Below are 72,089 nucleotides of genomic sequence, written 5' to 3'. Positions count from 1 at the left end.
GCGATCACTGCACGCTGCAGTCCAGAACCCCCCAGCTCAAGCCACCCTCTCACTTCAGCCTCCCAAGTAACTGGGACAACAGGCGCTTGCCACTATGCCTGGCCAATTTTTTCTTTTTATTTTTGTGTAGATGGAATCTCACCATGTTGCCCAGACTGGTCCCAAACTTCTAGCCTCAAGTAATCCTCTCACACTGGCCTCCCAAAGTGCTGGAATTATAGGTGTGAGCCACTGCACCCAGCGGGTTACTTATTTTTTAAAAAGATTATATCTTGTGCCTGACAGGGAGAAAGAAGCCAGATAGGACCAGGGTCAAAGTCCTTGATCTTAAAAGCACCACAAGCTCCTAAAATAACTCCAGTCACAGCAGGAAGAATGCTAAGAACCATTTATGTACACCCACGTTGATCATAATTTGCTGAGGGATTGCGGAAGACTTAAGCCAGTGAACAGGGATGTAAGCCATGATGCTTTGAGGATGTGGGGAGAAGAACATTAAGAACAGCAGAGGAAGAATATCAGAGGCTACTGGCCACTGTGATTACAGCTCCTTCAGAGTCAGACCCTGCAGCAGACAACTTCAGAGATGTGAATCAGTAGCATGAGTTTTGGGCCCTTACCTATTGTGTTCCCTATTTCATCCCATAAAACTTGGCAGCAAATAGAGACTTAATGTATGTGTTCAATGAATAACAGGCTGCTGCTTTCCAGTAAGAAATGTGTATCTTGAAAAACCAGGCATTTAATTCCTACAGGATTTTCGACAGTGGCCATAGTGGCAAGTTAGTTAAAATCTATAGCAGCCAGGCCGGGCGCAGTGGCTCATGTCTGTAATCCCAGCACTTTGGGAGGCCGAGGCGGGAGGATCACGAGGTCAGGAGATTGAGACCATCCTGGCTAACACGGTGAAACCCCGTCTCTACTAAAAATACAAAAAATTAGCCAGGCGTGGTGGCGGGCGCCTGTGGTCCCAGCTACTCGGGAGGCTGAGGCAGGAGAATGGCGTGAACCCGGGAGGCGGAGCTTGCAGTGCGTGGAGATCGCGCCACTGCACTCTGCCCTGGGCGACAGAGCAAGACTCCGTCTCAAAAAAAAAAAAAAAAAATTTATAGCAGCCAATATCTGCTGTTCAGGAATCATTGGAAGTGTGGCTCTTCATAGTCAAACCAATGCTGGCAAAAATCGGGTACTTTAAATAAGATTTTATTCTTCCTGAAGATTTTATTCTTTATTCAGGAAGATTTTTCTTTATTATAAATAAAGCATAAAGAATAATTCTTCATTCAGGAAGATTTTATTCTTTGTGAATAAAATCTGGTTGAATTTTTGCTGCTTTCTTTTGAAAAGATTAAGGAGTTCGAGATATTGTTCAAACAATCTGTAATTTTTGATTGAGGTGAAGAAGGAAAACTTAGTTTGGACCTTACGTGTTGAACTTCTCTGGTTATTTCTTTGCATAGCCCAGATACTGGTAAGCACACACTTGTGATTTTGTCATCCCTTTGTATAAAAATGCACACGCAGTGTCAAAAGTGATTAGTCCATTTAGAGACCACACTTTATGTTTATCCATCTTATTCCTGGCCTCCTGGGGACATAGATGTCTAAGGTGGACGCACAGCCTTCCCAGAGAATCTCACCCCCAGTCTCAGGGCTCTGAAGTGTGTGGGATGGTTTGGTGCTTGCTTGTTGACTGCTGATTTTAACAGCCCGGTGGGTTTTTCAAGTGTAGTGGAATGGAAAACTCAGTTGCTCTTGACGCAAACTAAATAGTTATCTTTCAAACTGTGAGTCCCTCTCTTCTCTGTGGGCGTATTTAAAATTAGGAAGAACACAGCAGCCACTTGCCTTAGTGAACACAGTGACTTGCCTTAGGCCACACAAGAGCAGCCAGGCACATTGCCAGCTCCGACAGCGATGGGGGGTTCTGGGGTATAGACTCAGGGAGCCTCATTTTGAGTGTTAGATGGATCTTTGAGCAGGGCACGTTGGCATAAACTGTAAAAAGATCCCCACAACACCCACAACAGTATTAACCCCACAGCTAAGATTAGCTGAGAATGTTTTCGATCTTCACAGTCATAATCTGCTCCTCAGGTGAACAGTAAGCACCAAATGCCAGGACACTGTGAGAACAGGTGTACTAACCTCTGCCTGGGACTTGGGGAGGGGAAGTAATGAGCTAAGAATGGCCAAATCACAAGTTCCTAGGTAAGAAAGCTCTTAAACAAGTGTGCCTGGACTTATGAAGCTTGAAAATGCCCTCTTTGGCATGCTGCCTACAATATAGTGTCACATAAAGGGGCACTTCATAAAGTGTGTTTCACAGAACATGGTCCCCCAAGATGCTCCATGCTAAAGTCATGTGCCATACCCTACGCCAGCACAGGAATATGTGAAAGACTCAGAAACATCCTTTAGTAAAACACTCTTCTGAGCACACAGCTTCTGTATCTGGACAAAAAGCTATTTTCATGCAATTACCTTTTCACGTCTTTCAAAGTTGTTTCAGTTGTACACACTTTAGGAAACACTGATCTAAACAACAATTCAAATGTAGCTAACATCTTACAGAAACCAAACTACAGTGTTTCTGAGACTACAAATGGTATATTTAAATCAAGGTTCTGGCCTCTTCTGGGGCAGTAGAATTTAATATCCCCCCTTCCTATTCCACTATTCTTCAAATCTGAGGCATTGTTGTTACTGATACTAGTTTGGATCTAATTCTTTCATAAATCTGTTGGGTTTCTTCTTAGCTATTTCACTTAGATACCATTGCAGTAAAATACTTTCACCGAAGCACTTGAATTTTTGTTCCCTGACCTTAAGGTAAAGTGGAGATCCACCCAGCAAAGTGAGGTAGTCTACTTGTATAAGAACTGAGAGTAAGACATTAAAGATCCTTCCTGCCTGAGAAAGTATAACTTGACCTAACTTATTAGTACTGCTAGAGCCTCGGTAAGCACAAGAAGCTACAGAGGTAAATGTGCTGATCCTAGTAGGAGATCTTTTCTACCAGCATCTCTTTTATTGCTATTCTGCAAGCCAGATGCTAGGCTTCATGTGACCCACCTGTAGGGCCGGCTTCATGGGCGGCCACCTTAGCAGTCCCCCAGGGCCCCACACTTAGAAGCCTCCAGATTTAGTTTAAGGCTCTACTGTTGCCCTATTGACATTTTTAATGATTTTTAAACAATGGCCCTACATTTTTATTTTGTACAGGGCCCGGCAAATTATATCACTGATTCTGACCACCTGGGGGAAGGTGAGCCTCTCTTCTGGTATCATTTTTCAGAAGGGTTACTTTCTTGACTGGCATAGCATATCACCTGCAGTTGTCACTTGCATTTATCAGTTTGAATACCTTTTGGTAGTAAAATCTGAAGCTACTTGAAGATGTCACTGTGTGCTCATGAAAGTATGGAATTTAAAGTCAGAGATAAATGGACTCAAGCTACAACATACACATTTACTGAGGGTTGGATCTGAGCACTGTTACCTAGCTTCTCTGGGCTTCAGCTGTGCATCTCCTGCTCTGCACAGGAGTTTGTAGACACAGCCAGGGGACCAAGTGGAGCTGAACTAAACCCCTTGCTGCTCTTGCTAAGCCATCTGTCCTGGCACATGCATTTGTAATTTACACAAAGGTGCTTCATAAGCCATTGATGGTCCTTCCAGGCTTTCTCATTTTTGAAAATGGGAAGCATGCTTGCTGTCTCCCAAAGACTGAGATAATGTATGAAGTATTTCGTATAGGAATCACCTAATACCTGTTACATTTCCTAAAGGTAAGTGTTTATATTCAGAACTTTGAAAAGACAATGAACATGTTAGCTGATAACCTAAACTCATAGTATAATATTAATTAAATAGTTAAGCACATGTGTTTCTGATTATACTAATTCACTCATGAACAACACACATGCATCACAAGTAATAATGTCACTGAAGTGTTTTCTGATGCTAAATTCCAGTTTCTCTTGACTAACAAACTCGTGGAAAACCCTTGGTCATTATTTTGTGTATTGTTCTTTTTGTATTGTATTTTTTGTTCTTGTTCTGCACTAAAGGTTTTTTCATACTTCTTGCTGGGATTAGCTTGCATCCAAATGGTTGTTTCTGTCATAAAGCTTCTATGATAATTTCAGTGACTACTCAATTCTCTCATTGTCTCTCTCTATATATATCTCTATAGTCATCCAAAGTCTAGTTTTAAAGTAGTTTTTAATTCAATGCAGTATTCTGATAACAGCATAAACTCCTAAGAGTCCGGCAGTCCTAGGTTTTAATTTCAATTTTTATTAGTTTCCAGGGATGCTGTAACAAATTGCCACAAACTGGGTGACTTAAAACGACAGAAATATGTTCTTTCACAGTTCTGGAGGTCAGAAATCCAAAATCAAGGTACCAACAGTTTGGTTCCTTCTGGAGAGTTTGAGGGGGAAGCTGGCCCAAACCTCTCTTCCCAGCTTCTGATGGCTGCCAGCTATCCTTGGGATTCCCTGGCTTATAGATGCATCCCTCCAACCTCTGCCTCTATCTTCACATCACCTCTCTGTAACTGTGTCTAAATTCTTCTGCCTTTCACTTGTAAACATACCTGTCATTAGATTTAGGTGTTACCCTAAATTCACGATAATCTCATTTTGAGATGCTTAACTTAATTACATCTGCAAAAAGAACTTTTTTTCAAACAAAGTCATGTTCACAGGTTTTATGGGTCAGACTCTGACATACTTTTGCAGGGCCAGCATTCAACCTGTTACATGGTCCCTGTGGCTTTGAATTGTGACTGAAATTGAAAACTGAATTCATATCAGCCTAAACAATGAAAGGCATTTATTTCCTATTGTAACTGGAAGGTAGGGTGAACATCAGCACTGAATGATTCAACAACTCAAAAATATTGTAAACGATTTGGATACTTTATTTCTAGAGGCTTTTAGGTTCAGGGGGTGCATGTGCAGGTATGTTACATGCGTAAATTGCATGTTGCTGAGGTTTGGTGTATGAATTGATTCCATCACCAAGATAGTGAGCATACTACCTGATAGGGTTTTTAACACACACCTCCTTCCTAACCTGCCACAAACAGTCCCCAGTGTCTATGGTGAACATCTCTGTGCCCATGTGTATTCAATATTTAGCTCCCACTTATAGGTGGCAACATGCAGGATTGTGTTTTCTGTTCCTGTGTTAGTTTGCTAAGGATAATGGCCTCCAACTGCATTCATGCTGCTGCAAAGGACATAATTTTATTCCTTTTTATGTCTGTGTACTATTTCATGATATATATGTACCACATTTTCTTTATCTACTCCACTCTTGATGGGCATCTAGGTTGATTCCATGTCTTTGCTATTGTGAACATACAAGTAGATGTGTCTTTTTTGTAGAATGATTTCTTTTCCTTTGGAGATATATATATATATCCAGTAGTGGGATTGCTGGGTTAAACGGTAGTTTTGTTTTACGTTCTTTGAGGAATCCCTGCACTGCTTTCTACAGAGCCTGAACTATTTTATGCTTCCACCAGCAGGGTGTATAAGTGATCCCTTTGCTCTACAACCTTGCCAACATCTGTTGTTTTTTGACTTTTTAAGAGTAGTCATTGGCCAGGAGCAGTGGCTCATGCCTGTAATCCCAGCACTTTGGGAGGCTGAGGTGGGTGGATCACGAGGTCAGGAGATCAAGAACATCCTGGCTAACATGGTGAAACCCCGTCTCTACTGAAAAAAAAAAAAAATATATATATATATAAAATTAGCCGGGCGTGGTGGCGGGTACCTGTAGTCCCAGCTACTCAGGAGGCTGAGGCAGGAGAATGGCGTGAACACAGGAGGCAGAGGTTGCAGTGAGCTGAGATTGCGCCACTGCACTCCAGCCTGGGCGACAGAGCAAGACTCTGTCTCAGAAAAAAATAAATAAATAAATAAAAGGGTAGTCATTTTGACTGGTGTGAGATGGTATCTTATTATGGTTTTGATTTGCATTTCTTTAATGATTAGTAATGATGTATATTTTTTTCATATATTCATTGGCCTCATGTATGTCTTCTTTTGAGAAATGTCTATTCATATCCTTTGCCAAGTTTTTAAATGGGGTTATTTGTTTTTGGTTTGTTATTTAAGTTCTTTATAGACTTTATATTATACTTTTGTCGAAGGTATAGTTTGTGAATATCTTCTCTAATCTGTAAATTGTCTGTTTCCTGTTTATAGTTTCTTTTGCTGTGTAGAAGCTCTTTAGTTTAATTAAGTCCCTCTTGTCTATTTTGGTTTTTGTTGCAATAGTTTCTGGGGAGTTGGTCGTAAACTATTTTCCAAGGTTGATGTTCAGAATGATTTTTCCTAAGTTTTCTTCCAGAGTTTTTATAATGTAGGTCTTACTCTTAAGTGTTTAATTCATCTTGAGTTAATTTTTGTATATGGTGAAAGGAAGGGGTCCAGTTTCAGGCTTCTGTATATGGCTAGCCAGTTATCCCAGAGCCATTTATTAAACAGGGAGTCCTTTCCCAATTGCTCGCTATTGTTAACTCTGTCAAAGACCAATGCATTGTAGGTGCGCAACTTTATTTCTGGGTTCTCTATCCTGTACCATTTGTCTATATATCTGCTTTTGTACCAATACCATGATTTTTTGGTTACTATAGCCTTGTGGTATAGTTTGAAGTCAGGCAGTATAATGCCTCTGGCTTTGTTATTTTTGTTTAGGATTGCTTTGGCCATTCAGGCTCTTTTTTGGGTTCCATATGAATTTGTTGAGGCTTGTTTTATGGCCAAGCATGTGGTTGATCTTAGAGTATGTGCCATGTGCAGATGAGAAGACTATATTCTGCCGTTGTTGGGTGGAGTGTTCTGCAGATGTCTGCTATGTCTAGTTGGTCAATTGTCTAGTTTAAGTCAGTAAGAACAAAGATGTTCTTATCTTTGTTAGATTTCTATCTTGATGACCTGTATAACACTGAAATATCTGACTTTTAAAAAATTGCATCTGCTGTATCTTCATTAGAGTTAGCATCATGCACAAGTGACCTTGCTGTCTTGATGGCAAGAAAATGGCTGGAGGAGTTCTAGGCTTTATTTGTAATATGCATCACATGCCAGTGAATTTCTAGTTGCTCTCTGAAATGAATAAGAAACCACAGGCAATCTTCCCTTATATCTAAACCACTATAATTGAATTTTGTGCCCATTTCTGAACCAGTCTCATTAGACCATTCCACATGCAGTCTGTCTTTGGCCTGAGTTACCAAAACTGGCCCATTGTAAGAAGGAAAGGATGGTAGCTTTGCAACTGATGATGTGAATCATCATTGCTGAATACTAATTCAATATTTTTGTTTCTGAAGTTAAAGTCAGTATAGTGGTATGTTAATCTCCACTATTGTTCAGCAACTCTGCTAGGTACTTGGGTTTCACCAAAGTTGAAATTTGGCCCAATAGAAAAGGGAGAGAGAGTCAAGGGAGTTAACAGTGTTTTAATGGAGATGATTGTGTGATAGACCATGGCCTCTCATCTGAGTAAGGAGGAAAGTGATAATATGATAGACTGAGGACTCTGAATAAATAGTAGTTTTTTATTAATTGAAAGTCTCAGTGGGGTCAAAGGACTATTTGAGAGTGAGTGGACTTAAAGGTGGGTGCAAACAGTAGGATGCTGGCCCATTGAGAGTTCAGTAGTGGTGTAGTTACTGTGATGACCACGTCAAATGGCTATGGTGGGGTGCAGAAAAAGACCCTTGGATGTGAGCAGGTCATGAAGTGGTGGGTCATCCAGATGCTGGCTGCTCATTCCACTGGGGCTCCCTCTAGCACAGTACAGGGAGGGGGTGACCTGGTGGAGGGGCAGCCTAGCCTGAAGCACTAGAATTTAGATGGCTTCTTCTCTCCCTCTCCTCCCAATGGTGAAGTGCACAGAAGCAGAAAAGTCCAGTTCACCAGGGGTGTGGCCAAAAAGAGCAGGTGCCTTTCCCCGTGTCCATTCCAAATATATTCAGTTGGACCATAGCACAATATCTTAGATAATTAGATCCTGCTGTTGTAAGCACTCCAGAGTATGATTTCTCCCCCCTGGATACTGATGGTTGATGGATGACTGATTAGAGAGTTAAAAATAAGAGATAATATGATTGACAACTCGTAAATACCAGGGATTGTTGGAAGCACTGAAATCTCCTTGGTGAATCTTGCATATTTTATTTCTGGTGGAGAAGGGAGTCGGGAGAGAGGAGGAGATGAGAAAGATGGAGACAGAGCGGGAGGGAGACACCCAGAGAAAATGAAGACAACATTTCCATCTGGGGTTTGTGCTTTTCTGAGTGCCGACTCATTTTGATAGATTATTAGAAAACTCATATTTGCTCATAAATGTGAAAAAATAGCAAATGTAAAATTTGCAAATTTATTCCTAAATGTAGCTAAATTCATAAATATTTAGACATTTTCTGTAAAGCTTCTAATTTATAACCTTTACATGAATCTATAATTTGGTATAAAAGCTTCTAAATGCAGTAGTAATGTCACAAATGTCTATAAATATTCACATCTCATTTGCAAATATTCTACAAACCATGGAATGAAGAAATTGTGAATGCAAACCATTTTTCAGGTGGATTTCTGTATAGGTAAATTAGTACAATGCACAAAAAAAATCTAGAAATGATTTTGCGACCAAGATTTTAGTTTATTTCTGTATAATCTTAAAAAAATATTAAGAATATCTAGAATGAGTTATAGTTGTATAGGAATGAATAAACAGATTCAAATATAAAAACTAAAAATTAAGATCTATGAAAAATTTGCATAAGGTTTTCAAAGAAACTAGGCAGTACTAAGTAGAATGTTGAGTTTTTGAATGAATACTTATCAGGCTCAGTGTTCTCCTCTGTAAAATGGTAATAATACATTCTTCATAAAGTTTTTTTTAATAACCAGGACTATGCAAGTAACAAACAACAAACAGTCGTCTCAAAAGTGCTTAAAGAAACAGAAACAAAAATTCAGTGGCTGACATCAAAATGTCAGTGGCTGACAAACTTCAAGTCTGTCTTGATGCATGGGCTGAAATTGGGACTCAACTTCACACAGACACGCGCACACACACACACACACACACACAGAGTCTCACTTTTGCTTACCTTCTCACAGTCAAGCTTTCCCTCCTCATCTCCTGACTCTGCTTTTCTTATTATTGGCTTCTTTTCTGGTGGTCTCTCGTGGCTCCTGAACTTTCCAGGGTCATGTCACCCCTATACATAGTGACCCTAGAAAAAAGAGAGTGTCTCTTCCCCAATTATTCCACCAAAGCTCTCCTGATGAATTATTACAAAATTGGCTTCGATCATTTGCTTGTTCTTCAACTAATCACCTTGCCCAGAAGAACGGAACGGAGAGCATTGGGTCTGATATGGATGCTGTCACCAGGAAAAGAGGAGGACGGATGCTAAACAGGCAGAAGTCAAAGCTGTTCTTTACATGTGCTCAATGGATAAAATGAATCAGTGTAAGGCCATAAAAAGCCCACGGTTATTTTCATCATTCCATCTACCACTTACTATTGTTATGGCCTTCTCCACTTACTATTGTTACTGCATTTTCCACTGTTGAGAAAAGTAAGGAAAGGAATTAAAATAGGAACTAGAGAAGTCTAGAATAGGTGTTCCTGCTCAAAACTGTGTTTGGAGAGTCTCAGAAACAAGGTTCTCCCTTTGATTCTGCTAATGGCAACCACCCTGGCCATGCATAACCTTCCCTATCAACACAAATCCATGGGCCCCTACCGAGTCCCTGATGCCATGAAGCCAAGGAGAAATCCTCATCCATTTGTTGGAAATGATCTATGCAGAATCATAGAGCAAAGACTCTGTCTCTGGTAGTTTTTCTTTGTCTATTTTAAATCCTCCTTTATGGAGTCAACTTTCCTATTTCTTGGGTTTGGTGAATGTTGTCACTACTATGTGTCAGGGAAGTTTGATGCTTCATGTTACTAACTGCAGAAAATTGAGGAAATATTTCTATATCCTGTTCAAAATGTGTTCAGCTGCATACTTAAACCATGTAGCCCAATCTTTTCAGACTTCCATGCTTTTCCTTTGATGCTCTCTAATAATATATACCGTACATTTATTTATTGGATAAACTAATACTGTAATTGATTCTAGTTTTTTTCTAAACATAATTTTAGAACTTTTTCCAAACTTTAAGGAAGTTCTTCTACTGCTAATACTCCAGGTAATGAATGCTTTGTCCACCAAATCCACATTTGCCATTTTATTGCCTGTTAAATATCCCTACTTCATCTTTAGCTTTCCACAATGAAAGACTATAATTTTACAGTCTATCCTCATAAGAATGCCTCTATTCCCTTTAATCATTTTAGTTGTGCTTCCCTGAATTGTCTCTGCTGCGGGTCCATTTTTATTAAAATGTGACAAGAAGAGTGAATGCTGTAATGCAGTTTTGTAAAAATAGATGCGTTTGACTTTGTACAAAGTATAGATAAAATTTGATTTGTGTTTGGATTCTCTTTAATAAACATACACAAGTGTGTGTGTGTGTGTGTGATATGCCTTTCTTGTTGATTAAGATTGCTTTTGTTACTGGAGTTATTTGCCCAAAGTCATATCATAGGTTTAACTGTTGACCCCCAAACCCAAATAATCTTCAGTCTCCTAAACTCAACTGCTATTTCTATTGTATCTTCTTGCTTTCTCTTTATGAAGATAAATTAATCTCTTTCCTAGTGTTCCGACTATTTTTTCTGAAAATAGGTTTGCACCTACCTCATAGAGTTATGTGAAAAAATCTTGTACAGCATACAAAGAACATTGACCACTTCACTGGCTCATGGACAGCTCTCAGTAGACATCTACTAACATTATATTTTGTGATCATTATTACCATCATTGAGTTGGAGGTTAAGAACCCTCTAATGAAATCAATATCTGACTGGGACATTTACTGTTTGCTTGAGTGATTCATCCTTAGATTATGGCCATAGAAATTGGAAGATTTCAAAGGGTGAAGTGTCTGCATATAAAAATAATAAAGAATTTTTTGTAGACATTGATTTGGCTGAAAAAGTGGCACATAATGAAAATGAAGAGTTGAACTTTACTGATCTCAGAAGAGTAGGTAATTCAAAGAACAGAAATATGAAAGCAAGCAGTTGAGATCAGTTGAAAAGTTGGCAAAGACTACAAATCTTGGTCCAGCCTTCAGGTTTTCAGTTTCCTCCATAATATAAAGATTGTCCTTTAGTCATGGTGTAGTCTTTCTTGGAATCCTTATTTTAATTCTGTAACATTTATATTCCAGGAGTAACAGCAAATCTGCTGATTACTTATGAAAGCAAGGGAAAAAACATTTGCAATTACAGTTAAAATTAAAGTTATTTTCTAATCTTCTCGTCTTTTTTAAGGAATGAGAAACTTTAAATATGGTCAACGTAGCACATTTTAAGTGTCAAACTTACTGAATTTTTCTATGCCGATTGAATAATAATCTTCTATAAAACAGTAAGCATTCTAAAGATTTTTTAAAATCATTTGACCTGTTTAATATGAGTTGAAAAATTCCTCTTGTGTAAGTACCATTGCATAATGCTGTATACTGAGCTATTAAGATATATTTAGTAATTCCATTAGAACTGCACCATCGAGCAGGGCAGAGCATATGGAAAGAAGTTGGTGAAAAACTGATTAAACATTTATATCAAGTACATTTTGATTTAACTCACATAAATAATTCATTTTTATGTTTTCTTTCTTTCAAAATAAACCTTTTTGACACCTGCTGTGCTAAAAATAATGCTAGCATGGCTGTAATAAAGAAAGTCTTAAAGTGCACAGCAATGACATCATCTGGTACCCATGCAGATACTAAATTATCAGCACATAAGTGTAGAAAAGTAAGACTTGGCATTATTTTTTATTTATTTAGTGCCTCAAAAATATGCCATTCTTGGTGAAAAGAAAAGCACCTAGGTGAGTTTGAATATAGAGTTTGTCTCAAGAAAGGCTAAAAATTAAAGGGCTCACAAAGACACACAGGAAAATGTATGAGAGAGCCATAACCATACCTGACACCATTCTTTCCCTTGAGCAGGTGATCTAAGCTAAGAGATAAGAGTTACTGAGCTAAAGCAAAGACCCTGAGAGATGTTAGAGGTCCTTTACAGTGCAAAGAAGGAGATGCAGGCAACTACATAGGGTCACAGCATCATTCTAGGGCAGTAATTTCCAAAGTAGGAGATAAACACTGCTGGAAGTATAAGGGATGGTTAGGTAATCCAGAAGCATGATGTTGAATAGCATTGGATCACATCATCAAATAATTATTTTCCTTAATCTTAAAAAAATTTTTTTGAGTAAGTCTAGGAGAAAGTCTCAAAGTAGAGCTGCTCTGACCCTAACACCCTTCGAGCTCCCTCTTTTTTCTTGTTTTTAAACAGAAACAAGGTCTAATGCCCAGAGGTTTTTTGGTTTTTGTTTTGTTTTGTTTTGTTTTTGGCAGTGGCATAGTGGCTAATATCACCTAACTAAAATTTGTTAACATTTCTTTGTTCTAATTGTATCTACTCAAGGTAAATGTTAGTTTTCTACATGCAGCATGATATGAAAACTCCTTTAAAAACATTTTGGCAAAAACATGAATCTATTTAATGAAAATTGTTATGTAAACAAAAGTTGACCACAGAGACAGCCTGAAAAGGGGCTATGTTTAGGCAAAATTAACAATATTTGAAAATCCAGCTCCCAACAGCTGGCTGGTACTGGCTGGTTTTATCAAAGGGAAAACTTGAGGGTGAGTGTGAGAGGCATTCCTGTGTTTTTGGACTATGAAATACACAGTGGATGGCAATGGATAACCCAGCAGATTCCCTTTAAGCCAATCCTTCCCACACAAGCCAAAAAGGTGTAACTGATTGTACAATTGCTTATTGGTGAGATTCCATTAAAGAAAGCTTATTTATTTTACAGGAAAATACATAAAAGCACCACAATGGATACTAAGAAAGAATACCACCTATGTGGCACTTGCAAACTTAGATAGCATCTGCTTGACCAAATATTTGTATGAGCTAATTTTGTTGTAAGAGATTCACTTAAGAGAATGATATTATTTCATAATGCACTCTTTCAAATTTTCAAAAATAAAATTATGTATAGTCATGATCATGTCCATTAGAATGCACTATTGGCACACATTCTCTTGACTACATTAGTTCAACTTGAAAGGGGAATGCCAGGATCGGGCTTACGAAAGCATTTCAGATATTTCCCTCTCTGCTGCTGGATGCAAATTTAACAAGAATGGTTATCAGAGAAAATATATGAAAGTGTTAGGTTTTGAGCAGTACTAGACTGAAAAAATAAAATCAGGCTACATTTTTAAATTTAAAATAACCTTTCTCTATGATTAAAAAGCTAATGCTTTTCATTTATAAAACTTTTTAACTGTAAAAGAGTTGAAGAAAAAAATAATCAAACCCTCAAACAACAACAACAAACTATAATAACATTACTCAGTGACAAACACTGTTAATATTCTTCTGTGCATTTAAAGACGGACCTGACTTCCCATCTTCCCTGTAGGACTTTTAACTGTCTGTTTAAAAAGTTCCCGCTTCAGTTAATATTCTTCTTCAGCAGTAGCTTGTGAATTGTGAGCTGTGATTAGACTGCCGGTATAGGAAACATTGAGTCATCTGGACCATTAATGGCAGTTTAACTTCCATATTATTTCCATATTAGGATTTCACATAAGATATCAACAGTATAGAAACTGAGAAAACATTTTCCTCATTTATGGTTTTCATGGTCTCATAATTCCTGTAATTCAACCAATTCTCTATTTTTAAAATTGCAATTGTTTTCATTTTTTACTATTACAGATAAAAACTTCAACAAACATCTCGTCTACAAATATTTAGAAAAATAAATACTACAGTGAAATATAAATTCTTGAGCAAAGAATATGAACACATTAAAGTTAATTTGCTCAGAAATGAAATATCAATTTTCTCTCCCGTCAGTAGTCTATGAGAGTGTGCGTTTATTGCAACTTTGTCTTTAGTGAGCATTATTTTGCTGTCAAGTCTTTCAGTTAAATTAGAAATGTTCTATTTATTTAAAATGTTAAAATGTGAATAAGAACATTCAGCAAATAAAGAGCTTAATAATATTCATTAATTAATGCTCATACTTGAATGGGATATGGAGAGCAAAATTACAATGATGTAGAAGTCATGCTTTTCTAATTAGTACTCCTATTCCATTATGTATGGTTGTTTATATAATGCCCTTTTCTTCTAGAATATAAAGTAAAAGCTCAGGGTGGCATTCCATTCTCTGAGAGAGATATATATAGTAAAAAGTAAAAACAAAACAAAAAACAGGTATTCTGCATCAGTCATCAATACATCGTCTGCAAATCTTTACTCAAGTTAATGGGTGTTTATATAACGGAATCATTCTGTCTTCATTAGTGGCCGGAATTAATCACCCCTCCACAAATAATACTTCTTTAGTACTTGTATCTCCATGGTAATATTGATGACATTCTGGTCTGCAGTATAGCTTTTTGTGTATCTGTCTTTTCTCTCTTTGTAAATCCTAATTTATCTGTTAATCCTCCACAGTGGTTGATAAAAAAAAAATACTTGACTTAGGTTTCAATGAACTCATTTATTTAATAAATATTTACTGATCACCTACTATGTGCCAGAATGATAGTCACATTATAGTCACTGCAACAAGTAAGAGGAATGCAATTCCTGTCACTGTTGTTTTTCAGTACTGTGGAGTAGCCAAATATTAATTAACTACATAAATATATATAGAATCCCAATTGACTTACATGCTATACAGGTACTGAAAGCAATGAGAAGGTATAAGAGGGCAGGCATGGTGGTGGCAGTGGCAACTGTGGTTGTGAAAAGCCAGAGGGAGGGGTGAATATATGGAGACTGTTGTGGAATTAAGAAGAATGCAGTGATATTGAAACAAAGAAAAGTAATCAATTTTGCTACTGTGACTCTAATATGACCAGCCAAATAAATATGTACACTGAAACAAAATTATTCATGAGGTAGGGTCATCTGATTTGCTTTTTATTAATAGCATTCAACCAACATGTAGATTTTAGCTGTAAAATATTTTTTATGTACCAAGTACTTTTCTGCACCCACATGCATGTGTGTGCACACACACACACAGACACAGACATGCACACACATAAATTAGTTACTCTTCAAAGTGCTACTGAACTAGCATGAGTCTGTTGTTACAAGAATAGGAATTTCATTCCCAGTTTTCTCTGGATTCTCAGATCTTACCGGATTCTCATCTGCATTCTCCTGATGAGGATATGAGATTGGTGGCTAATCAAATGTCCCATTTTCTTGGGATTCCACAATACCATTCTCAAGCGGATTTGACTCTTTGAGTAGGGAACTGTAAGTCATCGACCCTTCCACTGAATTTCTTTTAGGCTTTATTGTCACTCCTTGGTAGCTTCAGAACAAAATGAAATTCTAAACTATGCTAGAATGGACTGGTATCTTCCTAGCTCCTTCTCTAGTCATTGATGCAATGACTAGCATGGACTAGAAAGAAACAAAAATTGCATTGAACAAATTTCACCATACTGTTTTGATTCCAAACAACTTCTCCTTCAATGCTCTAATATTGCCTTTTGAACATCTTGACATCATCCTGAGGTATGTGCTCCGTCTTTGTTTTAGGCAAAAACTCTGTCTTAAATTTAACTGATGGAGTGAGATGGTGGTGATTTGAGACAGCATCATAATTCTAACATTTGAATGGGATGATCTTCATATTTTTCTGTTATATTTTTAGGCTGTCACTAGGTGTTTTTTTTCTTCACAAAGCAAAACATGTTTTTATTAAAATCATATACAGAATATACTTTTGCCCTGATTCCTTCTGCATGTTTATTTTATTATAAGAACTGTTTTCTTAGTGAAACACAAGGGAGTGAACCGCTAAATTGGGATGTTAGCTTTTATGAGGTTCATTAAATGACTGTGAGTAGAGAATCAGGAGAGAAAAAATTTGGCAGACTTCTTACTACAGAGATTAAAGTTGCTGTCCAGCTCAACAGAGAAAGTCTTGTGAATTAATTTTGTTTTAAGCAATATATTAGTCACTGGCTGGGCAATCTTACTTTTCCTTCACCATCAATGCATGTAAAACAATGTATTGACACATCAATGCATCATCACGTGTATTGCAGAAAAAAATACTAGCAAGTTATTAGATATCACCACAGACAAAAATCTGCTGCTAGCAGGTAGCAGACATTTATGGGTTAATCTCTACTCTCTGTCCAAAAATTGTCTGCAAACTAATATATCACACCACATCAAGGAATAACATCCCCAAACCTCGACCCTTTATGAAAAGTGCTTCATTTCAAGCTTTCAGTATTTTTAAATATACAGTAATTTGATTATAGTTAGTTTCAACTATGAGTAATAAAAATATCAGTGGCTTAAATATTAGCAACATTATTTTTCTATTTCAGTAACTTTAAACCATTCAAAGTATTTCCGCATTCTTATTATTTCTTGATTCTTACAACAATTCTGGGATGGAAACAGAGTAGATATTAGGAAATGAATAAGCTGAGACTCGGAAGAGTTCAGTATTATCATAATTGTGGAAAATTTCACTAACCCAAAAGAAGAGTCCAGTCTTGAAGGCATTGGAAGCACAGTCCCTTTACTTGCTGGCTTTTCGTATCATGAGAAGACATGTGAGCCATAAACATGTAGACATTTTCCTACCTGGTTAAGGCCCACACAGACCAGAGAGTGGAGTGAATACAACAGTTTACAACCCTTCAAAATCGCCAATAAAGATATTTCCAGTGAGCACTTAGCTAAACCTCATGCTGCCAATCTTGGCCAACAGTAATTTCAAAAGTTTTTCCCACTGTTGCTTATTGATATTGATACTATTGACAAATGTGAAAGAGCTTTATAAACAGCACTAAGTTTCTTACTACAAGTTCAATCTCTAGATGTAGGAAAGCAGAAAGAGAAAAAAGACTATGGACATTGGAGCTAAAAGGAATTAAAATTTAACCATGGCTTTCTCACTTCCTTGTTGGGTGACCTTGGTCAAGTGACTTAACCAATCTGGCCTTTGGTTTGTAGTGTGGTTACACTCCTCTGATGTGATAATGTCTGTGAATCCACCTGGGCTTTATACTAGCACAGTGCTTGGCAGTATGAACGCATTCTTTAAATAGAGTTATTGTTCAAAGAAGGCCAAGCAAGAGTCTAACCAGTGCATCTCTTTTGCTGTACTCAAGTCTAGAAACAGATGGAAAGGGGTTAAAATAGTTAAGGTATTCCAGATGTAGCCAAAACCACAGGGTGGCAGGTTGTCTGAAAGCCTAGATGCCAGAAGGAAAGCGAGGACCAGAAAAAAGGGAAACTACCACCTCTAAGCCCTGCTACTATTTGGTTCTCTCTTTTTTATCTTTGAACTACTTAATAAACACTAATGAACCCTGTGCCTTGTGAGACAGACTTGCCTAGAGCACCATGCTCTTAAGAACTGTACACAGCTCCTGTAATTGACTCGATTATCCTCATTGTCTGGGACATCAGTAAAGCTTTCTTCCACCAACATCTTAGGGCCATAGGAAAAAACTTGCATGGATACACCTATGTCTGACCTTACGAAATTGAGGGTGTAGTGCAAGTTCCACAAAGAACAGATACCATCTTTCTGGCACAAAAGTTCCTGACTTAAATACATAGAAGAGTGGTCAGCCAAAATTATTCTTCAAACAGTATAAAAAAGCAAACAAGCAAAAGCTATCAATTAAAACATCATAGCCATATGCATACACTCATATGTGAAGGACGTGTTTGATCATGCATGAGTCCATGTGCTCAAAACTGGAAGATTATTGTACAGTCTCATTACTCCCTCTCTAGCCAAAGCAACTACAAAGGATCTTTTCAAGCTCAAACTGTGCAATATTAAAAATTTACCTCAAGCAAGCTGGGTGTAGTGGTGCGCACCTGCAGTCCCAGCTACTCAGGAGGCTGAGGGGGGAGAATCCATTGAGCCCAGGACTTAGACACTAGCTTGGGTAACACAGGATGACCCTGTCTCAAAACAAAACAAAACAAAACAAAACACACACACACACACACACACACACACACACACACACACACAGACACACATCAAAAGAAAAAAAAAACCTCTAGTGCTAAATTGCTTTTCCTAAGCACCTACTGTCTTTAGAGTCCTTTCATATATGTCTGCTTTTAAAGGTTCTCTGTTTATTTTTTCATATTTATGCACCTCAGGTAGATTGTTTTCTTTTGAGGGCAGGAACTGGTGGTCTCTGATTTTATTCCTTCTTATTGCCTAGTCCAGGGGAAGGCACCCAGGGTATTGAGCCTTCTGACTGATTTTCTGCAGTTCTCTTTGCATAGATCCTCTCCATCTGTGTGGTCATTTTTCTAGATTCTTTCTGCTGTTTACGACCTCTCCTACTGCTTTTTCCATAACCATTACTCTGCCTTCTCTTCCACTTCTATTGTCCATTCATACTTGAAGGCCTAATTCTAGCACCAACTCCTTCATCACCTGTGACCTGATTAGCTTATCCACTAGATCATTCCTTTCTTTGCATTCTTAATTGTGCTGTCCACCATAACATTCAACTACTCCCAGGTGCTGTTAGGATTTCTGGCTTTATCTTTACAACTAAGTTCCTTAAGGGAAAAGACTTATGTCTGAATTTATTTTCATTGATCCATTCAGCAGGTAGATTTCTTTTGTTATCTCCAGTTGCCTAACCAGTTACGATAGAAACATAGAGGACACTCAATAACTACTGGTTGTTTGTTTAGACCAACTATCATTTCCAACATGGGTTAATCTCTAGTAAGTCCTTTTCTTGGACTATATTAGAAAACTGATTCTAGTTTTAAGTTGTACCTCCTTCGCATATCTGTCCAAAATTTTTACCATGCATTTCTTCTTAAAATAAAACAGAAATTTTTTTGGCCATTGAAAGGGGAGGAATAAAATATACATATATACACACACGTATATATACAAACATATATGTGAAAAATAGATATGTATGTACAGTAGTCCCTCTTATCTGCAAGGGATATGCCCCCAGAACTCCAGTGGATGCCTGCAATCTTGGATAGTACCAAACCCTATATATACTATTTTTTCTATACATATATACCTATGATAAAGTTTAATTTAAAAATTAAGCACAGTATATTATTAACAACAAAAGCTAATAATAAAATAGGAAAATTAAAATATATACTGTAATTAAATTTAGGTAAATATAGCCTTTCTCTCTCTTGATATACCACAATATTTTTGAACCACGGCTGATGTGAAATTGCAGAAGGTAAAACTATGGATGAAGGGGGACTACTACATACATATATATTTATGAATGTATGTATATAAATACATAGATATTTATTCATTTTTGTTGTTGTTGCTTTTGTACATGTTTTATGTTTCTGTCCCAAGTGTTGAACATCTGTCCTCTGATCTACCCATTGTCCACCTCTGCAATCCCTTCTCCTACCCCTCTAGCCCTTGCCATGATTTTCTAGATCTACTGATTTCTTTGAATACCTACAACTTGCCACGCCCTCTCTGATTTTTAGATTTTTTTGCACACACTGTAGAATCTATAAGAATTCTCTCCCAACCCCGATCCTCCTCATCTTTTTTCTTCTGTTTAGTTCTCATTTATCTTGCAGAATTCAACTTTAATTTCACTTTTTTTGGAAAGCCCGTCCAGAAGCCACAGACTAAGGTGCTATAAACTCCTACAACATGCCAATCTTCTCCAGTGGTAAGATGCCACCCTTTGTCAATGCCTGGGTTCTGCACTCAAGGAACAAAGTCCTGGATCAGTTTTGTTCACCTCTAATACTTCCAGTGCCACTACAGCACCAGATACAAATGAGGTACATATTAACTCTCAGCAACTGAATGGATTGTCATAGGGGATCTACTAATACATGGGGGCCGTGAAGTCCTGCCTTTCTCAGCTAATCTGAAGAGTGGGTTCCTGTTTGTTCCCTAATTTATCTATGTAGTTCAGTTTACTGACTTTCATTTCATTTTTTAAAGATGCTGAGCCTCTTAATTTATAAAATTAGATTAAACATAATCCTTGTTTTATTTTAAATTGCTTAATTGAAGGAATTCTGGCAAGCTTTTTTTTCTAGAACAACATTGTTCTTTTAGGATGGCAAGTTCTCTGAACATTTTCCAAGTGTGTGCCCGTTTAAATATTTACTTGGAACTGTCGTTTGTTTTGGAGAAACTTTTTTGAAAATTAATTCTGAGTGCAAATTATGGCTATGTAATCATTTTGACAAAAGCAAGCTGGTTGCCAGGTTACCATTTTAAATGGGTTCATAAAATAGTGCTCGGTAATATTACTTTAATCCGGTGTTTACTGTACCTGGCAACTGTCCTTGTCATATGCTTCAAAAGCATTTAGATAGGATGTGGTTACTAATAACCAAGGGACCACCACCGCTGGGTAAATAGGATTAGAGTGAGACCAAGATATTTTGCTGCTCATAACATGCATTTAAATACATGACAGTCAAATTTGGCAAACTGGATGAAGCTCCTTTTATGTAGAGAAAGCTGTTCTTGCCCAGGATATTTTATTTATCAGAATCATATAACGGCACTTAACACTCGAGGAAATGCTGTCATATTTGGTTCTGCTTCTTACAACTTTCAGAAAAGAGGACCAGACACACAGCGAGAAAATCAGCATGGCACCCGGCTCGGCGTGCAGGTGGATGGACAGCCGTGCAGTACGGCTGCAGCTGTGCCTCTCTGGCAGGCATCTAGGGCTCTTCAGCTGCGCTCAGAACCCAAAAATAGATACTTTCCCTTCACTTCCTTTCCTGACTCACCTCAGATATAATGAGACTTTCCACTTCCAAAAAGTACAGCTTTATTTTTATGCTCATAAAATCACCTGATAGCATTAGGATGCCAAGGATTAAATGCAGACAATGTGACTTTTTTCTCCAATGGACCCCATAAACATGGCCTAGGTACCTGCCCTGTGCCACATTCTTTTCGTCTCACTATTCTCACAGTCTCCTTTTAAAATAAAGAGCTACCCTTCCCGACTCCTTTTTTGTTTTTTTTTTTTTATTATTATTATACTTTAAGTTCTAGAGTACATGTGCATAACGTGCAGGTTTGTTACATACGTATACTTGTGCCATGTTGCTGTGCTGCACCCATCAACTCGTCAGCACCCAACTACTCGTCATTTACATCAGGTATAACTCCCAATGCAATCCCTCCCCCCCTCCCCCCTCCCCGTGATAGGCCCCGGTGTGTGATGTCCCCCTTCCCGAGTCCAAGTGATCTCATTGTTCAGTTCCCACCTATGAGTGAGAACATGTGGTGTTTGGTTTTCTGTTCTTGTGATAGTTTGCTAAGAATGATGGTTTCCAGCTGCATCCATGTCCCTACAAAGGACACAAACTCATCCTTTTTTATGGCTGCATAGTATTCCATGGTGTATATGTGCCACATTTTCTTAATCCAGTCTGTCACTGATGGACATTTGGGTTGATTCCAAGTCTTTGCTATTGTGAATAGTGCCGCAATGAACATACGTGTGCATGTGTCTTTATAGCAGCATGATTTATAATCCTTTGGGTATATACCCAGTAATGGGATGGCTGGGTCATATGGTACATCTAGTTCTAGATCCTTGAGGAATCACCATACTGTTTTCCATAATGGTTGAACTAGTTTACAATCCCACCAACAGTGTAAAAGTGTTCCTATTTCTCCACACCCTCTCCAGCACCTGTTGTTTCCTGACTTTTTAATGATCGCCATTCTAACTGGTGTGAGATGGTATCTCATTGTGGTTTTGATTTGCATTTCTCTGATGGCCAGTGATGATGAGCATTTTTTCATGTGTCTGTTGGCTGTATGCATGTCTTCTTTTGAGAAATGTCTGCTCATATCCTTTGCCCACTTTTTGATGGGGTTGTTTGTTTTTTTCTTGTAAATTTGTTTGAGTTCTTTGTAGGTTCTGGATATTAGCCCTTTGTCAGATGAGTAGATTGCAAAAATTTTCTCCCATTCTGTAGATTGCCTGTTCACTCTGATGGTAGTTTCTTTTGCTGTGCAGAAGCTTTTTAGTTTAATGAGATCCCATTTGTCAATTTTGGCTTTTGCTGCCATTGCTTTTGGTGTTTTAGACATGAAGTCTTTGCCCATGCCTATGTCCTGAATGGTACTACCTAGGTTTTCCTCTAGGGTTTTTATGGTATTAGGTCTAAGAGATGAAGTGTCTGTATACAAAAAAGTTCTTGCATAGGGTTTGGTGTGATAAAGAAGAACAATTTTTAGTACTTTGCTTACAGCAGAGTCAGGCAAGGTGTTCACCAATGGTTGGCCTTTGCCTCCTGGGCACACAGCTGAGCTACGCATCCAGCCTCCCTTAGGAGCGGCTTGGGGATTGGATTATGGTCACGGTAATGTGAGTAAAGGGGTGTGCACCATTTCCAGACCTGGCCAATAAAACCTGCTCAACCCTCTCCACTCTGCCTGCTGCCTGTAGGGGTTGTGTTTGAGGTCTCCAAAACTTTCGATGGAATGATTTCAAGTAGAGTGCCCTCCTGGCTACCACTGAACTGTGATATGGGAAGAAATCAACTTGTATTTTATAAAGCTACTGAGATTTGGGGTATTTTGTTGGAGGAGTTAACCCAGCAGTGAATCTAACATACCACCTAAATGGGAGGGTGGAATAATCCAGAGTAGGCGCACCTCTTTAGCCTGACCTCATCCTTTTAATACGGTGATGGTGAGAATCGGAAGTCCATGTGACCTGCCCCTGTTCTATTTGCCAGATGCAGCAAGAACTTCCTCAAAATGCTCCTGCAAACTTTTTTATCTTTTATAAACCACATATGCATTGATAATTTTGACTTGTCATACCAAAGAGGCAATTGTATTCATGTCCTTGTCTTCCTTCCTTCTATATAAGAACATTTTCTTTAATGCTGAAAGTAGCTACATTTGACATCAGTTTCTCAGGATCATCACAGGCTTTTGGAATCACAAAATGTGTTCACAAAAATTGTGTCTCACGGGTCCTGTTTGTTGGATGTGCTTATAACTTTGCTTAAGCTGAAAAATATGCCCTTGAAGAAAAAAGAAATCAAGGGCAGATTTGGCAATGATTCAGTTAATCTGCTCATGATAGACAGAGAAACCAGGTAATTCAAGCTCAAAAAGAAAATTCACTTAGATAAGGCATTTTCAGTTAGGACCATGCAGGAACATCTGCCTGCTTGTAGGCTATTGTGTTTTTGAAGAAGTGTTTTATTTTCTTGGGAAACACAAGTATAGAAGTATCCAAGTACTTGAAATAACCTTTTCTCTCCCCAAATAGCCTTGGGCTATCAAGTCCCAGCAAGGAAGCAGGCATTTCCCCTCTGAGAAGGGATGGCTTTGGTTTCTGGCAGTTAAGCTTAAGAAGAAGGAGAAAACTCCTTATTTTCCTTCCCAGCTAAACTACAGCCCTAAAAATAACTCAGCCACAGTAGAGTTGGTATCCTTTAGCACCTGCATTGGTGAATCTCCCAAGGCCTCTAAATTCAATTTATAAAAATTGGCTCTAAAGTTGTCAAAGGGCTGTGGGATAGGGAAAATGGGAGATTAGAATCCAAAAGGGCCTGTGGAGGAATCAGTGTAGATTTAAACTGCCTTCTGTGTGCACAGCTGCCCTGTTACTAATGCTTTTGCCGGGGAACATCTGCCTGGGGCCTCACTACACACCCAGGGTGCAGGCTGAGGGTTCAGTAGTGCAGGCCGTGAAGTGGGAGTATCCTTACATGTGTTCTCCTGTAACTGTGGTTGGTTCCAAATGGAACTGTTGTTGATCCAGAAACAAAGTGGTCGCCTTTCCAGGAAGCCGTAATAAGGGATTAAGAAACTATAGAGGCGTATGAACGTTTTCCGTGCAACTTAGAACTTAACCAGACTCAGCCTTTAATCAAAGTTAATCAACCCATCTGAGGCAGATCAGAGAGGCAATCCAAACTGGGATGAATGCTAATGCCGTGGGGGGCATCAGGGGCCTTACTGGTAATAGGCAAGAGAGCTTATTCCTCCAAATGTGAGAGATGCTCCACTGTGCATGGCCATATGTCTGCTGCAATCTGTGGCCTTATGGATGGAGAACTCTCCCGCCCCCAAAGCGCTATGTTGAACGTGGAGCGAAATTGGCAGTGCCAAAGGGTAAAAGACATTCGCTGTGTTTCAAAGACAATCAAAATATTTTTAGTAACAAACGGGTTGGTAAATAAATACACCGTGGGTGTGGATTGCTTTCTATGATGTTTGATCAAAAATGAAGAAAGAGAGTTTTTAAAATTTTTAAAAATTGGTGACTATAATATTAAGGGTTTTATTTTCTTTTAAAGCACAAGAATACAGACATATCCAAATATTTACCATTCTTTCCAAAACTGCCAGTGGGGAGCCTCTATACACACCCTAATAATATGGCCATTTTTCAAATACTGTTTGAAGTTTTTCCTCACAGAGTGCCTTCAGAAACTGGCTTATTTTTATTAAACACTCAAGTGTGAGTTGCCACGCTCTATGTATGTAACATGGATTTTATTTTTTTCTAAACAGCCAAAAGTTTTAAACCTATGTGGTGTGATTAAGGTTTGTAATCAAAGAGTTGCATTTGGGAGTAAAGGGACTTACTTAACTTCAAAAGTAACTAAATTTGGCAGGGGTGTAGGGAAGAGCACTAATTTACAAAGTAGCTCTAAAATCAGTGATCTACAGGAAATTCTTGGCAAAATGGTTAAGTGGTAGAATAAGTGGCTAGCTTCCAAAGATGGTTTAACAGGCAAATATTTATTTGGGTGTTCACGTAACGCCACAATTATTTAAAAGGTCAGCTTGTCGGAGTTTAAAGTGGGCTTTTAACATGCACTTTCAGTAATGAAGGATAGGGTGAGCTTGACAGCCTCCTGCTGAGGACCACTAGCAAAGCACAAAAAATATTTTCAAACAAATTACTTGAAGACATCGGAAGGGCAATAAGGCATGGAAAGATTACTGGGTCAAGATTGAAAAATACAGATATTCCGAAAGATGAATGTTGCATTTGGGACCACTTTTTCCTAGCAGTATCTGCCCGTTTCTGTATAGGTGGGTAAGCAGCCAAGAAGATTGCAAACAATGCTCCCAATAGTCTTGTGGAATTTGGAGGACAAAAACAAGAATAGAGGGGCTGCTGGTAGTGCTGGTATAACACCAGTTTTATTTAACCATTTATTTAACCATAATAAAATGGCTTAAACTTTCAAAGGTATCTAAGAGTGAAGACTATAGGAGTAAGAATAAAACAGAAGTACACAGCATCTCAAAAGGAATGAAGCCCAGATTTAAGTCATCTAAATCTTTGAAAATAGAGTGAGATAAGAGTGTATTGCTCGTGTGTAGAGCTGTCGATCAAAATTCATCATAAGTTATCTGTAGAGGAAGACAATGTCAGTACCGTACTAATCTTATCTCCATAATTTTTCATATACAATGTTCAGCACTCAATCAAAATAATCAGATGCATAAGCAGACAAGAAAGCATAAGGAGGTAAACAGACTGTAGAAACACACATTCAAAATGACAAATGAAGACTTTAGAATAGCTATGTTCAATATATTTAAGGGGAAAATAGATATTACTAAGAAGTTCACTAGAGATGTTGAGTTATAGAAAAAAAGATGAACTATGTAGAAATTAAGAACTCAGTGGAGGTAGCAGCACATTAGATACAATTGAAGAATAAAAAAGTAAACCAACAGATGGATCAGGAGAAACTATCCAAACTAATGATGAGTAAAAAGAATGTAAATTAAAGAAGAGAGGGTAAAAACATAGAGGACAAAACTTTAAGAAGGTCTAATAGCGATGAAACCAGAGCCCTAGAAATAATGATGCAAGAAAACGGGGTATAAGTGACCTATGATAAAATGATAATTGCTGACAATTTTCCACAACTGAAAAAAGCCATCGAGACACATATTCAAGAAGTATTGTGAATCCCAAGAAAGATTTTTTAAAATATTGTATCTAAATAAACTGCTAAAATCCAACAGAGAAAAAAAGAGTATCTTAAAAACAGAAAGGACATGAAGAAAATATAAAAAGAAAAATAATTAGACTGACAACTATCTTCTGCAAAGAAAAAATAGAAACCAGAAGAAAAGACAGTAACATCTTTAAATACAAGAAAGCAAATAACTGTCAACTTAGAATTTAATACTCAGGGACAATATCCTTCAAGAATGAAAGTTAGGCTGGGGGTGGTGGCTCATGCCTGTAATACCAGTACTTTGGGAGGCAGAGGCAGGTGGATTGCTTGAGGTCAGGAGATCAAGACCAGCCTGACCAACATGGTGAAACCCCATCTGTACTAAAAACTAAAAATTAGCTGGGCTTGGTGGCGGGTGCCTGCAATCCCAGCTACTCTGGAGGCTGAGGCAGGAGAATCACTTGAAGAGGCTGTAGTGAGCTGAGATAGTGCTCCTGCACTCCTATCCAGTCAGTGTGAGAGAGTGAGACTCCATCTAAAAAAAAAAAAAGAAAGTTAAATAAAATAAAAACTTTAAAATGAAACAAACTGAGAAAATTCATCACTAGCAGACTTGAACTAAAAGAAACACCAACAGATATTTTTTAGTCAGAAGCAAAGAGATCCCAGATGGAAAGTTGCAGATTCAAGAGGAATGAAATAAAAACACCACCATCAATAACATAAATTAACATGTGGGGAAATCTAAATTAATGCTAAATTTAATAAACAATATGAATAACATCTTCTGAATATTTCAATATACAAAGAATTTAGATACACAAGAAGTCAGTGGTGTTCAAGTGTTCTAGGGTCCTTATGTCAAAGGTAAAATTAGTAACTTACACAGTGATTTGAAGAAATTTAGAAGTACATGTGGCAATCTCTAGAATAAACAGAAAAGGAATAGGAAAAGTTAATAAAGTATAATTGAAAAATTTAAAAATAGCAAATAATTCCAAAAGAAAACAGGGAAGAAAAGAAAAAATACATAGAAAAGGCAGGACATAAAAAACAGATGATCAACTTAAATCAAAATATAGTTGGGATTACATTAGTGTAAATGGGACAAGCAATATTGTAAAGGAAATACTAGCTAGTTAAATGTGCCAAGAAAATAAATAAACAATATGAGTTTCATAAAGAAAGAAATAAACCTATCATTATTAATGGATACTATAATTGCATATATCAAAAATCCAAAGAATCTATAGATAAATTACGGGAATAATAGGTCAGCTTAGTTGCTAAGTACAAGAATAGTTTTTAAATCAGTTGTATTTTTGTATACTAGCAAAAATCATTTGGAATACAAAATTTAAGAAAAATAAACTATTTAAAATATCATCAAAAATAGCCAGTAGCTCTAAATAATTCTAATAAGAAATGTGTAAGACCTCTATACAGAAAATATAAAGTTCCACAAATCAATAATAATCATATAAAACCCATAAAACACAATAGAAAAATTGGCAAGAGGTTTAAACATTCTTTAAAAGGATATCAAAATGACTAACAAAATATACAAATGTGTTCATCCTCATTAGCTATCAATGCAGTACAAACGGAAAACACAATGATATGCCACTATACACATTGGAATAGCTAAAAATAAAAAGACCAAATAACTATTGAAAATATTGAGTTCATGAGAATATCATGCAATTGAATCTCTTTTTACTGTTGTACAGAGTATATATTATTATAACCATTCTGGGAAATTGTTTATCATTGTCTTTTAAAGTTGGATATGCATGTATCCTAGTATCCAGCAATTCTGCTCCTGAGTATACACCCAGAGAAAGGCATGCATGTGGGCCACAAAGAAATATGTTTAAAATGATTCATAGCAAAATTATTAAGAACAAACCCAAAATGAAGCCAATCCAAGTGCTTATGAACAGTAAAACTAAAATTTATGTATGTACATATATACACACATAAGTATGTGTATATGTGTATATATATTTACATTTATCTATATAGCAATGAAAAGAAATGAATTATATATAACAATGAAAAGGAATGAATTGGGAGTATACATAATAAAATGGATTAACCTTATAAACAATATTGAAAAAAGACTCAAAATACCCATTCAAACATTTAATTTGTGTAGATTTTGTAAACAGACAGAACTAAGCTGTAGTCTTGGAACTCTGGAGAGTGGGTTATGTCTGAGACATAGTATTGTGCTTGGGAAGGCATGTAAGGGGACTTCTGGGAACTGCCAAGATTCTATTTCTTATCTTATAGCAACTTGGGTGTTTGCTTTGTGATCATCAATTATACAAAACCTTTATAGATTTGCACACTTTTCTATATTTGTGTTTTTCTGCTCAGTAACTAGAGATTTAAAAAAACAAAACATTAATAAAGGGCACTTAGGTGACCTTTCTGAATATGTTTTCTCATCTACGAAATAGTGGTTATAGCATTGGGTTTTCAGAGCTTTTCAGTATTTAACGAGGTTACAAATATAAAGTGCATAACAGAGCGGTTGGTGCCTAGGACACAATAAATATATGTGTATGGCTGGATATGCAGTATGGCTGGATGTACTTGATACACATCGTTTGAGGATAATGATCTTTTCAGTGCTACTTTAGGCAAACCTGTTTTGTCTCATTGCCTGTAATTGTAGCATATAATTACATGGATTTATACCACTAATATTTTATTAATTAAGAGAAATGTCCTCTCTAGGACTTTTACTTAAGTATCTTATAGCAGAAAGGGATATAGGAGGGTTATAACTAACATTCTGTTTTTGTAAATGATTCAAATCCCAAATGTTTCAAATCCCAGTCTTACTTTGTGTTTGTTGTACGACCTTGGGCAGGGTGATGTTCTTAATCTTCAGTTTCTCTATCTGCAAAAAGAGACTAATAAGATAACTTAAACCACGTAGGGTTATTGTAAGCATTAAATGACATAGAAAGTGCTTACCACAGTGCCTTAAGCCCTCAATATGTAATTTTAGCTTAGAAAAATATACTAATTGCAAAAAATTTTGTTTTGTCATTATAAGCTAAGAGAAAGAGTGCTATATTTATCTTCTAAAATGAAACTACCACTATTATTTTTAAAGTAAAGATTCTAGAAATCTTAGCCTATAAACACAGAATTTAAAAAATAATTTTATTAACATCCTTTGCAAATACATTACACAATTTATATTAGAAAATAAAATACACTAAAATAATAAAAAATCTCACTGCTTCTGGGGGCAATATTGTAGTTAGGAATTATGCTATAAATTTAGCCCATCAGTCTATTTTCAGGATACCAGATAATTTTTATCTTATTAATTCAACAAACATTTAGCAAGTATTACTCTCTCTCAGATGCTTTTCTGAGCACAAAGATAAATAAGATATTGTCCACAACTGAGCAACTCACATTCAATGTAAGAAAAATAGCAAGATACTTATTCAGTCGCTCACTCAAAATTTATGGAGAACTGCTAGATGATAGACAGTCAATGACGAATGGTCTTACGGCCTCTGCTCTTGAAGAGTACACAGTCCAGAGAGCATGATAAATTCCAATAACAAGTTCTAAGTTTTATGATAAAGGACAGAAGAAGAAACAGCTGACTCCCCCTGGGCAAAGCAGTGGTCAAGAGGAGGTGACAGCTGAGCTGTGTTCTGAAGGATGGGGAGAAGTAACATCAGATAAAAAGGCAGATGTATATATCAGCAGGTTTGGGGAACTGCAAACAGTTCAACGAGGCTAGAACCAAGGTGGAAGGAGACAATGAAGGAAGAAGGGGCTGAAAAGTAAAGAGGAGCCAGATGGCAAATGACCTTTTACTACCATGCTAAATGCATGAGACTTTATCCTTTGGCTAGGTATGGTTGTTAGATAGTTTTAAGTAGAGTAGTGACTTGTACATGTTTGCATTTTAGCAGTAGAACTCTGTTGGCAGTGTGGAGGAGGGTCGCAAAAGCAGGACAACCTAGTGACGGTGTACAGGACAGAGAGGAAGGTGGAATATGTGGGAGGCATTTCAAATACAGAGCTAAAGATGATAATGACTGCATAGGTGTGACTAGGAAAAAGGCTGGAATTTTAGTGGTGTCCTTCCAGCTACAGGATATGCAAGAGAAACGGGGGAAAGTTCAAGAGTTTAGCTTCTGGTTATTGGAGTTTTAGGTGTCTAAGGAATAAACAGAAGGTGTCCTTGAGATCAAGGACCACATTTCCGTCTCCATAGATTATTGATATAAATCTATGACATTTCCCCCCATCTGATAAATGACAGTAAGAATGTCATCAGTTGTAAATTAAATGTGTTATATTAATGATTTTGCTTTTCTAATGAAAGCCTGAAAAAGCCTTTAGAGCAAAAATAAATTCTGCAGCCCCTCTAAAAATGTACCATTTGGTGTCTCCAAATATTAATCACTCCGAATAACAAAAGCTACTTTTCTTTCCATTTCCTCTTCCAAATGTCCCTAAATCTACCCACTCACACTCTTACCACTAACCCCAAAAGGTTTCCCTAAAAAGAGTTTTAGGTGGTATCTGTAAATATGATAAAACCTTTAATTTTGACATTTTAAAGAGCAAAGAGACATGAAGCTATTTGCCTACTTTGGTCTTCTCTTCCTCCTGGCATGCAATTTTTAGTAAAAGATAGAGTCTTATTTTAAATTTTGAGTCTGTGGCTTCACTTTACAAAACAAATACTTTTATTATCCTAGTATGCGGTTGTTTTTTTCTTGAATAGTCACTTTGTATACATTTCCCTGACTATACCATCAGCTCATTGAGGGTATCTCTTAAGTGTCTTTGGACTTTCTAAGGCCCTCAGTGTAGCACTTTGCACATGGTCCATACCAGGTATAGTTATTTGATATGTTATTTTAACTAATAAAATGATACCATGAACTACTTTTAACAACTCAAAGGTTAAACTTAAGCTACAAACCTTGGATTTTATAAATAAGGTGTTTGAGTTTTCAAAATGCTGCTAATTTTCTTGGAAGACACATATCATGCCCTCACAAAATCAGCTTTTCAAATTCCTTGTTGATGCATTCTCTGCATTATAAAAAGAAAATAGTAAGTTTGATTCATTAAAGGGGGAGAAAAGAGTAACTCGTGTTTAGATAGTCAGGGTATTAATACCGTCTTTTCCCCCCTGTTGTTGAACCCTATGATTTGCCAAAGAAAAGAATGAAAGCCACAAATACCACAGTTACCTCACTCAAGTCTTCTTAGCCAAGGGCTTGTCATATTCAGCAGGTGGCCAGCCAGAACATTTATAAAGGCCAAAGGGCCTTTAAAATAAATTGGAAACAGGTTTGTTTCAGTGAAATGTGGGCATATATGCTACTGCATATTGCTGTTGTCAAGGGGCATTCCACGGTCCCTTCTATTTTACGTATAATTGAAGCATACCACTAAGTTAAAAAGGGACAGAGGTGATTTTTAGAATCAACCAAATCTGTTCCCTAAATATTAAGGGTTCATAAAACCGACTGCAGTTCCTGTATGCATAAAATTTTATCTCTGTGGAGGAGACCTGTTTTCTCCCCTGAAGGGGTTACTTTCCTTATAGATGATCAATGGACTATGCAGAGTTACTCATCAAATACTTACGGCATCTAACATTGAGACATACATAGGAATGAGATGTGCCTACCCATTGGGAAAGGAAGCTCAAAAAGGTTAAACAAAAAGATAGGATTTTAAGGTGTGTCTCTAAGAAAAACAACACAAAAGCGACACTAAGTTCATTCCAACTGAGTATTAAAAACGAGCTATTTCATACCAAGAGAGCTCCCTTAACAGCTGAAGTAAAGTTTCGTGAAGTCTGTCGTTATGTGGAACAACAGCTTGATTCTTTCATTATTTGTTGATTAGAGTAACATTTGTAGTCCTAGAATATTCAGAGACAGTTAATTCTAGTGATTCATACTTTATTTTATTCAACCTTTAAAGGATTTTTTAAAGTGCCAGTCATCCACTAAATCCATAAAGCTGACACGTCAATTGGTCCAATTCTTTGGTTGCTGTTAAGTGTTTATTGAATAAACCACAATATATCAAACACAATATAGATGAAGTCCACTCTAAGCTTACAAGCTAAATTGGCTTAAACATTAGTCATAAAAAGGGTCCTAAACAAGCATGTATTGATCAAATTTTAGTTGGTTTATGTGTGATGGACTTGAAGTGAATACCGTGAGGGAAAACAATGGCTAAAAGGAGTTTGTGGGGAGTGAAAGTCTTCATTTGACTCTGCTGTTGTGAGATTTCACCTGAAAGGTGTGGCCTGATGAAAAGTCTTAAACGTCAGAATGTTACTGGGACTTTGCAGACAGGAGATAAAGCAATTTAGATCAAGAGAAAGACATCCAAAACAAATGTTCTAAAACCTAGATCTGAAGCAGCTTTCTCAATGAAAATAGAAAATTTACTTAAAAAACTGGGCAAGACTGACAATTATCTGATGACTTTGATCAATATTAATTATGTGAGCAAATCTGAAACTGAGCCAAGGCAGCTTTTCTCCACTCTTTTGATTGTTTACATGTTACATAATTGAGTTAAGCATAAATTTGCACTCATGCTTCTGAGGGTGTGGCTATGTGTTCAACCAAGTCAGTCTGCAAATCACAAAAACAGTATCATGTCAAGTATTTCTGCTTTGAGGACCTGGAAACCAATTTATGAAATTTGGTTGCCCTGGGGAATAGAAGGTTCGTATGGATGATTTATTCCTCTAGCATAGACATGGAACTTTCTATGGATATCAGACTCAAGAGTTCTATTATTGTTTCCTGGCACTTATCTGTATATAAATTTCCTTAAACATTTCTTTTCTGAAACAACAAAAATAACAAAATTAAGAGTTCTGGCTCAGAAAAAGCTGTGGTTTTACTGTATTTTAAAAGATTATTTTAGAAATAATGATGTTACTGTATAATTACTGTATTTACATTGACTTATGTCATATAAAAAATCCTATTCCTAAAGCCCTGGACTGTTTATAAAACACTTTTGCATTTATTATCTCATTAGATTCTTATATTTGCCCTTTGAAGTAGCTATTACTGTCTGTATTTAACAGATATGGAAAATAAAGCCCAGGAGATTAAGTGGTCTACCCAGCCTTATACAGCTTGCGGCAGCAGAACTTAAATCCCGGGTCCCTACTCCTAGCGGTTTTTTTTGTTTGTTTGTTTTCTTTTTTTTTTTTTTTTTTTGATTGCATTAAAATATCTACTAGAATCTAGTGAACAAATATGCTGTGGAACATTATTTCTAGAACACCGGAGATCAACTCATAAAATGCTAAAGCAGCAATCTCAGAAACAGGTATAAGCAATGATGGCTCTAGCAGGCTTTTTAATGAATAGAACCTGTCATAAGATGCAGACAGATTCAGTTCCACCTTTGAGGCCAGTTTGTCCTCTTCCTTCACTGATGATGAGATATTGCAGAGGAAATGGATGAAGTGGCCAGAACTCTGCACAGATGACTGAAACCTGGCCGTTGTCTTTGCACACGTACCAAACCCACCTCACATACTGAGAATTCTTCTCAGTAGAGATGGTAGGAAATTAAAAGAAACATAACCTACAGGGTAAAAATGAACTTTTCCTTTGTAATGACAGTGGTTTACCAGGATGAAAGCCAGAGTGAGCCAGATTTATCTTTACAAGGCCATGGCAATGGCTTGACCGGCAAAGCAAATGCTCCTCAGGTCAGCGCTATTCCACTGAGACCCTCTATCCTTTTGAGCTACAGATGATAAATGATGATAGCTCTGGAGAATTGGGGTAGAAGGAGAGGAAGCAAAAGGAATTTGTTTACACAAAGTTACTCCCAGATGTCCTAAATTATAAAAAAAATAATAATAGTCATCTAACCTGTTCCACAAAAGAATTTGTAAACAAAAACATTTGCAGGATAGCTCTTTAAATGAAAGAGTTACAGGGGAAAAACAGACACTGATTCTTAAGTGGTGAATAGTGACTTTACAGCTCTGCTTCCGGCATATTCGATGCTCCCTACCAAAGGGCAGCCTCACACAGGAAGAACCAATAAGTCGCTAATTTTGTTCAACCTCAGAATCCTGTGAACTTCTTAGAGAATATATTCAGTCTTCATTGGTAGATTTCAAATTTGGCTACTCTTTAAAATTTATTTGTAACTTTATTTGTAAAATTTATTTATAAAATTTATTTGTAACAACACTCATGGTGCTTTTGCAGATTTGTGCAGTGGTGAAAAACTGGACTAAACCTTTGTGCCTCTTCCCAGCTGAAGCAGAGCAAGGCAAAGCTCTGCCCTCTTGCTTCAGTTCTCATGCTGTGTACAACTGTCCTCTTCACTGTCTATTTTGTGCCACTTCTTTTTTGTATTTTTGTGTTTGTGGTGGGGGTTTTACAGTATAAAATGGCCCTCAAATATAGTGCTGAAGTATTGTCTCTTGTTTTTAAGTGCAAGAAGGTTGCAGTGACGTGCCTTACGGAGAAAATGTGTTAGATAAGCTTTGTTCAGGCATGCGTTAATTAATCAACAATATATATTAAATAAGGTTTCCTTAAACAGAAAGACACATAAAACAAGGTTATGTATTGTTGGATTGGTGAAATCTAACCTATTTCCCCTAGAAGCAATGATTCCATATTTGCTAATTCAGTGTTTCCAGTGACTTTATAAAACACATGTCTACAGCAAATAATAAAATTCGACTATGGTTTGGTTTCTAGCATCTAGAATTATCAATTATATAAAAGGCAAAACAATAATTTATATTACTATTCGGAACTGCAGAAGTTCTAGCCACAAACCCCAAATTTTGAATGTAGTAAGTTTTGCAAAGGGTGTATTTTAAATGTATGTAAACTTAGGTAGAGACATATATATATATATATATTTATTTCAGGCATATTTTGTCCCTTTTAATGAACACTTAACAGTTTCAAAAGTAATTCAAGTGAATAAAACATTTCACAATGTTGTGAAAGGGCAATGCTATCAAATAAAATGAAGCCCCAATAAATGTGTCCAAGCTCTGGAATCTGTATTTAATCTAAAAGGAATCTGTATTTTAACAGAATTGGTATAATTGAAATACAACTCCACATGAGTATTTTTATATGCATTAATTTTATTGCTGAATAATACTAATCGTTTGTATTTGCATGCTTATTGTGATTTTAAGGCCTATTCATGTGCATTAAGTCATTTTGATCCTCTGAAATGTGGGCAGACATTTGTATCTCACCACCACAATTTAGCTAACAGAAAGAGCAAATTTTGACTGGTAAAGTGACTTTCCCATAGCAACATGTACATGTCATTGTTGGACTTAAAATTCAGAAGCCCTTAGATAACGTTATATATTTTGCCTTATGTTGTCATGTCAAGGTACATTTCTAACCTTGAGAAGTTTGTACTACAACTTTTTTTTTTCTATTGTTAAAACTAAATCCAAAGACCATTGAAACTATCCTAAATGGATGGTTGTTAAATGTTTCCAATTTTAAATTTCACATACCTATGTTGGAAACACTGATTTTTAAACAATAATTTCCCTTTTTATTTGCTTCTTAGGAATGCATCATATCATGTCTATGATAGAAGAAGTATTTACTGAGCTGCAAGTTGAATTTGTTAACTTGTGTCTTATGATTCTAGGCTAAAATTTTGTCTCTTAGCAAATTCAGAATTGAGCAGTGAATGTTTAATTTGGGGATACATGTAAGTCTGGTTTATATTCTTATACCAAAGAATATTCAGTTTTATGCTGAACAGAAAGGAAACTCCAAGATATGAAAAATGCATGCTGCTACCATAAAAAATGGTCTTCAAAATCTTGCTATTATATCATCCTTGAACTGATATTTTTAATGTGACTATGTGTGGTAACCATAATATTGAAGAAATTTGGAAAAAAGACTTTCTTTTTGCAGGGGGGTGTGTGGGGGCACAAGTTTACTTGCACCTGGAAAATGATCTTATTTTAAATGGATTCAACAGTCTGTGAGGGGGCAGATGTTCATGACAACAAAAGAAGGACAAATTAGACTTAGTTTTAAAAGGAGCATATGAGAATACATACAACACATGATTATGAGCCTATAAAAGTGCTATAAGGAATAAAACTTGACATAAATGAGAAAGCAGGGTGATGGTGTATATCAGAGAAACAGAGAAGGATGACCAAGTGGCAAGATTTTGTCGAGTGAAAAAGTTATCTGCCGAAATTTCAACATCTTGTGAAACTCTTTACAAGATTCAATTCTCACCCACTGTCCTCACCCAACCCAACAGAGAAGAAGGCTTGTGACTGTGTAAGGTAAATATGCTCATTCAGATGTTAAGAATTTTGAAGTTTCTCAAGAGGTTGACTAGGTCAGAGAGTCACTTAGATTCCTAAGACACAATGTTTATTCCCACAACATTTCTAATGTAAACATCAGATTGAGTTCAATGGGCAAAACTTTTCTTTGCTATACCTATGTTGATATAGTAATTATAGAAGTTTCTATTAGAAGGTTGAGGAGATAGAGTGATGTATATAACTTACTGTAAATTTGCTGGAACATGAAAGAACTTTGCTTCATGAATGTTTTAAATGGATTGGGGCTAGAGATGGCCCTACTCAAAAACTCAGCATGGTGCAAAAGGGTAACCAAGTGAAGTGTGCAATTAGAATGCTTGTAGAGACATTCTGCTATGTTGTTGTTCTGTAATTGTCATTGTAATGTAATTATTACTGATTTGTTCAGCGTTGTTTTGAGCCTTTTATCCCTTCAAGTATTCTGTCAAACATTGAAGTATTAAAAGTGTGACTCGAACACACTAAGGTTATAAACAGCTTAGATTGGTTGCATGTGAAGCCAATATTTTCAAAGAACATTCAGTCATTTGAACTAAAGAGAGAATATGAAAGAAAGGATGGACTATCTTCAACCTTTAAAAGAAAAGTAAAAATGAAGCACTTTCAATAACTCAATAATTTAGCTTTTCTGAATTAAAATAAAATAGGCATATCGATAAGACACATAGAACTTTGCTCTAAACACTCCTTTTGCAATTAATGATTAGCCTTCTAATGCCTCAGGTGTGAATTATATTAAAGTTGTGGATTAAAAACACTATGGGGTACATTTGGGAAACATAGTTGATTTTTCTCCCCAGGACAGATATTTTTCATTTTAGAAGTACGTAGCTTTGCCCAGTAGACAAATTCCTAGAGAGTTATTTGAGAAAAAAAAAAGTTTTTGTAAATAAAAGCTGTTTTGTAAGCATTAAAAATATTGTACTGTATGTAAAATTACAGTAAATTATAATTACCTTTTTTGTAGAGTTAAATTTTCACACAATGCGTTATGTAAAGCGAAGTTGGTCTCTATGCAATACTCCTGGTAAAAGGGTTAATTCTATTTTCTCCAGTGCCTAATTTATTAGAGAGTTACCTTAGGCACTGCAAGCATCTGGCTCAACATGTACATATTTTTCAAGTATAAATTAAGGACTGAGAATGAGGCCAAGAACACGCTGTTGTGTGCAGCAATAGGATGGACTCACCAACAGAGAAAGGCAAAAACATTGCCTCAGATTTTAATAAGGATGAAATTCCATATACATTAACAGTTCTTTCTTCAATGTCCGGAAAACGCTAAGTCATTACACTCGATCTCTGCTTAATATTCTGAATGCGTGAACCAATTTGGGTTGAGGTTGCATTAAGCAGATAGGGCATTAAAATAAGACTCCTCTTTTATTTGTAAGATGTTTTTAAATAAAGTCTGTTTTATATGACTTGTCCTGGAATTTGTGCCTGGATGTGTATCTGCATACCCATTTCTGTCTACCCCATCTGATGGTAATTTTGCCCACCATCAATGAGTCATGTTGATTGCCCACCTCCCTTTTGCTCTATCTCTATTTTTTTAAAATCAGAGTTAATTCTGGTCCGCTGAGCAAAAAAACTGAACAAAACTTTTGCAATTGCTTTGTTTTTCCATTAATTCTAAAAAGTAGCCAAAATAAGGTAAAAGGTATTGGGGGTGTTGAGGGGGCATAGAGTATTCCATTGGAAGCTTTAGTGAGAGAAGAAAACAATGGCACTGATTATTACATCCAGTTTCTACTACTTCTTTTATTATTTCTCTGACGTCACATTATATGTATACAAATGATTCATGTTTCCTTAAATCAGAGATAATGCGTTCAATGACTGCAAGACTCTATCTGTCAGAAGCAGAGTTCACAAACACCTATGGATTGTCTTGCAAGTGTAGAGAGATACCTGTGCATCAATGACTGGATGTAGAATATATTAAAGTGCATAAAACTTGGATGGAAAGGTTTCATTTGGACAATGAAATGCCATTTTCATGTATTTGCTGACATAGATACGCAAGGTGAAATAAAAGCCAAACCTTTATTGGATAGTGTCCATACCTACCCTGATGCAAAGAGATCTCAATTTGGGTAATGGAACTCTAATATCTCATGAACCATATTTGAAGGAACAATACAAGCAGCCAAAGTAGCTGCCTAGGACAGACTAATTTTCAGGAAAGAGAAAGACAAGGAAGACTTAACCCTGCCTCTTGCGCTGTGCATTACAAAGGCATCCGGGCTCCAGGGTGATCAGTTTGACCTTTCTCTTAAGCACTGTCTAATTTTTTTAAAAGCTGTTAAAAATGCCAACATGCAAATTGTACATAAAATATTTAAAACATGAGCCCTCCCTTTGAAAAGGTGAATTAATGAATTCATCAATCAAAACCCTGAAGTTCTGAAAACCTCTAATTTACTCTTGTTGTAATTTAGTGGGAGAAAAGTAGCCTTCTGCTGGAAGCTCCACAGAAATGTAATTAACCTTTGCTTTTGATGGAACAGGTGGGACAATTGTTAGAGTAGGATGACAAATAACGCACACCCACATACACACAATCACACAATTGTGTAGTATTCTTATTCCCCACATTTTTGTGAGGGCCAAAATTTGAAAATACTGTAAACAAAAAATTACTAATATAGGCTGTTGCAATAGTTGTTTATAGACAGATATGTAGAGGCAGGCAAACACAGAACAAAATGTTAACAAAATATATAATTATTTTTGTTATAGAAATTGAGGTATTTTCCCCTACTGAATTTTCTAATGATTTTTTTCAATTGACATGTATTACTATGAAATAAAACAAAATGAAATACTGACATTCCAGTATTCTACTGGCAGGTACCCATAGCTGATGGCCACAAGCCATCTCAGCAGCAGCAGCATATTTTCAAGCAGAAGTTGTAGCACAATTTAAAGTGCTTTCACGGGGACGATGGGTCAGAATATTTGGCAATGAGATGCACATAACAGAGATCTGATTCAGTTCAAGACATCCAAGAAGAAAATTCTCTTCTCATGAGGTTGAAGTGTGTAAATTAAAACAAGATGCTCCTAGCTCGCTCCTTCCTCCCATCTCTTGTCTTCTGCTGATTCAGGACAGAGTTGGTTTGTCTTCCTCACTAATTCTCATCAGAGCCCCAATTCTTTCTCGCCTTTGTGAAATGAACTCAGAGTCCATTTATATTGGATTCTAGGCTAAGTTTAAGCCTTGGCAAGAGCTTAGGAGGAGGGTAAAGGCATTTTGTAACACATGGAACCTTTGATACAATACAGAGGGGAAAGATTTACTCTTCCAATTTTTGCAAGTTATTGCTCCTTTAATTAATTTTACTTCCACAGGTGAAAATGGATATACCATTTCTGGGAAGAGAAAAGAAGCCAATTAAAAGTGGGGCATGTCATTACACTGACCAGAAATGAATGTACCTTTTTAAAAATAAAGAATCTATATATTCTTGTGACTCTGATTTATTCCTAGGCTTCTTGTCTCACTCATTAAGGACATTTCTTTGGTCACTAGTGTTTGTGTATATGTATTGGTGGGCATGGCCATGTGTATCCCAGGATATAGATATAAAGAATTTAATATTCTTTTTTCACTACAAATGTAGTTTATATTTCAATATAAAACCTAATTTGGGCCGGGCGCGGTGGCTCAAGCCTGTAATCCCAGCACTTTGGGAGGCCGAGGCGGGTGGATCACAAGGTCAGGAGATCGAGACTATCCTGGCTAACATGGTGAAACCCCGTCTCTACTAAAAATACAAAAAAAACTAGCCGGGCGCAGTAGCGGGCGCCTGTAGTCCCAGCTACTTGGGAGGCTGAGGCGGGAGAATGGCGTGAACCCGGGGGGCGGAGCTTGCAGTGAGCCGAGATCGCGCCACTGCACTCCAGCCTGGGAGACACAGTGAGACTCCGTCTCAAAAAAAAAAAAAAAAAAAACCTAATTTGACTGAGCAGCCAGGATTTATGCATTATCTAATTTCTCTTGCTTTAGTAGAAATAACTAAATTCAGGTTGTAGTTTTAATATGTTCCTCTTTCTTTCAATACCTTTCTTCAAATGATTTTGTATCAGTAAAAGTAGGTGTAGAATGGAATAAATGGAAATACTGTAATAAATTGTAGCTTTTAAATTATCTTAAAAAAAAAACAAAGTACCGAAATAAGCCAAAGAAATGTTATCTTTTTAAAGTATTGAACTATATTAAAAAGATTCTATCATCTATGTAAGTATGTATGTATGTATCTATCTATTTATCTATTTATCTGATATAGATACGTAAGTTATATGTATCTGTATAAATACAAATATAGATAAAGTCAGGGCTGGTCATGTGTGTGAGTGTGTGTATACACATATATGAACCTATATAATAAGTTACCCATTAGAGAGGTCCTAGAACCATTTCAATTTCTCTCCCATCCTCCAATACTTTTGTTTCTTCATTTTTTTGTTGTTTTGAGAACATATTTTTAGTGGGAGATCCTGTTGTTTGTGCTTTGTAAAGATGAAAACTTCTGTCTTTTTGTTTTTAATCAGTTCCCACACACTGACTAGGAGGCTCAAAGTGTAATATGGTTGTTTTTCTTAAATTAGTGGGAAAATATGAGACTGTGTATATTAGCCTTCATAGTCCTGCGCACACACAGCAAAGTTGATCTTTAGTTTTATCATACCATATAATTGTTCAAACAAAAATGGTCAGAGTACTATGAGTGGTGGGTTTGGCAACCAACACAGTTTCATATGGTAATGAGATTTCCCCCCGTAGGAGGGCTATGAACTGCTGATTAGCATCTATGACCTAATATTCTCTAGCAACCAAGAGTAATAGCAGTAATTTCCAGTTTTATGCAGAGTACAAGTCTCTAATATTACCAACACTTCTGTTTCATTTATAATTAACTGCACACAATTATTACAGTCAAGAAAGTATATCCTAATGTTCCTAGGTAATAAAAAAAAGAAATTATGTTTGCAAAACTTGTATGTGTGTCATGCTGACTGACTGGAGTTCTTTGGAAGCCCTGAGGATCTTTATCTATCAATTAATTTTTCTTTTTGTCTATACTAATATCAACCTTAATTTTAATTTGTAACTTTCAGTTTCCCACTTAATTCTTTGTTTTTTGCTTGAAAACTCGTATTTGTTAGACCTGCTTTTGAGTTCATGAGCAAAGAAAACATTTAAAAGCTAGTAGCTAGGGGAAAATGTTCTGATATTAGCTGACAATGTGTTTCAAGAGACTGGTAATACATACTTCTTAGTTAGGGATATACTTTGCACAGGAAGAATGTTTTATGAGGTGGAAATAAAGGAATTTTATTTGAGGCTCTCCCATGAAAGTTATGCTTCCGTGAATGTCAGTAGAATTGCTCTATAATAATTAAAAATGACATTTGAGAAAATTTCCTACTTAAAAAAAAAGGAGTTAAACCTTATTTATCTAAAATTGTGAAGGACTACAATTTTCTGTAGGGGGGACTTTTCCCCAGATAATGTACCCCTTAATACACCAAACTGTATTTTACATATTTTGAAGTTTATTTTCTGAAAATAAAATTAATTTCATGCTTTGCTCTGCATCATTTTCTAAGGTTCTGAATGACCCTTCCTGTGCAACAGGGATGTCAAATTAGGTCTTTATCAAGTTAGGTGGGTGTAGTTAGGGTCTTTATCTCCACTACCATACCAAGAACAATTCTACTTTTCTGTCTTCTGTAATGTACTGTACTGGATTTTTACCTCAGAGTATACTCATAAAACATATTTTGTTGCTCAGTCTTAGCCTTTAAAAAAGTTTCTACTTTAGAAAACAGAATATCTATGTACTTTAATGGCTTTTTGAATAAGTAAGGTCATCATTATGCATATCAATTATATTGCACAGAAGTATAATGGTGTAATTACTATTTAGATGCTTGCTTCTTTCCCCTACACTGAATGGCTTCAGGTATCTGTTCTTTTGTACTTAATATTTCTTGTTTCCTCCTTTATTGACAATTGCAACTTAATCCTACTGTAACCACCTTAAGTCATCTCTATCTCTAATTCTAACCTGTTATAAGGCCAAAGAAGAAGTGAAGGTGGCCAAAGGAAACCATATGGCAAAGTTCAGTAAATCCTGATGCAATGCAGTAAAAGCACATGTGAAACTGTCAAATACTCTAAAACCATAAAGCATTGCTATTAAACAGAACGGGACCAACAAGTGGGGAATATAATAATGTAGACTTAAGCACAAAGTAAAGAAATACTTATTCAAGGTCCGTTCCAAGATGGCTAAATAGGAACAGCTCTGGTCTGCAGCTCCCAGTGTGATTGACGCAGAAGATGGGTGATTTCTGAATTTCCAACTGAGGTACCTGGTTCATCTCACTGGGACTGGTTGGACAATGGGTGCAGCCTATGGAGGGTGAGCTGAAGCAGGGTGGGGCATCACTTCACCCGGGAAGTGCAAGGGATTGGGGATTTCCCTTTCCTAGCCAAGGGAAGCTGTGACAGACTGTACCTGGAAAAATGGGACATTCCCACCTAAATATTGTGCTTTTCCAATGGTCTTAGCAAACGGCACACCAGGAGATTATATCCTGTACCTGGCTTGGTGGGTCCCATACCCACAGAGCCTCGCTCACTTCTAGAGCAGCAGTCTGAGATTGACCTGTGAGGCAGCAGCCTGGCAGAGGGAGGAGTGTTCACCATTGCTGAGGCTTGACTAGGTAAAGAAAGCAGCCTGGGAAGCTTGAACTGGGTGGAGCCCACTGCAGCTCACCAAGGCCTGCCTGCCTCTGTTGACTCCACCTCTGGGGGCAGGGCATAGCTGAAAAAAAGGTAACAGGAACTTCCAAAGACTTAAACATCCCTGTCTGACAGCTCTAAAGAAACCAGTGGTTCTCCCAGCATGGCGTTTCAGCTCCAAGAACAGTCAGACTGCCTCCTCAAGTGGGTCCCTGACTCCTGTGTAGCCTATCTGGGAGACATCTCCTAGAAGGGGCCAACTGACACCTCACACAGGTGGGTGCCCCTCTGGGATGAAACTTCCAGAGGAAAGGTCAGGCAGCAATATTTGCTGTTCTGCAATATTTGCTGTTCTGCAGCCTCCGCTGGTGATACCCAGGCAAACAGTGTCTGGAATGGACCTCCGGCAAACTCCAACAGACCTGCAGCTGAGGGACCTGACTGTTAGAAGGAAAACTAACAAACAGAAAGGAATAGCATCAACATCAACAAAAAGGACATCCACACCAAAACCCCATCTGTAGGTCACCAATATCAAAGACCAAAGGTAGATAAAACCACAAAGATGGGGAGAAACCAGAGCAGAAAAGATGAAAATTCTAAAAACCAGAGTGCCTCTTCTCCTCCAAAGGATCACAGCTCCTCACCAGCAACGGAACATAGCTGGACGGAGAATGACTCTGATGAGCTGACACAAGTAGGCTTCAGACGGTCAGTAATTACAAACTTCTCTGAGCTAAAAGATGATATTCAAACCCATTGCAAGGAAGCTAAAATCCTTGAAAAAAGATTAGATGATGGCTAACTAGAATAAACAGTATAGAGAAGACCTTATATGACCTGACGGAGCTGAAAACTGTGACATGAGAACAACGTGATGCATGCACAAGCTTCAGTAGCTGGTTCGATGAAGTGGAAGAAAGGGTATCAGTGATTGAATATCAAATTAATGAAACAAAGTGAAAAGAGAAGTTTAGAGAAAAAAGAGTAAAAAGAAATGAACAAAGCCTCCAAGAAATATGGGATTATGTGAAAAGACCAAATCTACATTTGATTGATGTACCTGAAAGTGATGGGGAGAATGGAACCAAGTTGGAAAACACTCTTCAGGATATTATCCAGGAGAACTTCCCCAACCTAGCAAGGTAGGCCAACATTCAAACTCAGGAAAATACAGAGAACACCACAAAGATACTCTGCGAGAAGAGCAACCCCAAGACACATAATTGTCAGATTCACCAAGATTAAAATGAAGGAAAAAATGTTAACGGCAGCCAGAGAGAAAAGTCAGGTTACCCACAGAGAGAAGGCCATCAGACTAACAGTGGATTTCTTGACAGAAACTCTACAAGGCAGAAGAGAGTGGGGGGGTCAATATTCAACATTCTTAAAGAAAAGAATTTTCAACACAGAATTTCATATCCAGTCAAACTAAGCTTCAAAAGTGAAGGAGAAATAAAATCCTTTACAGACAAGCAAATGCTGAGAGATTTTGTCACCACCAAGCCTGTATTACAAGAGCTCCTGAAGGAAGCACTAAACATGGAAAGAAACAATGGGAACCAGCCACTGTAAAAACATGCCAAATTGTAAACACCATCAATGCTAGGAAGAAACTGGATCAACTAACAGGCAAAATAACCAGCTAACATCATAATGTAAGGATCAAATTCACACATAATAATATTAACCTTAAATGTAAATGGGCTAAATGCCACAATTAAAAGACACAGACTGGCAAATTGCATTAAGAGTCAAGACCCATCAGTGTGCTGTATTCAGGAGACACATCTCATGTGCAGAGACACACACGGACTCAAAACAAAGGGATGGAGGAAGATTTACCAAGCAAATGGAAAGCAAAGAAAAGCAGGGTTGAATCTTAGTCTCTGATACAGACTTTAAACCAACACAGATCAACAGAGACAAAGAAGGCCAGTACCTAATGGTAATGGGATCAATTCAACAAGAGGAACTAACTATCCTAAATATATATGCACCCAATACAGGAGCACCCAGATTCATAAAGCAAGTCCTTAGAGACCTACAAAGAGACTTAGACTCCCACACAATAATAATGGGAGACATTAATACCCCACTATCAATATAAGACAGATCAACGAGACAAAAGGTTAACAAGGATATTCAGGACTTCATCTCAGCTCTGCACCAAGCAGACCTAATAGACATCTACAGAACTCTCCACCCAAAATCAACAGAATATACATTCTTCTCAGCACCACATCACACTTATTCCAAAATTGACCCCTTAGTTGGAAGTAAAGCACTCCTCAGCAAATTTAGAAGAACAGAAATCACAACAAATTGTCTCTCAGACTGTAATACAATCAAATTAGAACTCATGATTAAGAAATTCACTCAAAACCACACAACTACATGGAACCTGAACAACTTGCTCCTGAGTGACTACTGGGTAAATAATGAAATGAAGGTAGAAATAAAGATGTTATTTGAAACCAGTGAGGACAAAGACACAAGGTACCAGAATGTCTGGGACACATTTAAAGCAGTGTTTAGAGGGAAATTTATAGCACTAAATGCCCACAATAGAAAGCAAGAAAGATCTAAAATCAACATGCTAACATCACAATTAAAAGAACTAGAGAAGCAAGAGCAAACACATTCAAAAGCTAGCAGAAGGCAAGAAATAACTAAGATCAGAACAGAAGTGAAGGATATAGAGACACAAAAAAAAACTTCAAAAAATCAATGAATCCAGGAGCTGGTTTTTTGAAAAGATCAACAAAATTGATAGACCGCTAGCAAGACTAGTAAAGAAGAAAAGAGAGAATGAAATAGACTCAATAAAAAAATGATAAAGGGGATATCACCACTGATGCCACAAAAATACAAACTACCATCAGAGAATACTATAAACGCCTCTAGGCAAAAAACCTAGAAAATCTAGAAGAAATGGATAAATTCCTGGAGACATACACTCTCCCAAGACTAAACCAGGAAGAAGTTGAATCTCTAATTAGGCCAATAACAGGCTCTGAAATTGAGGCAATAATTAATAGTCTACCAACCAAAAAAAGTCCACGACCATGCAATTTCACAGCCAAATTCTAACAGAGGTACAAAGAGAAGCTGGTACCATTCCTTCTAAAACTATTCCAATCAATAGAAAAAGAGGGAATCTTCCCTAACCCATTTTATGAGGCCAACATCATCCTGATACCAAAGCCTGGTTAAGACAGAACAAAAAAAGAGAATTTTTGACCAATATTACTGATGAACATCTATGTGAAAATCCTCAACAAAACACTGGCAAACCGAATCCAGCAGCACATCAAAAAGCTTATCCACCACGATCAAGTTGACTTCAACCCTGGGATGCAAGGCTGGTTCAACATACACAAATCAATTAACATAATCCATCACATAAACAGAACCAAAGACAAAAACCACATGATGATCTCAATAGATGCAGAAAAGGCCTTTGACAAAATTCAACAGCCGTTCATTGACTCCACCTTGGGGGGCAGGGCATAGCTGAAAAAAAGGCAACAGGAACTTCTGCAGACTTAAACGTCCCTGTCTGACAGCTCTGAAGAAACCAGTGGTTCTCCCAGCACAGCGTTTGAGCTCTGAGAACGGTCAGACTGCCTCCTCAAGTGGGTCCCTGACCCCTGTGTAGCCTTTCTGGGAGACACCTCCCAGAAGGGGCCCAGCTGGGCTCACTCATGTCTCTGTGGTTAGCTGTTGGCTTAACTGGGGGATGTTTGACCTAGAATGGCCTCTGCTGGGCTGACTTTTTTCTGCTCCAGAAGGCCTCGTATCCTCTAGCTTGCACTTGCACAGGACAGCATGGGCTTGTACACTTGGCAACTGCTCAAAGTTCTAAATAAGAATGTGAAATCACGCAAGTCAAAACTCTCAATAAACTAGGTATTGATGGAATGTATCTTAAAACAATAAGAGCTGTTTATGACAAACCCACAGCCAATGTCATACTGAATGGACAAAAACTGGAAGCATTCCCTTTAAAAACTGGCACAAAACAGGTATGCCCTCTCTCACCACTCTTATTCAACATAATGTTGGAAGTTCTGGCCAGGGCAATCAGGCAAGAGAAAGAAATAGAAGGTATTCAATTAGGAAAAGAGGAAGTCAACTTGTCCCTGTTTGCAGATGACGTGATTGTATATTTAGAAAACCCCATCGTCTCAGCCAAAAGCTCCTTAAGCTGATAAGCAACTTCAGTAAAGTCTCACGATACAAAATTAATGTGCAAAAATCACAAGCATTCGTGTACACCAATAAGAGACAAACAGAGAGCCAAATCATGAGTGAACTCCCATTCACAATTGCTACAAAGAGAATAAAATACCTACGAATCCAACTTACAAGGGATGTGAAGGACCTCTTCTAGGAGAACTACAAATGACTACACAACAAAATAAAACAGGACACAAATAAATGGAAGAACATTCCACGCTCATGGATAAGAAGAATCAATATTGTGAAAATGAACATATTGCCCAAGGTAATTTATAGAGTCAATGCCATCCCCATCAAGCTACCAATGACTTTCTTCACAGAACTGGAAAAAACTACTTTAAATTTCATATGGAACCAAAAAAAAGCCCACATTGCCAAGACAATCATAAGCAAAAAGAACAAAGCTGGAGGCATCTTGCTACCTGACTTCAAACTATACTACAAGGCTACAGTAACCAAAACAGCATGGTACTGGTACCAAAGCAGAGATATAGGCCAATGGAACAGAACAGTGGCCTCAGAAATAACACCACACATCTACAACTGTCTGATCTTTGAGAAACCTGACAAAAACAAGAAATGGGGAAAGGGTTCCCTGTTTAATAAATGGTGCTGGGAAAACTGGCTAGCCATATGTAGAAAGCTGAAACTGGATCCCTTCCTTGTACCTTATACAAAAATTAATTCAAGATGGATTAAAGACTTAAATGTTAGACCTAAAACCATAAAAACCCTAGAAGAAAACCTAGGCAATACTATTTGGGACATAGGCATGGGCAAGGATTTCATGACTAAAACACCGAAAGCAATGGCAACAAAAGCCAAAAGAGACAAATGGGATCTAATTAAACTAAAGAGCTTCTGCACAGCAAAAGAAACTACCATCAGAGTGAACAAGCAACCCACACAATGGGAGAACATTTTTACAATCTACCCATCTGACAAATGAACTTAAACAAATTTACAAGAAATAAACAACCCCATCAAAATGTGGGCAAAGGATATGAATGGACGCTTCTCAAAAGAAGACATTTATGCAGCCAACAGACACATGAAAAAATGCTCATTGGCTCTGGTCATCAGAGAAATGCAAATCAAAACCAGAATGAGATACCATCTCCCACCAGTTAGAATGGGCGATCATTAAAATGTCAGGAAACAACAGATGCTAGAGAGTATGTGGAGAAATGGGAATGCTTTTACACTGTTGGTGGGGTATAAACTAGTTCAACCATCGTGGAAGACAGTGTGGTGATTCCTCAAGGATCTAGAACTAGAAATACCATTTGACCCAGCAATCCCATTACTGGGTGTATACCCAAAAGATGATAAATCATGCTACTATAAAGACACATGAACACATATGTTTATTGTGGCACTATTCACAATAGCAAAGGCTTGGAATGACCCCAAATGTCCATCAACGATAGACTGGATTAAGAAAATGTAGCAAATATACACCAAGGAATACTATACAACCATAAAAATGGAAGAGTTCGTGTCCTTTGCAGGGACATGGATGAAGCTGGAAACCATCATTCTGAGCAAACTATCACAAGGACAGGAAACCAAACACCGCATATTCTCACTCAGGTGGGAACTGAACCATGAGAACACCTGGACACAGGGCAGGGAACATCACACACCAGGGCCTGTCATAGGGTGGGAGGCTGGGAGAGGGATAGGATTAGCAGAAATATCTAATGTAAATGAAGAGTTAATGGGTGCAGCAAACCAACATGGCACATGTATACCCATGTAACAAACCTGCACGTTGTGCACATGTACCCTGGTACTTAAAGTATAATATAATAAAATAATAAATAAATAAATAAATAATAATAAAATACTTGTTCAAGTTTTAGGGCCAATAATGATGATGATGATGATGATGATGCTGCTATTAATAATGAAAATATGCCAGGCACTGTGCTAGCTCATTATGACATTTAATTTAATGTAATATGTTATGCTAGTGGATGGATATAATTATTAGGGTTATCAATAGTATTATTATCTAACATCAGAAAATTTAGACTTTGTCTATGTAACCTTAAATTAAAAACACAGAAATTAGGGGAAGGAGTTTGTAATAACAGCCACACCTGTCTTATTTCAAACCTGTGTGTATGAGTGTCAAGTTCTTTTGCCTCCCACTAACAACAGAGTACAAGTAAAGGAAGCATTTTCCACAACCATCAAGACCAACCTCCTTATTTTATTGCTGAAGACACTAAGGATCATAGTGTTCTTGCCTCTAATCTCCTCTCCCAGGGAAGGGAACTTTTTCTTAATTACATTGAACATGAAGCCTTTACTCTCAGTCTCTATTTCTCCTGCCATTGGTCTTCCCCACCCACCTCATTACTTGAAACTACACTTTCAGATTAGCAGAGTCCTGCTCTTTGCCAAATGCAATAGATTGTTAGTTATGTCTGGTGTGTTTGGAATAGTTCACATTGTCAACCACTCTCTTCTCTTTGTATTTCTTTCCCTCCTTACATCTTGACGCTAGCTTACGCTGGCTCTCCTCCTTCTCTATCTCAATCTCTGTATCAATTACTTTTACTTTTTACTGCATGACAAACTCTCCTAAAAGTTAATAGCTTAAAACAACAACCATTTATTTAGTTTAAAATTCTACAAGTCAGTAATTTGGGCTGTGCTTATCTCGGCAGTTCTGGTCCCAGCTGGGCTCACTCATGTCTCTGTGGTTAGCTGCTGGCTTAACTGGGGAATGGTTGGCCTAGAATGGCCTCTACTAGGCTGGCTTGTTTCTGCTCCAGAAGGCCTCCTATCATCTAGCTTGCACTTGCACAGGACAGCCTGGGCTTGTACACTTGGCAACTGTTAAAAGTTCTAAATAAGAATGTGAAATCATGCAAGTCAAATAATCACTTCTGCTGAATTCTGTTGACAAAGCCAGTCTAAAAGGCAACTAAAATTCAAGATGAGGGAAAATAGACTCTACCTCTTGATAGGAAAAGCTTAAAAGTCACATTGCATGGGGCAAAGCTATAGGGAAGAGTGAAGAAGGGATTGTGGATATTTTTTGCAATGTACAACAATCTCTTTTGCAAGTTCCACTTCTCTCACTTGTATTTTAAATGCAAGTTTAACTTTCATGTTCACTTTTGGACTTTTTTCTTCTTTTTCAACTTTTTCCCCTTCAACCATCACATTTATTCCATGACTTCAGACATCACTCAACAGATGATTATCAAATCTCTATATTGAACTCGTACCTTATTCATAAGCTCCCAACTGTAATTTCCAAGTGCTTACTAGAAATGTACCTGGTTCCCTATGTGTGCCTCAAATACTCAGCTCTATCTTCTCCCACAAACTTGTTTCTGTTTTTTTAAATATCCATTCTCTGGCATTTGTGTTATATGCCATCCAGAATCATAGTCTAAAGACTTCAGAACTATTTAAGTTTTTTACTTTTAGTTTTTGTGGGTATATAGTAAGTTATATATTTATAGGGTACACAAGATGTTTGGATATAGGCATGCGATGTGTAATAATCACATCATGGAGAAAGGGGTATCCATCCCCTCAAGCATTTATCCTTTATGTTACAAAGGATATAAACAATCCAATTATACTCTTCTAGTTATTTTTAAATGTACACAAGTTATTATTGACTGTAGTTTCCCTGTTGTGATATCAAACAGTAGATACTATTCGTTTTTTCTATATTTTTGTGCCCACCTTAGAACCATTTTTGATACTTCTCTCTTCTTCAGTCCTTACATTCAGTCACTCAGCAAATCCTGGTCATTCAACCTAAATGTGGCTCATCTTCCTCTTTGTTTATTCCTAGTATCACCCAGATTGGGTTCATTGTTGCTTGTTAGATTATTTATGAATTTATTAATTATCTTTTACTCCTTCATATGCACAATCTACTATATCCTCCTCACTGAGAATAGTATTCCTAAAACACACATCAGACTACACAGTTTCTTTTGAGGAAGTCTTTTATAATAAGTTTATCATTATTTGGAATAAGTGGAAAATCTACAGTACCTTGTTATTGGAGATTTGGGGCATTCCTGGGCGTCTGTAGGTCAAGAACTATTTTATATATCCTTGCTGTATGTCCAGTATCTAACATCCTGCCTGATGGTTGCTTAGTAAATATTTGTTGAATGAACAGATACATGAATGAATAATAATAGATCTACTGGAGGGGGGAAGAGCAGGCAGAGACTTTCTATGTGTTATGTTAGAAAAGATAAGAAGACTTAGGCCAGATGCGTTGGCTCATGCCTGTAATCCCAGTACTTTGGGAGGCCGAGGTGGGTGGATCACCTGAAGTCAGGCGCTCGAGACTAGCCTGGCCAACGTGGTGAAATGTCGTCTCCACTAAAATTACAAAAATAAGCTGGGTGTGGTGGTGCATGCCTATAATCCCAGCTACTCAGGAGGCTGAGGGAGGAGAACTGCTTGAATCTGGGAGACTGAGGGTGCAGTGAGCCAAGACCGTGCCATTGCAATTCAGCCTTGGCAACAAGAGTGAAACTCCATCTTGAAAGAAGAAAAAAAAAAAAGAAAGAAAAGAAAAGAAAAAATAAGAAGACTTAGAGATCAACAGTCCTGGGTTTGAATCTAGCTCTACCACCTCCTCACAGTGAATGTTGGACAATGTATTTAACTCTTCTGAGACTTGGTTTCTTTGTCCATAAAATGAAGATAATTATAATTAACTTCATGTATAATTATAATTACACATGAAGATATTACTAATCATCTCTGTCATCATCACTGGTCCCAATAAGAGAGCCATTAGTTTCAGGTGTGACAATATATGACAAGGACTGTGTAAGGGTTTGAGATTTGAGCTTGGGTGGAATCCAAGTGTCAAGATACTACTCCCAAGTCCTAAAAACAAACAAGTAAAACAAACAGGGGCTCGGGATAAAGAACTCCAACAAGAATTCAGACATAGGGAAAGAACAATTGGAACTGGCTTAGAAGAAAGGAATAGGGGAAAAAGTCTGGATATTACAACAGGAAGCATGGGCAGAATAAGAGAGGACAGACAGGGTTCATTGGTGTTGGAGAGATAAGCATCTCAGCTAGTGGCCTATGTATCCCCAGAGTCTGGATGGGAGTGAACCTGCAGGAGTGTCAGTAAGATATGGCTCCATCTGCAATGGAAAGGGGTTCTGGGGGCAAAGGACACAACTGTTTTTTTCTATCTGTAAGGTCTTTATTGAGCTGTTACTATATCTGTTTAGGAGACGTTGGGGTTCATACTGTCTGCAAACAATAAAAGAATCAGCCACTTCATAGGGCATGTTTCAGTCTGGTCTCTCTTTTTCAAGGGTTACTCTTTTCATACTTTATAAATTTTTAATTTTCTCTTAGTAGCCATGATGTCATTCTCCTTATTAACAGGTACACAACTTTGATTCCTTTTTTCCTTTCTGTCCATGTATATGCCAAATTATATGACTATTCTCAATAAATACAGTATAATAATATCTTAAATAACCTAAAGAATTAATACTTTTAAAGATAATATGTAATAGCTGAAAATATCTTTCATGGTATGCAAATATATTTGTTACTAGTTAAAACCTTTCAATAGGAAAGGTAGGCAATTCATCAGAAGATTGGTTTGATTATATTACTTTTTTTCTTCATCCACCTTTTTCAATCACCCTAATCTTCCACATCAGAATGGCAATTTGGCTTCATCTTGTATTCTTGATTCTGATTGATTGGTCATGGCTGCCTAGAGCACAGTGTTCAGGAGAATTCAAAGGCATCATCCAGACACAGGAGCAGAGTCTCATGATTGATTAACAATGTCTGCTATTCGAAAGTAAAGGGGGAAGGGCAGAACTTTTGCAGTCTATTTGACAAAACTCTTCTGTGTAATGGTATAACCATCTCTTATATCAGTGGTTTTCAAATTACTGGTAGCCATATAGATTTTCTCATCTCAACCGCAGAACACAGAAAATGAACTTAGTGACTACTTTCTTAATTCTCTAAGAATGATACACAATTGCTGCTATACTAAATGCATAGGAAAGAAGTTAATTCTAACATACAATGTACAACTTGGGGCATAAAAGCTTCATTATCTCCAGGTTGAAAAAGACTGAAGTAGTCCAATAAGTGCCTCAAAGGCTGCTATAGGGAAAGATTCCAGTCTTCCATTTGTAAATCAATCAGATCTCTTTTACAGGGAAATGTGTGTGTGTGTGTGTGTGTGTGTGTGTGTGTGTGTTGGCGGGGGGCGGGGGGGCGGGGTTGGGAGTGCATGCATATATATTATATATTTGTATACACAACATACATGCTACAATTCGGAATTCTTTTGAAGATTCTTTGAAGTTTATTCTCTTCTTTTTCTTGTCTCTATATAAATTTCTCCCTATTGTCTGAGATAAATTCAAATGTTTCTGCATATTTTGCTTTTAATTTCTTTTTTCCATCATGAGAGTACAAAAATGTCCTCTGACTGTCTATGAAAATAATGTGAATGTTAGAACAAACATCATCAAGCTTTGAGATAAATAAAATCTGGATTGTGTAGTCAGTAGGAAAATCAGGCCCATAATATCATGATTAACAGAATCCTTGAAATAAAAAATTGGATGTAAATTTCTATTTCCACCTTAGCACCTGGATCTTGAAACAGCTGCCCCTTTAATCATTTACAAAGTCCTTCAAATGGTGTTTTCCCTATGTTGTGTTATAACAAGTGTAATTAATATAATTTCAGCAAACCTATAATAATCTGTGTGTAGATTTTTTAAATTGTGTCTAGTAATGTCTTCAGATATATTGAAGCTATTTAAAGCAGGATCTGCTTTTCGGTGCAAATCATTTCAATGCCCCATAAATAATTAATCACAAAAACCTACATTAATGCGGCCCTCGGATCATAAATTGGGACCTAGAAGCTAAATGAATGCAAAGTTCACATTCTCCAAGAAATATTCATTTTCTCACATGGCTTATTTTACACAATTTATTTGCTCTATATTTAGAAGCCCAATTAGCAGCCCAATATCATATGTGCAGTGTGGAAAAATTCCTGTTATTGTGAGCACTCTGCATTGCATTATTTCTTCAATGATTATTTACTGGGCACCTACTCATGCCAGGCACCAGGTTAAAAGGATAGAAGAGTGCAAGGGTGAATATGGTCACAAAAACCTTACAGTTCTGTGAAAGACACAAATGATTAAAAGTAAATAAAAGTAGTCATTAGAAATTGTGGTCATTGCTATGAAAGACATAAACTGTTGCTTGAGCTAAAAACTAATGAGGCAGGCCCTTTAGGCATGGTTGGACAGTATTTTCTGAGGAAGCCCATTTATACCAGGACTCCCATTTCAGTGTGTCCAAGGTGCCTGGGTAAGATCTGTGAGCCTGAGTTCAGTGCAGGGAAGGGCAGAACATGTGCTGGGACCTGATTATAAACCATTGATTGGTTTGATGGTGGGCATTACTACAATTAGCTTATTTTCAGTTTTAAAGGACGAGTTTAGCAGGAGCATTTTGGGTGGGCAAAAGCAGCAAAAAGAATATGTGCTAAGTGGCAATAGCAATAATTCTGGCCACCAATTGTTTGAAACTGGGCAGAAGGAGGCATAGAATGGATGACTGTGATCTATATTTGAAAGGTAGAATAAGCCAGGCATGGTGACTCACACCTGTAATCCCAGCACTTTGGGAGGCTGAGGCGGGTGGATCATCTGAGGTCAGGCGTTCGAGACCACCCTGGACAACATGGTGAAACCCTGTCTCTACTAAAAATACAAAATTAGCTGGGCGTGGTGGCACACACCTATAATCCCAGCTACTTGGGAAGCTGAGGTAGAAGAATCACTTGAACCCGGGAGGCAGAGGTTTCAGTGAGCTGAGATCACACCACATTACTCCAGCCTTGAAAAAAAAAACAAAACTCTGTCAAAAAAAAAAAAAAAAAAAAAAAGTGATAAAGAAGAAAGGTACAACGAGTACGGTAAGTAGAATTTGCTGGTGAATTGTGTGGGGGAGGGAGGCATGGTAAGAGAAAAGAAGAAATCAAGAGTAACTCTTAAGAAAGTTGAATGGATAATGGTGCCATTTACTAAGATAAAGAAAGCTGGGCAAAGGAGCTTATTGGAAAAATTGAGTTCTATTTGAATGAGTTAAACTTTAGATGTCTGTGAGACATCTGGACAGGGATTTTTGAGAAAGCAATCAGATAGATGAGGAGTACTCTAGGTTTGAAATACAAATTTGTGAGTCATTAGCAAAGAGATGGTATCTAAAGCTATAGAACTGGATAAGGTCACCTAGGGAAATGATATGGTTAGAGAAATGAAGTGGTCTCTGTATTTGGCCCGAAGAACACCAATAGTTAGAGATCTGTTTGAAAAAAAAAAAACAAAACTTGCAAAGTAAATAGGGAGGAAGAAACTACGGATTTGGGAAATGTACAAGGAAAGTGTATTGCCATGGAATCCAATAAAGGAGTGTTTGAAAAGCAGGGGGAGAGTCAGCCTGGGAGAATGCTGCTGAGAGGTAGATGGAGTTACCAACAATCAGTGCTTCTTGGGTCTGGCAGCATGGAAGATGCTCATGACCTTGAAAAAAGCAGGTCAGTGGACTAGTGTTTTGTGATAAAATTGATTAAGTAAAGATGGGGGATCATTAGTCCAAGAGAATATGGTGAATAGTAGCATGAGCAAAATCTTTAAGAAAGAGCAAGATGGAACTGAAATTCAAAATAGGCGGTGAGGATTTGGCCTTTGAAGAAAAAGGTAGGAAGATTCACCCTGTTGATTCTCTTTCCTCAATAAATTAAAACACTTTGACTGAAGAGAGGAAATAATGTTAAGATCTGCGGTGAGAGAAGAGGGTTTTTCCTGAGAAGCTGAATTTTCCTGTGGATAGCAGTGGGGCAAAGCAGTGTTGAAGAAAGTCTCCCATGCCCACTTGCACTGCCAGAGACCCCCAAGATGTCCAGGGAAAACCCAAGCAGTGCGGTCTCATTTTCCTGATCTATTAACAAGCAGAAAGCACTTGCATTTTAAAATCAAAATGACAAAGACTCAGAAAATAGCCAAATTAATGTATCTCTACAGTGAATGATGTCTTACTTTCAGAGGTCAGATTTAGAAACTGGAGTCTAGAAAGGGTTTGTTTTTTGATCAGGCTATGAAGAAAAAGCTAGTCACCTCCACCTAAACACTGAGCATTATTTGGCTTGAATTCCATTTCTAAACCCTCTGGAAAAGTTACGTAGGTCTTTTAAGAAACAAATAGGTTTTCAAAACAAAACAAAACAAAACAAAACAAAAAACAAGTTCTCCTAGAATGGTGGAAAGTGATCTTAAACATTTCAATGCAAATTAATTTTTATACCAGCTTTAAGCTTTGAAGGAAATGGGGGCTGAGGGAAAAGAAGTGTGAAGGGAAAGAAAATGACTCTCTTCTGACTAGAAAGCAATCACTGTTAGACCATCGTGTGGTTTTACACACTCCTGGAGCAGAGAACACACTTCTGTCTACCTGAACATGTAAGGAGCTGGCATTCTTTCTATTTTATAAATCAAATCAATGTATGTGGAGCAGAAAGATGCGTGAAACAAAAACAGTTATTTTTCTTCTCAGCAAACAGTCAGAAAACCCCAGAGGGCAGAGTGAGAAAGTGTGTGCCACCACAGGATCTAGAAACAAAGTTGAGGGCAAGTACGACTGAGGAAAAGACAAGCTTTAAGGGTTTGTGACATTTTGCTCCAAAACATAATTGGAAAAGCAAGGCTAGATCATTCAAAAAGGAATACTTGAAATTTGGTGCGGAAGTACCACATTTTGCCTTTGTTTTGAGATTTAATATCATATAAACATGTAAAATAATGTTACTAGCAATTGTCATCACTGTTCATTTAAACATTGATTTTACATTTTTACAGAAAATATGTTTTATGTGAAAATACAGTTATCCAAACTATTTGCTCTCTTCTTTGTTTAGTTTATGATAAATGTAGCTATTTATATTATGCCATAAAAATTTATCAACATCATTCCCCTGATGTCAGCACCTGATATTTGAAAATTAGTAAATAGAATGAAATGTCTCTGTAAATCTAAAAGATGTGATGCTTTCCATACAAAACTTTCTGAGGAAGTGGTTTGACCTCTAATATAGTAGGTATGTTTAGCTTTAAACACTCTAGCTCCTATTCTCTATTGCTATAAGTTTACACTTCTCAAATTCTTACTAGAAAGACTTTAAAAGGACAAAGAAGCTGCTTTTTTTTTTTTTAGCTTCATGCCTAAACAAACTTCCATAAACCAATTGTAATAACTTTGAGGAAAAAAAAAACAACTAGCATCTCTGTATGGGATTGGATGCTACTATTAATGAATACAAACAACACTTATTCTAAATGTGTCTGACATCCCGCTGTGTGAAACCACTAACACATTTTATCAAAGTACTTAATCCAGTGGCCTCATGCTTGTATGTCTATACATATAACTTAAAATAAAACAAAAGGACGTATTTCCTATTCAGGTTCCCTTTTTAAATGTCTAGTATGCACAAGGCCCTAAAATTAGTGTTCTAGGAAGTCTCTACCTTCAAGGATATGAACAGTTTTGCTGTGCCTTATGGGCCTAGTAGTGTCTTTCTTCTGCTAAGATTTTAAGGACCAAGGACAGTTACAGCACATCTCTCTCTCTCTCTCTGGATCCAAATTACAAATAAGCTTGATAGTTTTTATTAAAATACATGAATCATTATTGCCTAGTTATAACAGCAGAAATGTAATTGAAGACTAACAGCCACTGCTTGGAAAGAATAATTTCATGTTTATAATATTTTCTAAGAAACAAAACCCCAATCCTAAAATGAAAATATCTTTATCTTTAAATATTTTTTTCAGAATCATTTCCATAATCCAAGAGAGAATTAGAACATAAGGACACTGCACTATATTCAGCCCCTTGCTACTCTGGGGACATGAAGTGATAAGAAGAAAAAGGCAGGAGGATTGGAAACTGAAGCACTCACTACCTTTGGAAGGGCTGAAGATTGAGGTTTACCTTAGGAGGGTATTCAATCCTTGGTCTGTTTTGGGGTATGCATTAGTAACTGCAGGGAGCAGGGAGGCTGGGCCAATCCTGGGAGGCTAAGCAGGGTGTGGTCCTAAGGAGGAGGGTGGTTGGAGTAGAAGTGGAGAGAAGGCAGGAAGGCAAACTAAGTTGTTCTCTGTGAATCTTATTTCATTATGAGCGATGAAATATCAGAGTTGAGGATGCACTCCTGGAAAATTACTTTCAGGTTGTCTACAAGTATGCTAGATCTCAGCCAAGATAATGGGCTACCTTGGTTTTGGAGATCCAGAAGTGGAGAGGACAGATACCCAAAAAATCTCCTTTGGGCAGAGGGAAGACCCAGAGGAAGACAGGCCTCCTGAGTGAGGGAGAGAGGAAGGGTGGTAGGTCTTGGCACTACAACTAGAAATTGAATTCTTATTTTAACAGACCTATAGGAGCTTCAGTTTACTTGTTCTATGGATATCTGTAGAGATAATACTATCCATGGATTGCTGTGAAGATTGTGTAAAGTTCTTTGCACATAGTAGATATTCATTCAAGGACTGTATTAGTGTTAAAGAAGGTGTTCTCTGGTTGTGCCATTAAAGAGTTTAAGAAGTGGTTACTTCCACAAGCCTTAGGATTTTTTAGAATACAGTTATTGAAGGTGTTCTCTGAGCCCTAAACTCAAGAGTTACTAAATTTAGGAAGCGAAGGATAATTTGCAGATTACTGGATGCACATGGCAAAGAATTGGATGAATGGAGGACTAAAACTTCTATCTTTTTTGGGAAACAGTAATTCTCTATCAATATGCTAGTTGTGAACAATATTGATCACAACATTAGACTCAAAATAAAGTTAATACCCTGCGGAACCTGAACAAGTTTTAGCACAGCCACATTAAGCGCTCAATAAGAAGACCTAATTTTCTCAAGGAAACTAATCTCAAATGGTCGAGTAGCCCAATTTGCAATTGATACTGTTGATTCACATGAATGTGAAAATAATGGCTTAAATCCAAGAACCAAGAAGACAATGATGACTTCACTGAAGTTAAAGTGATAATCAAAGGTCTTTTTCGAACTGTTTCCTGGTCTTTTTGGTCAATTAATTGTAGAATTTTTTTAAATGAATTGAATTTGGAATTTGATCATTGCTGAGTTGTTTGTTTGCACATGTGGTAGCTTCCCTTTGTACACAGCATTCCTCTACGTACAAAATAGCAGGTAATGTTAAGTCATGTATCTTTTTTCTTTTTTCTTTTTTCTTTTTTTTTGAGACAGAGTCTTGCTCTATTGCCAGGCTGGAGTGCAGTGGTGCCATCTCGGCTCACTGCAACCTCCGCCTTCTGGGTTCAAGCAATTCCCCTGCCTCAGCCTCCTGAGTAGCTGGGACTACAGGTGTATGCCACCACATCCAGATAATTTTTTGTATTTTAGTAGAGATGGGGTTTCGCCATGTTGACCAGAATGGTCTGGATCTCCTGACCTCATGATCTGCCCTCCTTGGCTTCCCACAGTGATAGGATTACAGGCGTGAGCCGCCGTGCCCGGCCAAGTCTCGTATCATTTTTGACTCTGCTCATTTTGAGTTTCTAAATTGGTTAGAAGAGTCAATGCAAGAATACCTAATATATAGATTTTACTATTAATATTTATAAAATGAGTATTAAGAATTATTAAAAGTTACTCTGCCATAACAAACACACCAAATAACTTAATTTTTAGACATTGAAAAATCTAGTCATGTTTTAGTTTTAAAAAATGATTAAATGTTATTTTTTTTTAAAATGTTTTGGTTTTGGAAAGCTGCCAAATGAGTTTTGCCAAACACATTTTCCATCATTTCTCAACCCATGTGTGTGTTTTAATGAATGTGTGCACTTATGTTCTGATTAACTTAAACTTAGCTTCACAAAATCTGTTTTAAAAATAATATGACTTGCAAGAAGACTTTAGAACTGTCCTAAGAAGTCACATTTTACTTTCAAAAAGGACGTCACAATTAATGATGAATAAACATAATAGATGTCTAAATTTAGAATACACATCTAAATCTTAGATCCACATCTTAAATGAGTTGTAACAGCTTTACTAACTGGTGCTTAGTGAAATAAATAAGATTTCACTCTGAGCTATTGCTATGCTATGTAAAATGGAAGGTAAAGAGAAACATCATCCATCTTTCCACATCTATTAAATATATCAAGAAGAAAGATAGCAACAGTGAAAAGACAGTTCAAACCTTTGCTTCTTTCATATGGCAGACTAAACCTTTAAGTATCTGTCACAATAATTTACAACAAACATATTTTAAAATGAACAGTGAACTGAAAACAGGTGTTAAGGAAAGCAATGGATAGTAATACAAAAACAATGTGCTCCCAGGGAAAATTCAGAGCTGGTACTCTGGAAACATCAATGAAACCTGGGCTCCACAAGAAAGGGAAACTGAACCTGAGATGGGGAAGAAGACTGAGATGGTCCTAGGCTGGTAGCAGCCCTTATATCCCAACTGAAGAATACCCAAATTCTCTCTAGATGAAAGAATTCCCAAGTTAGGTCCTCAGAATTTTTGCCAAGTAAGTTATGTGATACAAGATTCAAGTTACTAGAAGATAGAACAAAGATGTAGGCTATAGGTTTTCACAATTTAAAAACAAAACAAACACTGACACAAGGAAGCTAGCTACCATAAGTGAAAATCAGACTAGATTCTCAAACAGTTCAGATATTGAAAATTTCAGATATAGTATAACTAAGTATAAAGAGTTTTAAAAATATAATTTAAAAACAGGTAACATATTCTGAAATATAACCTAGCTTATTTGAAAAAGGAACCAAATAAAACTTTTAGAAAATAAAATGAGAGAATAGTAATAAAAAAAGCACAACAGACATATAAAAAATATAGTCAAGAACGATATTAGTAGAATGTTACACAGTGACACAAGAGATGGGAAAATGAAAGTTTAAAATACATGAAAAAAAGAATGAGAAACAATATGTATCAAAATGAGAAAACAAAACTCAGAAATAAATTTAATCACAGAGGTGGAAGAACTATACACTGAAACTGTAAAACATTGATGAAATTAAATACAGAAATAAATGGGAAGGTACTCCATGCTCACATACAATGTGAGTGAATTCAATTTCATTTGTTTTGCTTGTTGTACAATTCGATTTCTCTGGTTCATGTTTCTTATTGTTGCAGAAAATTATCACCATTACCTCCTTGACTATTATGTCTACATTTATTAATTTTTTTCTCACTTTGACACAGATTATTTGTCTCTCTCCTAGCTTTTTTTTCCTCTTGATTTTTTTTCAGTTAGGTCTTTATTTGTTTATAAAAATGCTATTGATTTTTGTATGTTGATTTTATATCCTGCCACTTTAGAGAATTCATTTATTAGTTCTAACAGATCTTTCACGGAATCTTTGCTGTTTTGAACATATGCAATCACATCATCTGCAAATACAGATAATTTTACTTATTTTTCAACATAGATGCCTTGTTATTTTCCTCTTATCTAAATTATCTTGCTAGTACTCTCAGTACTATGTTGAATTGAAGTGGTGGCAGTGGGCATCCTTTTTTGTACTGGATCTTCGAGAACTATAGGTAAGATAATTGTATAGTGTTTGGAATTCATGCTAAATTGGTAGATTTTAGTTCCTCTTGCCATGGTAAACAAAACAAAAAAGATAACTATGTGAGTTGATAGATATGCTAAATTGCTTCACTATAGCAACCTCTTTACTATCCCATAACATCATGTTGAATACCTTGAATATACACAACACATTTTTTAAGTTAGCATATAATGTATGAATCAAAGCAATAAAACGTATAAACAATCTAATAGAAAATTGAAAAACACATAAAAAGTAATGTACAGAATATAAGTGACAAATAAGCGTATAAAAAAACGCTCAATATTGCCAGCAACATTTCCAGTAATCAAGGAAATGAAAATTGACAACCTAATAACATTTCATACTAAAATGGCAAAAACTTATAAATCTGGCAATATCAAGCACTGACAAGAATATGGAACAAAGTAAAACACCATCCATTAGTATTAGAGAACTATTAATATATCTAATAAATTGATACAACTATTTGGAAAACAGTTTGGCTTTATCCTCAGCTTTGCTACCCAGTGCATTTATAACATGCAGATATAAAACTGAACATTTTATAAATACTTTTTACTCTGATTCTTTATGTTTAATTATTTTATTTTAAAAAGTTTATTGTTGAGGCTCATTAAATTTATTTTCTAATCCAATAATGACTTTTTATCTATGGTTTGAAAAATATTGTTATAGAGAAGCTCTTGTGTTACCCTGGAAATAGGTACGAAAATTCAAAATTTTTTATAACATGATTTAAAACAGCAAAAAATAAGGCTGGGCATAAGGTGGCTCACACCTGTAATCCCAGCACTTTGGGAGGCTGAGGCAGGCAGATCACTTTAGGCTAGCAGTTTGAGACCAGCCTGGCCAAGCTGGTGAAACCCTGTCTCTACTAAAAATACAAAAATTAGCTGGGGATGGTGGTGGGTGCCTGTAATCCCAGCTACTTGTAGGCTGAGGCAAAAGCATTGCTTGAACCCAGGAGGCGGAAGTTGCAGTGAGCAGAGATTGAGCAGCTGTATTCCCACTACAGCCTGGGCAACAGTGCGAGACTCTGTCTCAAAAAATATGAATAAATAAAAACAAAAATAAGATAAACTGAAACAGTGCAAAAAGAAAGAATTGAAATGTTCATCAACAGAAATAAATAGATAATTAAGTTTTGATATATTCAAACAAAAAATCACGTAACAATGAAAATAAATGAACTATTACAACATAAATGAATTTTAGAAATAGTATTTTGAAGGAAAAAAGCAAGGCAGGAATTAATGCTTACAATATAATTTTTACGAAACTAAATATCTAATTTTTATGTACATATATAATAAAACTTTTACAAAGCAAAGGAATATTAAATCCAAAATTCAGAATAATTGTTACCCTTAGGGGCAAAGCAATGGGCTCAGAAAGAAATATGCAGGTGGCTGCAGTGGAACTAATTCCTAGCTCAGATTGTTAGTTTATGTCCATGTATTTTATTATCTTACTTTCACTCAAATATGTTATGTATATATCAAATATTGCACAGTGATACCTGAAAAAATATCTGAAAAATAACTCTTTAATAGTTCAAGGTTTTGAAACCTGAGATGCTATTGAGGTGGATGCTAACACACACTTCGTAATTTCCATGAAATAGGTAATAGATAGCAGGGGAGAAAAAGGCAAGAACTTTCTGCCAGGTTTATTAGAATCTGAATGAGGGAGCGTGTGTCTCCTGAGACACTTTAGCGTGGGCTTGACAGTCCTATGTCTTCCGTGGTTCAGGAGTGGTCTCGTCCAAGGCAATGATTGATGTCTCAGGGATGAATTAGATGACCTCTTTGATCCTCTTCAGCATATGGTCCTTGGTCTTTCAGTCATGTCCTCCTCTGGGCCTCACTCTCTGCCTCTCTTTGTCTCTTACTCATCTACTTTAAATAGTCTGCCAGGAAACACAGACATTTTATTTCCAAGTAAATGGTATCTCTTAGACAAAATATTCATCAGAAGAGGGAAATAAATCTAACAACCTTAATGATCAACTCTGGACTTTGAACTTTTCACCGTCTTCGAGGAATGTCTGTGTCCATAGGGACTAAAAGGCATGCATACTAATATAGCCACACTGCATTATTATGTAAAAAAAAATTGTGTCATCTGTTTACTAACAAAAAATTAAGACAAGTATGTATCTTTGTAAATATGTGTGTGTATGTGTGTATATACACACATACACACACAGTTATATATATACACACATATGTGAAAAATATATGTGAAAAAATAATTTCTAAGGAAGATCCTGCAACTAATAACCATGGTTTTAGGAACTAAACAAAGAGGTAATATTCACATTGCCAGTCTCTTGATGGCATCTTCATCAGTATCCTGATCAAGGAAACCAACAATTCAGCATGCTCAGGCTCCAGTGATGCTTTCAGATCTAGCCTAGGTTTCACCCCAGTCACATGGAGGGAGGATCTGTTTCGGAACCTGAGACCAACCAAGTGTTCATAACATTTAGTCACAACTGCAGGAACATGTACTATATTGCCACACTTGATTTTTAGCTTATATCTCTAAATTTCAGGTTTAGGCTCCCTTTTTTTTCCCTATGTTAATGTTTATTGGGAGCCCACCACTGACCAAGCACTGAGCAAGGCGTTTGTATGACACAAAGTCACATGACACCTCTCAACAGCCCTGTGAGGTAGGGATGAGTCTCATGGAACAGTCCAGAAAACTGAAGCTCCTAGGTGACCTGCCAGCTCACATGTTAGCTAGTTGTGTGGTACAATCAGGGGCTGAATGCAGTTCTTTCTGACTCCAGGTTCAACCCAACCCTTGGTTCCATTGTTTTAGAAAGCACAAAAGGTTTGGTCCCAATCTACAGAATCCTTTAACTACATTTCCAGGTTTTGTTTTGTAACCCCCACCATCATAATCTTTTCTGAAGTTTGGAAAAAAGAGGATATAATTTAAAAATTTATATAGGTGTGTAGTTTGAAGTTTGGCAAATGAGCACACATGTTCTGTATGGTTCAGGATTCCTTTCTGCCTGGTTCTCTGACACGTGTCTTTATACTAAACTTTTTAGACTCATCTGACCAATTCAATCCCCCCTTACAGACACACACTCATTAATATACAGCCTTTCTTTTCATGGAATGTTTTCACTTTGTGATATACGGGTACTTCATGAAGTACTTTCCTTTGGTTTCTTCCCTTTGGAAAAGTTTTGGAGGTCTTTGAATGTCTGTTCATGTACAATATATAAAATGCTTGTGTTTTAAGGAGAGGAAATTCCAGCTGCATAGAAAACATGTCATTTATTATTTAGGATGAAGGGAGGAAAGTGTGCTCAAGGAAATTTTTCTTTTTTCTATTCCAATACAAGCTTTTTATAATAAGAATGTATTTCTATATCACTTGTGTCATTTAAAATTAATAAATAAAATAGATTAAAGAAGAATTCATTGGAATGAACTGAGACGTGACAGGGTGTATGATGTAACACACATGACCACGATTTCTGATGCTCAAGGCAAATGTCTGTGTTCAATTTGCCACTGGAGTCTTACAGCAAATGCCACACTTCCCCCAGCTTCTCCCACCCTTGAAGCAGCAGCCAGCTGCAAGACAGATTCCCACCCAGACGGAATGCAGGTGAAACATCAATACAGCAAGAGCCTAGTCAAAAGGGGGCATGTGGAGTGTGGAGAGTTTTAGAAATTTTTATTGCAGGAACACATGTGTTAGTGTAGCAGATGGAAGTAATTATGGCAGGAAAACTTTGCCCTATCTTTAAAACCAAATTCCAATAGTGTGAGCTCAGGCTAATGACTATCCTTAAGGACAAGTAAAATCAGACCACAGTGAATTTTGAAGATTGACTTCACATTGCATCAGGTCATGATCTGCACTGCAAAAACTCATCAAAACTTGATTTTATCTCTACCTCATTTCTCATTGGAAAAGGATGTGACCTCAAACTCACTCATCTAAAATTAATATGCTTTCCTGTATTCTCTGTTACAAACCTCATCTGACACTGGTGCTTTATAGTCTGACTTGTAGAAAGTACTATTATGATTGCTGATGAATAGTATGATTATTCCAAATAGGAGAAATGTCCTTTGTTTGGCTATTTCTTTGCGTGTACTTCTTTCTGAAAGCTTCTTGTTCTCTTTGAAGGAGACAGGCAGATACCTGACATCTCCCTTAATAAATAGTACCATGGGAGTTAAGATGAAGAAAATAAAGCGAAATAAGGTTGAGTGCTAAATCTGTGACCTAGAAAACAGTCAGAAGGATTCGAAATAAATCCAGCCCCATGAACTCTCTTGTCTAAAGGTTTACCCTGCAGACTTGGGCACTAAAGTAATTTCTCTCCCTCTTTGGTGTTGTCATACAATTGTCTCTACTTACTGGTGACTGAAAAAAAAGAAAACTTGACTGGTAATGATTATGAATGTACAGAAGAGTGTTTGTTTTACAGAGATACAGTATCACTTGTCAGAGGAGTTCAACACCGTTACTCTTATGGAACCAGTGGCTGAAGGATTTACTGAAAAAGGAGAAGGACTAGAAAAGAACAAAAATTCAGGGTCCAGAAGGGATAAAGTGAGCTGTTCAGTTTCTTAAATCAGTTTTCTGGCAACATACGCAGTGGCTTACTTTCTATTGAAAGAATAACTTGATATTTAAAACTTGACTTTTTAATATTTGGCTATTCTAAGTAGAGAAGAGAATGTTGACCTAAGGGAAAAAAAAAAAAAAAGTCTCACAATTGTATAATTAATATCACTTTAAAGCTAGTCAAAGACACAAGGTCAAATTCCAAAAGTGGTTCAGACAGTCATACCTGCTTTTTCAACCCAACAGTCTTGTTACTTTGGACCAGCGACTTGACTTCTCTACTTCTCGGTGTACTCATGCAAACAGGGAGGATAATAATACTTGCCCTGCCTATTTCATTAGGTTAAGTATGGAAGTGAGAAAATACATTAGAAAGAACGAATGGAAGTGTATTTTCCTAGGTGACTCAAACAAGTAATGTCTTCCTTAGGTGAGGAAACCTGTAACCCTCATTTTCTTTTATTTTGTAACTTTTATTTTTAATTTTCATGGATACATAGCAAGTGTATATATTTAGGGGTGCATGAGATATTTTGATGCAGACATATAGAACATAATAACCACTTTGGGGTAAATGGGGTATCCATCCCCTCCAGCATTTATCCTTTCTTTGTGTTATAAACAATCCAATTATACTCTTTGAGTTAATGTAGTTATTTTTAAATGGACAATAAATTATTGTTGACTGCAGTCATCCTGTGTGCTATCAAATGCTAGATCTTACTCATTCTACTTAATTATATTTTTGTACCCATTAACCATCCCCACCACCCCACCACCACCTACTACTCTTCCCAGCCTCTGGTAACCATCATTCTACTCTCTATGTCCATGAGTTCAGTCGTTTTAATGTTTAGCTCCACCACAAATACGTGAGAACTGGACACGTTTGTCTTTCTGAGCCTGGCTTATTTCACTTAACTAAACGACCTCCAGTTCCATCCACATTGTTGCAAGTAACAGGACCTCATTCCTTTTTCTATGGTTGAACAGTAAGTACCCCATTGTGTATATGTACCACATTTTCTTTATCCATTCTTCTATCGATGGACACTTAGATTGCTTCCAAATCTCAGCTATTGTGATAGCTGTAGTGCTGCAATCAACATGGGAGTGCAGATTTCTCTTTGATATCATGATTTCCTTTCTTTTGGATATATACCTACCGATGGGATTGCTGAATCATATGATAGCTCTACTTTTAGTTTTTTGAGGAAGCTCCAAACTGTTCTCCATAGTGGTTGTACTAATTTACATTCCCAACAACAGCATATAAGGGTTGCCTTTTCTCCATATCCTCAGTAGCATTTGTTACTGCCCATCTTTGGGATATAAGCCATTTTAACTAGGGTGAGATTATATCTCATTGTTGTTTTGGTTTGCATTTGTCTGATGATCAATGATGTTGAACACCTTTTCATATACCTCTTTGCCATTTGTATGCTGTCTTTTGAGAAATGTCTGTTCAGATATTTTTGCCATTTTTACTCAGATTTTTAGGTTTTTTTTTTCCTATAGAGTTGTTTGAGCTCCTTATATATTTTGGTTATTAATCACTTGTCAGATGCATAGCTTGCAAATATTTTCCCCCATTCTGTGGGTTTTCTCTTCACTTTGTTGACTGTTTTCTTTGTTGCACAGAAGCCTTTTACTTGATATGATTCCATTTGTCCATTTTCGTTTTGGTTGCCTATGCTTGTGGGTTATTACTCAAGAAAGCTGTGCCTAGTCTAGTGCCCTGGAGAGTTTTGTCAATGTTTTCTTGTAGAACCATCATACCTTGGGTTTTTAGATTTAAGAGGTTAATCTATTTTGATTTTATTTTTGCATAAGGTTTCACTGGTCTGCATATGGATATGTAGTTTTTCCAGCATCATTTATTGAAGAGACTGTCTTTTCCCCAATGTATGTCCTTAGCACCTTTGTAAAAAATCAGTTTGCTATAGATATGTAGGTTTGTTTCTGGGTTCTCTATTCTGTTCCATTGGTCTATGTGGCTGTTTTTATGCTGGTAATGTGCTCTTTTGGTTACTATAGTTCTGTAGTATAATTTGAAGTCAGGTAATGTGATTCCTCCAGTTTTGTTTCTTTTATTGAGGATGGCTTTGGTTATTCTGTGTCTTTTGTGGTTCCATATAAATTTTATGATTTTTCTTCTGTTTCTGTGAAGAATGTCATTAGTATTTTCACAGGGATTGCATTGAATCTATAGATCACTTTGGTTAGTATGAACATTTTAACAATATTGATTCTTCCAATCTATGAACGTGTACTTTCTTCCCATTTTTGTGCATCCTCTTCAATTCCTTTCATCAGTATTTTACAGTTTTTATTATAGAGATCTTTCAACTCTTTGGTTAAGTTTATTCCTAGGTATTTTATTTTATTTTATTTGTAGCTATTTTAAATGGTTAGTTTCTTGATTTCTTTTTCAGTTTGTTTTCTGTTGGTATACAGAAATGCTACTGATTTTTGTATGCTGATTTGATTTGGTATCTTACAACTTTACTGAATTTATCAGTTCTAATGGCTTTTTAATGAAATCTTTAGGGTTTTTTCCAAATATAAGATCTGCAAACAATGGGTAAAATGGGTAAAAAGTAAAATTTGGTATTTCCATATGATAATACACTGTTCTGAGGCGACCGAAAATTATAGTGTAGTAAAACGTGTATTTACCTTGTAAAATGTGTGTGATACATTGTAGATGAACAAACAAAGTATACTTTCAATTACATGAAACAAAAAGAACCAAACAAAAATCTCTATCTCTATGCTTAAATATACTGTCACATAGCAAGCCTGTATCAATGATAGTGGTTAGGAAGTGGGAATCTGGCTGATATTTTTTCATTGCATTTCTTGTGCATGTTCTTAGATTTTTTAATTAAGCATTTACTTTTTGTTTGGGTGAAATGTTATTATAGATAGAAAACAGATTATAAAATAGAAAATAGGATGGATTAGAATAGTATTGATCCTTTTCATCAAACTTGCTTTTCTCTTTGTTCTTGAGTTTAGATGATTGAATTACAATCTACTAAGTCCTGTAAATTAAGTTAGGGATTCACCTCTCTATCTTTCTCAAAGCTCACTTCCTATGGGCTATTACTGCATTCACTCTGTTGCTGTAATTTATCTCTTTTCTAGCTCCTCTTTTTCCTGCTACCATTGTCTTACTTTAAGCCCCCATCATTTGTCACCTGATTAACTGAAAACTTCTCAAATTATCTTCCTCTCACCAGTCTTTGCTCACTCCATTTCATCCTGTTACATCTATTTCCCTAAAAGTCAAATCCAATCATATGTTCCTCCTTTTATAAACTTTTATTGATTCCTGTTGCTCACTAAATAAACTACAAACATCTTAACATGTTTATATTAAACTCTTTACTAGCTGGGTGCAATTTTAGTCTCACATACTGCACTCCAATGACTGATTCTATGCTCTATTTATAGTAAATCATAAAATGTGTGATTTGGGGTATAAGACCTTGCTTTTATTCATAGCTTTGTTATTGTATGGAATAGCCCCTTTCTCCTCATTGTGATCTAGCAACAGTTCTTTTACCCTTCTGTGCACAGCCTTCAATTTCCTTGTCCCAAATTTTCTTTTCTTTCCCTTCTATGCCACCCCTGTCCCTTGACTCATTACTAGTTTCACTTTCTTGTGTCCTCTTACAACTTTATTTTATAACAAACTATGAAAGAGTTTGGGGTTGGATTATTTATATATTCATCCACTTGAGGTTAGTTTTGAGTGCCTTTATCATGATAGGCACTGTGCAAGATGGTGAGAATAAAGCAACCAAGAATACAGACAAAGGCTTCAGATGCTGTCCAGTGGGACTTCTCATTACTAAGGAGAGGACAGAGCCGCATTCTACAGTTCGCTGTCCATTTTTTTCAGTGCTTTCACTTTGACTAATCAAAAACATCAGTCTCTGCCTTTCGTTAGGACCATGTAATTTCAGTCTGAGGCTCTTTAGCCATACACTCAGCATTGAATGGTCAAGCCCAGGCAAGTTCCTGATGGCTGCTCATCATCTTCCAGCTCCCAGCTTCTGTCGAGCTTCTGGTCGGACTTCACAGTGTCATCCTGCTTCTGCCTCACTCTGTATTCAGTCTAGTTAGTTCACTTCTGCATCCCACATTGGTCTGTTCTGACAAGGTTTCTCATAGGCTGGTAGAAAATGCTGTATCTAAGCTGGTAGAAAATACTGGTAGAAAATGCTGTATCTAAGAATTTCTTTCTGTTCAAAGCACTGACTTTAACTACTTGCCTAAAATATAAAGATTTCAACAACCATACATTTTGGTATATTTAAATTATATTTTATATAATTTAATAATGTAGTAATAGATATGTAAATCATAAATTATGCTAAATAATATACTAATTAAACAATTAGGAAATAATGTTAATCTCTTTTCTAACATTCTATGAAAAAAATTTATTTCAACATTTCACCAACATATTCAATATCAGTGACTTCATCATTAGGGAACTTTTTGCCTTGTAAAATGTATTCCAAAGCATGTGATGCTCTTTTCCGCTTTTAACTTAGACCAGAACAAATTTTGAAACTAGGTATAGGGTTAAGACTAAAAATATTAAGCCATAAAAATCTTTTTCTATGTCAATACAGGTGTTTTATCTTGAAGGATATATGACATAGCCAGTTATTAATTTAATTTTTAAAATTTATATTTTATAAACGAAATTCTTATGTCCGTAGTTTTGAGTTTCTTTGGATCCTGAAACAGAACTGAGATAAGAATGAGGATGGAGGTTGTTTATTATGCAGATGATTCCAGGAAGCAGGAGTGCGAGAGCGGGGAGAGTGAATGCGGAAAGGAGGAAAGGAGAAAAGATGAGGTCTGGAGAAAAAGATATAGAAGTTGCTGCGTGGGTAGGAGGAGGGGGACTAGAAGGTCAGTTCTTTCAGGACCTCTTGTAAAGCATCCAGAATATCTTCCAGAATTGTTCCCTTGAAGGCTGGAAGGCTAGAACATGTATTCCCTGACTTCCATTTCCCATCTGTTGAGGATGACCCTGGGGGCTTTTATGTCCCATCCCTTGGAATTCAAGGATGCTACTGTGCAACAGTCCCACTTGCCTCCAAAACTTTGGAAAAGATGCCGTGGCAGAAAGCCAGTGCTTGAGATAGGACCGTTCAGCACGAGG

Source organism: Theropithecus gelada, chromosome 8 (assembly GCF_003255815.1).
Source record: "Theropithecus gelada isolate Dixy chromosome 8, Tgel_1.0, whole genome shotgun sequence".
Lineage (NCBI taxonomy): Eukaryota > Metazoa > Chordata > Mammalia > Primates > Cercopithecidae > Theropithecus > Theropithecus gelada.
Note: the sequence above shows the minus strand (reverse complement) of the source record.